The 72,089-nt window shown below is 43.2% G+C and overlaps 6 non-coding genes across 6 annotated transcripts; 2 read left to right on the top strand and 4 right to left on the bottom strand.

Annotated features, from left to right (window-relative positions):
- Positions 1-3,991: 3,991 nt before the first annotated feature.
- Positions 3,992-4,064, bottom strand: TRNAV-CAC (transfer RNA valine (anticodon CAC)). The gene has a single exon. It is a non-coding gene; the product is annotated as a tRNA-Val (tRNA).
- Positions 4,065-11,354: 7,290 nt separating this feature from the next.
- Positions 11,355-11,428, bottom strand: TRNAN-GUU (transfer RNA asparagine (anticodon GUU)). Its single transcript has one exon. It is a non-coding gene; the product is annotated as a tRNA-Asn (tRNA).
- Positions 11,429-30,363: 18,935 nt separating this feature from the next.
- Positions 30,364-30,435, top strand: TRNAQ-CUG (transfer RNA glutamine (anticodon CUG)). Its single transcript has one exon. It is a non-coding gene; the product is annotated as a tRNA-Gln (tRNA).
- A 5,095-nt stretch (positions 30,436-35,530) lies between these two features.
- LOC131405088 (U1 spliceosomal RNA) lies at positions 35,531-35,694 on the bottom strand. Its single transcript, XR_009219947.1, has one exon. It is a non-coding gene; the product is annotated as a U1 spliceosomal RNA (small nuclear RNA).
- Positions 35,695-43,543: 7,849 nt separating this feature from the next.
- On the top strand, positions 43,544-43,707 carry LOC131405077 (U1 spliceosomal RNA). The gene has a single exon (XR_009219936.1). It is a non-coding gene; the product is annotated as a U1 spliceosomal RNA (small nuclear RNA).
- A 5,096-nt stretch (positions 43,708-48,803) lies between these two features.
- TRNAQ-CUG (transfer RNA glutamine (anticodon CUG)) lies at positions 48,804-48,875 on the bottom strand. The gene has a single exon. It is a non-coding gene; the product is annotated as a tRNA-Gln (tRNA).
- Between the last annotated feature and the right edge of the window lie 23,214 nt (positions 48,876-72,089).

The following is a 72,089-nucleotide window of genomic DNA, read 5'->3' as shown; positions in this document are numbered from 1 at the left end:
CTTTCCTCTTCTCCTTTTCAGCTTTCCAGGACCTCACATCAGAATGCCTTCAATCATCAAGCATTTACTAGGTGTTTACTAGGTGCCAGGTCCTGCTCTGGGAGAGATGCTGCATCGTGAGCAAATCGAAGGTCCCTGCCCTGTGGTAACCACATCTAGAGGCATCAAAAAGGGGCAGAGCAGTGGGATCACAACTGGTTCGTGTCCTTCCTAGGGGCTTCCACCATCCCAGGCCTACAGGCACTAGCGGTGAACACCACCAGAGAAGCAGAACAAAGAATGGGAAAATGGATGCCTCTAGATCCAGAAGGCGTGACCAAGAACGAGGTTGTTTGTCTGTCTGTCTGTTTGTTTTTTTAACAAACAAACACCTCAGGAAAACAGCAGGCCTCCAGTGACAGCTCCTTACCTCCTGGAGCAGACATGGCTTGTGTTTACGCTTCTTAAAGTGACAATGATGGCAAGGCTCACCAACATCCCCTAAGGATACCCACACCTCCTCTTAGCCTGTTAACATGTGGTCACTCTATAATCTATAAAAATATGCGGTATCTTTATATTAATGTCAGTGAGCATAAGTGAGGCCATCTTGTTACGCTGAATGACCTTTTCCTAGTTAAAACCCTTCTAGCATGTAATCATTATAAATTGCTCCATGCTTTCATGATTTTCTGGCCCTGACCCTGTGCACATACCCCTGCTGAGGTACTCTGATAGCTTGGTTTTTAACAATCTTAAGAAATTTTCCCAAGGAACAAAAAGGCCGCCAGGAAGAAGGAACACCTGTAGGATATTCATCATCACTGACAGAAGAAAAGAACAGTGAGGCATGGAGTCCACCACGCCTGAATGCCGACATCTCTAAACCCCCTCCTTACTGCCCATTTTCCCTATATAACTGCCTCAAGATTCTGTAATTCTTTAAGATGGTTTTTTGGGACATTAGTCTGCCGTATTCCGATTGTGCTGGCTAATCGAAATAAAGGCTTCCTCTCTCGATCTCTAACTCGTTGTGATTCATTGGCTCAGATCACGGCGAGCAGAGTGAGCCCATTGCTTGGTAACATAAACACAGTGTTTTGTTATTTCTATCTTAATTAGAAAATCTCCAGACATTAATTAACTTAGTCTAATATCAGTCAGAGAACTTAAAGAGAATGGTAAATTCTCAAATTGAGCTGACACATAATAAAGAAATACATTTTGGAATCATATATTAGATGATATCTAAAAACGTTTACTCAAAAATTGCAGGTGGAATAATTGAGTCACTCTGATTTCCAGAATTATGAGACAATCTCCATTTAGAAGATACTATATGGCATATTTCACTTACTGTACATAGAATTTTAAATTTTATAAATTTAAATATTTGTTGGAATTAAAGTTTGCTTATTTGACCAGTAAAACTGGGATAGGAAATTTAGGCACTTCAGTGTCATTAGGATTTTGAAGAGAAAATAAGTCCAAGACTTGAATAAACTAGAATACTATGCTACCAATGTTTTCTACATTATTAGAAAATCTGGAAGACAACATAAAGTGCTTTTTAGACCAAAATTATTAAACCAGTCTGATGCATACGAGGAGTCATCTTTAGAAATGTGACACGACGTAAATATTTTCTATGCCATTATATGCCAATTAAAATTCTTTAAAGTGTTTAAAAGTATTTGAGATTCATCTGTATTATCAACTTGAATTTTTTTCTTGTACTCAGCACTGAGACCACTAATTTATCTACAGCTCAACCTTTTTTTTTCCCCCTGAGTTACAGGTTCAGCAAGAAAGGAAGTGCAAGGAAAAAAACCTCATCAATAGCATCTTTGGACTCCACTGGGATCCTGGATATAGAAGGTCAGTCACTACCCCACTTTGGGGAGAGGCACAGCTCAGTATGCAGCACAAATCAGGATGCCTCTGTCTGCTTGGACTCAGACTGAAGCCAGGACCAGGTCAAGGTCAGGTCAAGACAAGACTAAGCACCATTGTCACAGGGCAGCCACCTACCTGACAGCCCCAGATGCACAATTCTGGAAAGCTCTTGAGAACTCTCCCCTTCCCTCTGATGCATTTTCCACCTTCTCCCCTCATCCTCCCACCACAGGAAAGGACCCTTCACCTTTTTGTTGGGTCAGAACCCTTTCAGATCCCAGCAAGGCACAGAGAGCCTGGCAGGAGCCAAGGGGGCAGCTGCACTTCCCTGAAGGGTCTCCCTGAAGAGGTGGGTGGTTCCAGAGTTCAGACTGACCTAATACCCCGCTGCAGGCCAAAGCAACCAGGAGGAGTCCGGAGGACAGCCGGGGTGCTGGGGGCATGACAACCTAATCTCTTCCTACAAGCGCAGGGCGCAGGGCGGGCCTGGCCTGCACTATCGGGGAGAAGGGGAGAGCGGAATAAAACTCCGGCCTGAAGCTTCTCTACAGCCTGAAGGGAACGGATGTCAGGTTCCTGAAAGGGCAAGAGGGGTCTCTTCCAGAGAGAGGACAAAGCCCTCCCCTCTCCTTGGAGGAAAAGTCCTCCAGCTGGTTTTGAGGGACATCGCAAAGGAAAGGAGCAACAGTGGCCCAACTAATGATCTTGAGATGTCTGCAATTACTCTCAAAGGATGTGGCAAATCATGTTATGTGGAGAGACAGTGAGAAAGCAAAAGTGGGAAGTTGTTACCTGGTACGTTTGGGTGAATAAATACGATATTACTATTCTTGCAACGTTTTTTTGAATGTTTCCCTTTTCTTTTTTTAAAGGAGCGATTGAAACTTAGGTCCCAAGTTCGCTTTAGATGAAAACTCTGAAAGCGAGACATTAGATTTCTGAGATGAAGGGAGAAGGAGGGCAGGCTGCCCGTCACATCTCACCTCTCCCAGCCTGGGAGATGCCTTCGCCCCTGGGGCCTGGCCTCCGCGCAGAGGCTCTCCTCTGCCTCTGGACCTTACGGCCCACTACATCTCTGGGGACCCAGAGGAAGATTCCTGCCCGCGGAGACGTTGCCAAGAGACATCCCTGATCGAGAATCAATCCTCGAGCGGCAGTGAAAGCGCCGAATCCTAGCCCCAGACCACCAGGGAATCACAGAAGGACTCTAATTTGGCCTCTCCAAGTGAAAATTCTGAAAGTAAAGGTTAGATTTCTCCGACCCGGAGAGCCAGAAGTGGAGGCGATCCCCAGCGGCCCAGAGCTGAATGCAGCTGTGCAAGGCTCCTAGCCCTTACCCCGCAGCTCATCACCCCTCACCTCTCCCAGCCTGGGCGACGCTTTGGGCTCTGAGGCCTGACCACGAAGAAACTGGTCTGTGTTCCGTTCTAGTCCAGCTTCAGCACTGTGTGCGGCGGAGCCAAGGACATGCTCTCTTTCTGAACCTCGGTTTCCTTCTGAGTAAGGTGCGGACTTGGCTCTCAGGGGGTGAGGAGCAGAGTCCGCCTGCTCCCTGATCTCTGAACTGGCTCGAGGGGCTCTCCTGATAACGGCACGTGTACAGGCTCCTTTTCGTGCCCAGACCAGCTCAATCAGTGGGGCATGAGACTCCATCTACGTGTCTTTGGCTGGAGCCCCAAGTGCAGTCTTCTGTTCGTTTTCTTTTGCTCCGTCCGGCAAATCAACCTATTCCGCAAGTGTGCTGGGGTCGGGGAAAGCCAAGCGTGCTTCACAGGCAAGAAGTTCTTGGTTTTTAGAGACATGATGCCTGTCAGCCTGCAGAGAAGATTTAGGCGCTAGATGAGAAGGTTAGGGGATTTGTGGATCTAAAGGTAAGCTGAAGTAGGCCTAGTCCTGTGCCCTCCTTGGGCTAACTGACTGTGTCCTGGTCTCCAGCCTGACTCAGAGCAGACGAGCAAGGCCGGTTCCCTAAGGAGTGCTGAGTAGGCTTTCAGGTTGTAATTGAAGTTCTCCCAATGTTTCTTGTGACTCGAAAATGCAGCTGCGCCCGCACCTCCACTCCCCCTCGCCTCCTTTTTCTGTTTTTCAAACGTGAAGGTAGTCAGGAAAAGGAAGCTGTTCCCGCCCGGTTTCGAACCGGGGACCTTTCGCGTGTGAGGCGAACGTGATAACCACTACACTACGGAAACTTGCGGTAGCGAGGGGGTAACGCTATCTCCTTGAAGACCTTAGGTCCTGCCACAACCATTCTAGACACCCACTTTTTAGAGTGAGTAAGTCCCCGGGAAGCACCAGTGACCTCAGGCAAGGAGACTGCAGCTCCGGAGAGGCCCTGGCTCAGGGTTCCGCGCCTACCCCCGAAGGGAGGGCCCTGGGACCCCACAGTTTGACTTCGGGATCCCGGACGACACGCAGGGTTTCCACTTCCAGAACTGAGCGCCCTTGTGCAGGAGTCGCCCCCGCTGATCCCAGCTCCTGGAAGTTGCGGGAGCCGGCGAGTTGGGCGCTGAGCCCCAGACGCCCACCGCCGTCCAGGAGTCTGGACGTCGCCCCTCCGGGGCTGCGGGCCCGCGCCTCGGTGGCCCTTTTCGCAGCCGCAAAGAGCTATGCAATCTTTGTGTGGATTAGGCGATGTACGAGTAAGACGGTCATGCCAGCAATTGAGGGACAGTGGTAGAATTTTTGCCCCATCCCCAGGACACTGCGTTTGATTCTCAAGAACGGCGTTTTACTGAATTTTGAAAAGCTAATTTCTCTAATGTACAGACAAAGCTGCAGTATAAGAATGGAAGTCACAGAAACAATGGCCTTAGAGGACAAGAAAGGAAAGAGTTTTGAGGTAGGCCTTGAACGGTGATGGAGAGGTCCTGACCTTCAATGGGAGCCCAACGGCCGAGCCCAGGGAAGCTCTGGCACCTCAGGGGCTTCGATCTGGATGCCATTACCCTTCATTCCCAAGGCCCTCCTGCGAGCAAAAGAGCATCTTGGAGCAAAGCAAAAGCACAAGAGGTTTCCCAGATCCACCAGAAGCAGAGGGTGAGACACAAGGGCCAGAATGGAGAAGCAAAGCGGTTTAGACACTGGGAGAATTACAACGGGTTCGTTAACTCTACATCAACGGGGGAACTGGCTTTATTTAAAGACTAAGAAGGGCCTGTCTTCCAACGGTTCAGGGGCTAAATTTTCCGGGGAAGTGTGTCCGCCCGGAATATATTTCAAAGCCAGCTACGATGTGTGTACAGACGTTAATATGAAAATTATTTAACTACTATTTAAATAATAGTAAGGGACTTTGAATGAGTTATCTCACACCTTTACTCATGAAAATGGGAAACAGTTGTCAGAATCTTGTCATTAAACAAAGACAAAAACAGGGTTTACAAAAGAGAAAGAAAAAACCACAGACAGCTTAGGAATGGGAATTGTAATTTTCTTTTCCTCGGCAGAAGGATCAGCTGAAAGCCATCAAACAGCTAATCTGACAGTTTGTTCTGGTAAAGCTGTCTAACTCATCAGGTAAACAATTTTGGCTATGTATAAGTGCTTCAAAAATTCTTGAAGGTGTGGAATGAATGGGGCAACATTCTTTGTGTAATACCTGCCAGTGTCCTTCCTTTGGCATCTCTGAGTTGGTCACGCCTAATTGTACTATTTTCCTCACCAGGATTTCTCAATTTCATCTCTCCCGCTTTTGGGTCATAATTATTCTTAAAAGAGAAGATTTGACCATGAACACTTCAGTCACTCTTTGACACAGTATTAACAGTTGGATATCAGCTTAAGGTAATGGTTGTGAACAACATATAAGTTATCAGACACCAGATAGTGGAGGAAAGTCAAAAACCTGAGGACAGCAAAAATATCACAATAATATTTTCAGCTTACTTTGCATCCTAGCCTAGGCCAAACCAAAAGAATAAGTCTCAACATCTCTTTAGCAATAACCAAGTGGATTTCAACTTTTTTATTGAGGCATGATAAATATAAAGGACGAAAAGTATAGAATTCAAAAACCTTCACCAATGTGTAAACCCACCTGAATAAGTACTGAGGTAGCGCCCAGACTAAGGTGTAGAACATGTCCAGACCCCAGAAAGCTTCCTCATGGCTCTTCCTATGAAGAGCTCACAGAGTGATCTCCGACCCCGTCATCCGCTGACTTCTATCAATACAGGTTAGTTTTTCCTGCCCTTTACTTTCATATAAATGGAATCATAAAGTATGTGCTGGTTTTTTTGTGGGAGAGGGGCATGAGGTCCGACTTCTTTCATTCAACGTTATGTCTATGAAATTTATCCATGTGTTTTACGTAGTTCTTTTTTTCTGTGTGTCTTCCTTGTATGACTATATCTCAACATATTTATTTATTCTACTGTTGTTGGACACGTGAGTTGTTTCCAGTTTAGGATATTTTGAATTGGTATGAACATTCTTTTATATGTCTTTTGGTGGACATACTCACACATTTCTCTGGGGCAGCCCATTCCAATAGAAATATAATGCCAAGCACAGGAATTTTAAATTTTCTAGTAGATACGTTTTACAAAGTAAAATGAAAGAAGTGAAATCAATTTTAATAATATTTTATGAGACCTACTATACCAAAAATATTATCATCGCAACATGTGGCACTAGCAACATTTCGAGTGTTCAGTGGCTACATGTGGCTTGTAGCTACCATATTGGACAGCCCAGGTCTAAGGTAGAGAGCTAAAAGTAGAATTTCTGGGCCACAGCACACCACTGTGTATGTATGACGCTTAGCTGATACTTCAAAAAATTTTTCCAACATTGTCGAACATATTTATATTCTTACCAGAAAGGAATGAGAGTCTCCAGTCCTCCCCATCCTGTCAACATTTGGAATTGTCAGTCTTTTATTTTGGGTCAGGTTTCTTGAGGTGACAGTTACATACAGTACAATTCCCCAACATTAGTTATGCTACATATTTTTCAATGATATCATTTCTTTGCAGAGCTGGATTTTGGTGGTTGCTGTGATAAAAAGCAACACCATGCAAAAAATCTATGCGGAACAGGAAATGAGGTGGCAGTTTGAGAAGCTGTGCAGTGCACAACACCAAGGTACACGATTTTGAAATGTCAGAACACTGAAAACAACAAACCTCTCTATTGAACTTTTACAGAGAGTCAAGAGAACACATAAGAATATCCATGGCACCAGCCACATACCCACAAAATGTAGAAATCTACGTGAACTCAGCAAACAACAGCATTCCCCAAGTAAAGTTATATTCTTGCTGTCAGTCAGTGTATCAGGAAATTAGGCCAAACAAGGAAGAGAGAGAGAGAGAAAATTTTCAGGCAATCAAAGACTATTCATTAATTAAATCAATTTAATATTAACCAAAGGTTTAAAGTTAACTGTAGATCTTGGAATTGTGAATTAAGCTGACACATGTTGGAACGTGAGAATGTTGGAATCATATATTGGTATATATGGAGTGACCTAAAAATATTTACCAAAAATTGTAAATGGAATAATTGAGTCCTCTGGTTTCTGGAATTATAAGAATTTACCCCCTTTTAAAGATATTGTCTGGCATATTTAACTTACTTGAACACACAACATTAAAATTTTATCAATTGAAATACTTATTGGAAGTAATGTTCGCTTATTTGACCAGTACAACCAGTATAGGAAATTTAGGAAGTCCAACTTAATTAGGATTTTCAAACCAAAATAAACCCAAGACTTGTGTAGACTTGAATATTATGCTACCATTATTTTCTACAGTATGACAAAATCTGAAGGAAAGTGTACAATACTTTTTAGACCAAATTTATTAAACCATTCCAGCTTTTCTAAGGAGTCACCTTGATAAACAAAAAACCCAAAACGACATAAACTTTTGCAATGCCATTGTATATCAAATATTTAAATTATTTAAAAGTATTAAGAGTCCTCTCTGTTATCAACTTCACTTCTTTTCTTTTTTTGTATCAAGCAATCAAGACAATTGATTTAATCTACAGCTGAGTCTTTTATTTTTCCGTGTTGCAAATTCAGCAACAAAATTTTTCCTTGAGGAAATATCTCATTTAAAGCAGAAGTAGTAAAACATTTTTTCTAGAAATTATTACTTTTCTTATTTTAAGTTTATATGTAAATTTATATAAGTGATTATTACCATCCTTAAGCTAATCGGGGCAGTAATGCCTTTAAATTTTTAGAGACCTAGTTTGTCTATTCCCTCCAGAGGAAGAGAAAGTATGTTGATTTGTTTCTGAGAAAATATATTTATAAAAGGGAAAACTTCCATCAACCTACTGGGCATTCTAAAGGAACTAATTGTGGCAAGTAACATTATTTAAGGTGGAAACAGAGGCGATGATATCTATTAACAACGCTTACTGGTGAAAGAAACAAACGAAAATAATGTAGCAACACGAGGTCCCTGAAGGACTCTCACTGCTAAAAATTGGAGTAATTCCGTGGTACCCTTTTGAGTCACACAAGACATTGTCCTTTCCAGGGTATATATCTGTGCGTGAAATCATTGTTTTGCATCCATTTCATTAAGTGCTGACAGTTAATAAAACTTAACTGTTTTATTGCTTACAGTTCTGGAAAGTATTAAATCTTGATTTGTGTAGCTGTCAGAAGTGCTCATGTTGCTGATGTAGTTGCTTGTTCGTGATGATATAAATGTCTTTCCTCTCCTTTCTGTACTCTGATTTAAACAATCCTTAAAGAACATTAATAAAAAATTTTTTCAGCCATTTAGAATCTTGAGTGTGCGGATGAAAGAAAGTTGCCCTTTCCACGCTAGAAATTCAGTTTTCTTCCTGTACTAAGATCCCCTTTAAGTGTAGCAATTTATTAAAGCCAGGAGTTCCTGTGGGGGGACCGTTGTGTATTAAGATCATCCTTATTATAGATATTCCACTTTTGCAGAAATTGGTAACTACTGGGCTCATAAGGTTTTTACCAAATACTGGAAAGACAAGATGTGAACAACTTCTCATTGTTGCAGTCCCAAATACCAGGAAATACCAGAATCCTCAGGACAATAGGCACCAAAAAAGAATCACAGACTAGATTAGTTGTCATCCCTGTCAACCACGCCCCATCACAGATTATCCCCAGATATTCACTTCCTCAAATTAATATCAGAATAGGAGAAAATAACAATGCACAAATAAGGGAGAGAAAAAGACTTGTTCAGTAACCATACTTAGTATGTAAAAGCCAAAGAGCTCCATTTCTGCCCATGAGATTCAACAGAAAAACCAAGAGAACATGAGCCAATAGCTGTGAGGGTCCAGATCTCCATGAGGTGCCTGTTAGGGGCAGAATTCTATTGGCTCCAATGATGTGTTTCAGATGGGCTAATTTTTATGGACACAGCAATAAAACAAACAAACAAACACAAAGCTGTCAGGGAATAACATATAGAGTTATCTGCATCCTAATTCATCATTGTATCGGAGGGAGAACAGGCAAAGTTTGTTTTTACCAGATGAAAGCAAAACCAAGAATTATTTTTAAAAAGAGGGAAAGAAGCAAAGAGATCACTCTGACCAGTCTTTTCCAGACCCAGTTGACTAGATCACCACAGAAAATTACAGTCATTGGAGAACTTTGAATCCAATGACCATATCTTGGAAGTTTAGCTGTCCAACAGATGCAATAGAATATCTCTGTGTAATGTTTACAACGTCCTTCTGTTGTACCTCCCCCTTAGTTAAGTCAGGACAACACCACTGCCGTTATTAGAATATCATAGATAGATGCATAGAAAGATTGTTGTGTTGGTAAGTAAGTGAGGAAAGGTACATTGATAGAATTGGAAAATGAATTAGAATATAATTTGATACCACTTCTATGGAAGGCAAATTTGCAGGATTTACTAAAATTGGAAGCGTATAAACACTACAATACAGCAATTGCACTTCCATTTGTCTACACTATAGAAACACCTGCAGAAGTGGCCAAAGATACGCGAACAAGAATGATGGTTGCAGCATTGTTTGTAATCATAAAACCACAAAACCAACTTAATTTAAAAAGCAATATGAAAAAGGTTAAATAAATAATGCACAAACTATGAAAGAAATGTCTTTATCAAAAATAATGCAGAGGCTAATTATGATGATAATTCCGCTGATCACAACATTATTGATAGAGCAATTACCAAATTCAGGCATGTCCTGGGGATAGGACACTTTTGCTGGCCTCATATTACAGATGAAAAAATTGCGGCACATCAACACCAAATGGTGGCAAGGATGTGGAGCAACAGGAACTCTCATTCATTGCTGGTGGGAATGCAAAATGGTACAGCCACTTTGGAAGACAGTTTGGCAGTTTCTTACAAAACTAAAAATATTCTTAACATACGATCCAGAAATCACACTCCTTGCTATTTATCCAAAGGAGCTGAATAGTTATGCCCATGCAAAAACTTGCACACGGATGTTTATAGCACCTTTATTCATTATTGCCAAAACTTAAAAGCAATCAAGATGTTTTCCAACAGTTGCATGGATAAACAAACAGTGGTACACCCAGACAATGGGATATTATTCAGCACTAAAAAGAAATGAGCTATGAAACCATGAAAAGACATGGAGGAATCTTAAATGCATATTACTAAATGACAGAAGCCAATCTGAAAAGGCTACATAATGTATGCTTCCACCTCTATGTCATTCTGGAAAAGGCAAAACTATGGAGAGAGTAAAAAGATTGGTGGTTGCCAGAGGTTGGGGGAGTGGGATGAATAGATGGAGCAGGAAGGATTTTTAGGGCAGTGAAAATACTCTGTATGATACTATAGTGGCTGATGCATGGCATTACACATTTGTCCAAACCCATGGAATGTACAACACCAAGAGTGAACTGTAATGTAAACTATGGACTTTAGGAGATTATGAGGTGTCAATGTAGGTTCATCAGCTCTAACAAATGCACCTCTCTGATAGAGGATGTTGATAATGAAGGAGGCTATGCATATGGGGTGGGGGGCAGGGAGTATATGGAAAATCTGTGTACCTTCCCTCCAATTTTGCTGTGAACCTAAAACATTCTAAAAAAATAAAGTCTTAATTAAAAAAAAAAAAGTAAGCACACTTGAAAAGCTCAATCTTCCAAGAGTAAGCATTTTGAAAAATGAATGCAAGTATGTCTAGAAAACTAAACACACACACACACAAATATTGAAGGACCAAAAGTCTATCTTACACATCCAAGCCTCTAAAGGGCAGAATAAAGATTTTACCACACCAGAACCTGTGTTGTTAGGGTCTGTGTTTCAGGAATTCCTGTTATACAGGTATAAACCTGATATCCCAGCAGATACTCTGCGAGAGTCTGGTTCGGGAGGCGGGATGGCTCTTGACAGGTATTAGACGTGAGGTGGATAGGACCCGGAATACAGGAGGGTGAATTTTATAAGAGGAAATTTGCAGGTGATCGATAGCAAGAAACAAGTCAGTCAAAAATCCACACCCTACGTCCCTGGGTGGGATCGAACCACCAACCTTTCGGTTAACAGCCGAACGCGCTAACCGATTGCGCCACAGAGACACGGGAAGCCGGGGTTCCCGGCTTCCTTAGGAAACGAGCACCTGCTAACCCCCAGGATGGGTCGCCCGCCTTGAAGGACAACTGCAAGTCCAAAGTCTCAGAAAAATGGAGAGATTAGAGCGATGAATCGTGCTGTTTGTCGCCTTTGAAACTGGTGCATTGGATGATTCCGACACTAGAAGTGCAGCAGAATGGCCTCGCCCCGCCTTGCCCCTTCAGCCGCCTCAGATGCCAGCGCCTCCGGAGACGCCTGGTTGCGCGATCCCTCGGGCCTTAATCGAGTAGGGCCCAAGGGAAGCTGAACACGCGGTGGGCTCCCATGATGGGTCTTCCCATTTTCTTCATTTTCACCCAACGAATGAGCGTTTGCCCACCCTCTGAGAGGCCTTCGCAAATCGGGTGGTGCTTCGGCTTCCTGTGTCCAGCACCGGAGCTTCACGAGCGCAGTGGTTGCTCTTGTGTCCCCTCGTCGAGCACAGGGTTTGGCACTCACAAGGACTCTCTATTAGGACTTGTTGAATTACAACATTGTCGTCTGTAGCTTTTGTTCCATGAAGAACCCTGAGAATGGAAATAATGAAAGGTTTTTCACAGCGGAAAATTCTTTTTAAAAAGACTTCGTTCCGGTTAATTGATTTCGCAGCGTCGGGTGGGGCAGGCAACGGGAAGAAAGGCCTACAGTGCAAGGTCTGCGCAGTGAGCTCCCGGCGCTCAACTAGGTTGCTTGTTCTGCGGAGTAGTTCCCCAGGAGTGGGAAAGAGACGGGGCCAAAAGGGAAACGGCACGGAGAGAAAACCAGCGGGGGAGGTGGTGTTTGGACAGGAGCAGAGAGACCTCCCAGGCCGGATCCGCAGAGATGAGAATTGTTTAAGATATATAGCAGAATGGGGAAGGAGGGAGAGAGCTAAAACAGGAGAGAAAGCAGGAGGGAAGAAGAAAGACGGAGAGAGGGAGGAAGGGAGGAATGGCGGGGGGGGGGGGGGCGGGGGGGGGGGACGGGGACAAAATTTGTGCTTCCATCCCTCTCTCACTCCCTGACTTGCCCTCTCTGCTTCTCGCTCTTCTTCCCATCCCTACAGTTGAGAAATCCTGAAATACCCAAATCTGAGAAGAAAGACCCAATCTAATCTGTGCTCAAGAGCATAAACTCTGGGTTGTAAATCTAGTTCTGCCCTTGTGTGGCCTTGGACAAATAAAGTACACTTTATGTGCTTCACTTCTTTCTTCTGTAAAAGGGGACTAATAACGGTATTCTACTTCATTCTGTTACTGTCAGATATGCCTGGATTTAGTAACTACTGGATCAATAATGTTATAAGCAGTAGCATCATGAATATTATTGTTATTATCCCCTGAATCTTTTGACAACCACTATCCTTATTTATTTCACCTTAAATTAGTTTTGTTTCTTCTAGAAATTCCTGTAAATGGAATCAAAGAGTATATGTGCTTTTGTGTCTACTTGTTTCTCTCTGCATAATGTCTTTGAATTTTATGCATGTTATTGAGGATATCAGATTTTCACCTCTTTTTAATTGTTGAGTAGTATTTCATTGCATAGATATTTCACAGTTTCTTTACCATTCTCTTGGATATTTGGGTTGTTTCCAATTTTTGGCTGTTGTGAATAAAGCTTCTATGAATATTCTTATTACAATGTTTTTGTGGAAGCCTTTTTTTGTTTATTTCTCTTGGATAAATACCTGAGGGAGGATTTGGTGGAACCAAAGGGGAAGGTGTATGTTTAATTTGATAAGAAACTGCCAAAATATTTCCCAAAGTGGTTGTATCATTTCATAGTCACATCAACAATGAGAGTTCTGTTTGTTGAAAAAAATTCTCCTCTTCACAAACTCTAATCAGTTTCCTCTGACATCTCTTCTCAAGTAGGCCCTGATTTTCAGACTTCTGAGTTTGTCTTTGCATTGTCCAATTTTAGCAAGATTCCTGCTAAGTCATTTTAACCAGAATTCCCCCATCCGTGGTATCTGATTAGGTTGCTCATCCTCCACCATCCCCCAGGTGATGCCTGATCACATTGGCCTACCTTCAGCAAGAATCCATTAGGTTGATTTAGCCAGAATCTCCCCTTACCCCTGATGTTTCCTCTTAATTTTCTACTCACTAACCCTCACTCTGCTCCTTGGCTATAAATTTCCACTTTTCCTTGTATTCAGAGGTAAGTTTGATCTCTCTCTCCAGCTACAAAACCCCATTGTAGTAGTCTTCATGAATAAAGTCTGACTTACTGTTCTTTAAAAAATGTCGTGAATAATTTTTTTCTTTAACATTGTTTCACATCTTCAACAAAATTTGGTGTTTTCAGACTTTCTAATTTTATTTATTCTACTGAGTGTAATGATATCTCAATGTGGTTTTAATTTCCCTTTCCTGGACAACTGATGATATTGAGCACTCTTTGATGTGCTTATTGACTATTTGTATATCTTTCTTTCTGAAGTGTCTGTTCAAGCCTTTTGCCCATATTTTTAAATATGCATTGCTTGATTTTTAAAATCAAACTTTAGGAGCTCATAATGTATTCTGGACACAGGTACTTTGTCAGATATGTTTTTTGAATATTGAGTCTCAGTCTGTGGCTTGCCTTTTTACTTTTGTAATAGTATTTTTTGATGAGTTTTTTTTTAATTTTATTGAGGTCATAATAGTTTATAACATTGTGAAATTTCAGTTGTACATTATTTGTCAGTCACCATATATATTTTCCCCTTTATGCCTTATGCCCACCCTCCAACTCCTTTCCTCTCTGGTAACCACTAATCTTTTCTCTTTGTCCATGTGTTTGTTTATCTTCCACATACGGGTGAAATCATGTGGTGTTTGCCTTTTTCTTTCTGGCTCATTTCGCTTAACATAATACCCTCAAGGTCCATCCATGTTGTTGCAAATGGGACAGTTTAGCCTTTTTTATGGCTGAGTAGTATTCCATCGTGTATATATACCACATCTTCTTTATCCATTCATCAGTCAGTGGGTACTTGGGTTGCTTCCATGTCTTGGCTATTGTGAATAATTCTGCAGTGAACATAGGGGTGCATAAATCTCTTTGAATTATTGATTCTCTTAGATTTTACCCATTCTGATGGGCGTGTAATGATATATCATAGTATTTTAAATTTGTGTTTCCCTAAAGAGTTTAGATGCCCTCTCTTATGCCTTTTGGCCGTGATGAATCTTCATTAGTAAAGAGATCCTGTTCAAGAGTTTTGTCCACTTTTAATTGACTTGACTTTTTTTGTTTTACTTTTTATAGAAACTCTTTATAGTATTAGAATAGATTTAGATTTACAGAAAAGTTGAGAAGATCATACAGAGGATTTCCATACACCCCACATCCTGTTTCCCCTACTATTAACATGTTACATGAGAATGGTACATTTGTGATCATTAATGAATGAATACATTATTATTAACTGAAGTCCCTATTTTATTCAGATTTCTACCTAGTGTCCTTTTTCTGTTCCAGGATTCCATCCAGGATATCCCGTTACATTTAGTTATCATGTCTCCTGACGCTCATCTTGAGACTGTCACAGTTCCTCAGACTTTCCTTCTAATTGATGACCTTGAAAATTCTCAGTATTAATGGTCAAGTATTTTGTAGAATGTCCCTCAACTGGTATTTGCCTAATGTTTTTCTCATGATTAGACTGGAGTTTTTGGTTTGGGGGGACAACATGACATTCTCACCATTTTGTACCATGGGTATGTACTATCCACATGATTTACCAACGTTGATGTTAATGTTGATCATCTGGCTGAGGTAGTGTTTGTTAGGTTTTTCCACTGTAAATTTAATGTTTTCACCCCATTTCTATACTGTCTCTTGGGAAGGAAGTCACTCTGAGTATCCCACACTTAAGGAGGGTAGAGTATCTACATAAATTATTTGGGACACTTCTATGTGACGTTTGTTGATTTTCCTTATTTATTTACTTATATCAGTATGGACTTGTGGATATTTATTTTATACTTTGGGGTTATAATCCAATACTATTTTATTTGTTTTGTTGCCCAAATTGTTCCAGTTTTGGCCATTGTGAGCTCTTTCAGTTGATTTCTGTGTCTCTTTGACATACGCCCATCACTGTGGAATTTTTGTTTGGTTGATTGGTTTTGGTTTTTGTCTTTAGTACTTTCTTGCTTTCTGACACAGCAAGATGCTCCAGGCTGATCTTGTATATTTCCTGCCCCAATCTTAGAATTAGCCACGTTCCAAAAGCGCACTGATTCCTTTCATTGGTGGCTTGACTTTTTATTATCGGTGTCTAAAAGTTTTTCACGTTCAGAATTTGAGTCATTTGTAAGATAATTGTATTGCAAATAACTTCTCCCAGTCTGGCTTGCCTTTTCACATTCCTATCATGATTTTTTATGAACATATCCTTTTTTTTTATTTTCATGAAATCCAATTTATCTCTATTTTTTTTCTTTTATTGTTAAAGCCTTGTGTTCTATGAGAAATCTCTCCTACCGCAGGATCGTGAATATATTGTCCTGCATTTAATTCTAGGAGCTTTAGATATTTAGTTTCTACTTTTAAATCTATGGCTCATCTCAAATTCATCTCCTGAACACAGCAGGCTTGGGAATACTAAACAGTAGAGAATCATGGTGTACCCACGAACAATATGACCCTCCAGAAACGTGCTTTATATTTTTCATGTGTAAACATTCATGATATTTTCCTGCTCTGCTCTAGTGCTTTCTGCCCTTGTCCTTGTCTCCTCCTCCCAGCCCCAGGGCTGGAGAAATAGTGGAAGCATTCGTATATGGAATCCAGTGGCTTTCCTCCCTAACTGCCATCCAGGCATCAGGAAGCTTCAACTCAGCTTCTACCACTACTTCTCACACCCACTAAATGGGTGATTGGAAACTAGAACGTGACTGCCAACTAACAGTGTCTCTAAACGCTCATGGTTCCATAACCTTATTTGCCACCAGCAACAGCAGTGGGGAGGTGGCCTCTGCTCACTTCTGCCAGCTCTCGTGAGTACATCTCATTTCTATCCAGAACCCAACCTGCAAGGGAATCTGAGAAGTATAATTTTTAGTTTTCCAACCTCTTCAACTAAAAGGAGGATTGAATGGATTTTGAGTGATTCAACCCACACTTAGAGTTATTTTTAATCCCCCGACAAGAGCACTGTATATTTTTCAAAGACATCCCCTTTTTTAAATATGGGAAGAGAAGATGGAATAAAAGAACATGTACTAAACTCCGTAGAGTGTGCACTTCTGGAATTGGAGAAGGGAATGGGAGTGGGATAAACAGAAAATGAAAGACAGTAAGGGCCTGGCTCAGAGCAGCCACCATAGTATGTCCTGAAGTAAGGAGCATAATCATCTTCATCCTTTGGACCTGGGATCCAAGAAAATATATTAACTGATCAGCGAGATGGAATTCCAAAAACGCTATAGGAAAAGAGACAATTTACCCAAGCAGACCAGTCTAATTAACAAAGGCAGGAAGCAACTTTTTAAAAAAACCAAAAAGAAAGAAACCACCCAAGGAAGTGGTGGAGATGAGACTGTGTCAGGAATCCCCAACATACTAATATTTGCTAATTGTAATGGATCTGATGTTCTTAGATTGGTTATAAAGGTAAATTCTGTACTCAGCTATAAAATAAAAGAAAATTATCCCATTTGTGACATCATGCGTGGACTTTGAGGGTATTATGCTAAGAAAAATAAGTCAGACAGAGAAAGACAAACACCATATGATTTCGCTCATATGTGGAAGATACACTAACACACGGAAAGAGAGGACAGTTTGGTGGTTACCAGGGGGCAGGGGGTTGGAGGGCTGTCACAAGGGGTGAAGGGGCACATTTATACAGTGACTGACAAACAATAATATACAATTGAAATTTCACGATGTTATAAACTATTATGACATCAATAAAAAAACTAGACTATTGGTGAACACAATGCGGTCTACACAGAAGCTGAAATATAATAATGTACACCTGAAATTCACACAATGTTAATAAGCCAATACGACCTCAATAAAAGAATTAAATTATAAAAGAAATAAAAAGTAAATTCCAGATACAGCAGTTAGTAGAGAGAAAAGGGTTAAATATTAAGAGCAGTACAAATCTGTACCAGGCTAATTGCAAACAAAAGAATAAAAGAGTGAAAACATGACTATCAGACAAAGGTAAACAGCAAAAGAAAGCTGTCCTCCAAAGCAGAGGAGTAAAATCCTAGCATCTACCCGGAATCTAATCTAATTGTCTTTCCCTAAACCGGCCTCCCTGGGTGGCTGCAGAGGGTGTGGTGAGGGGAAGAAATCTTGGAATGAAATTTTCATTTATTCACTCCCGTACAGGTCTCTGAAAGGCCTAAGAACGTAAAAGTAAGATTTTCTATTTTTACAGTGGATTTTTTTAATTGATGTTTTAATAGTTTTTAACATTGTGAAATTTTGGGTTGTACATTTTTGTTTGTTTATTGTCATAAAATTAAGATTTGGTCCTTGGCCTTTTCCAGGAACTCAAAAGAGTCACAGCAGGAGAGCAATTCAATTATCACTCAGATATTCTGGAGTAACTCAGACACAACACCACTAGTCCAGCTTCCTGAATAGTCACTGCGTCTGGAATGCCTACTGGGGAAAAGAACTGGTGTTCCTGTCAAGGTTGAGAGGAACGGGTTTGGGAGGCACCAAGCACCGGGAGGGCAAGCAAGCACTTGTCAGCAAGTGAAGAAATGAACTTTCCATCAGTCCATGCCAGATATGGACCAGAGACAAGAAACTGGATGAATTTCTGCTTTTATGCAGAGATCCATTATCCACTTGTAAAGAGCCTACTTCAAAATTAGGCTTTATCAAATCCAGCATTTGCATTTGAATGCCAAACTTTACAGTGTTGCCTGAGTAAATCTCCTATGTGAGCCTTTGCTCTGGGTGTCTTTTTGGTTCGTTGACTACGTCTTCCAAAAAGAACGCTGTGAAAATCTATCTTGGAACCGCCTTTTCCAAGTCCTTCTAATGACTCTTTCTGATTTGAGCTAGTGTGCCAAGCTGTTGGGAAGCTTTGGTGTTTCGATGGTAGTATTCTTACCTCCCATGTAGGAGACCCAGATTCGATTCCCGGCACAATGCAGTGTGCACAATAATCTTACTTTGAACACTCTATTGCTCAGGCAAGTTAGGTGATTTCAGAGTTCTGACCTCCTGGAACAGCCCCGACATCAATGGGGGAAAATAGGGACTAAAACCCCTCAGGTTATCCCAAGTAGAAGACATCAGGGAATTTGTGAGAACAGGGACTTTGCAGAGACTATGTCTTTGAAGCACAAGTGTATCTGATGGGTCTCTGAGGGTTTTTTTCAGTGTTACTTCTGTCCTTTCTCCTGGCAGATCCCTGGAATCCAAAGAGTCATCTGGTCGCTAATTCGCACATGGGATCTTGGACAGACCACTGGGCCACGTCTCACTATGGAGTGGGGATGAAGAAATGAAATTGTTGAAAGGAGAGAAGCCACAAGGCCGGGCAGACACCCCTGTGGGGAGGGAGAGGTGAGGGGCCCAGGAAAGGGAGAGACTTGTGGGGAGAAATCCACAGGGAGATGAGGGGAACTGTGTAGACTGGTCTCAGGCTTGCTGTGGAGGTAGGCCTCAGACTTTTGCTTGTCTTGATAAAATCAAGGATGAATCCCAAGTGGAGAGCAGCACATACAAGAAAATCATTTTTGTCACCCCTGATCGTTTTACACTCCACCAGGCATATCTTCTGTTTAGGGGATCATTTTTACGCTTATGGTAAGCAGCACTTGGGAGAGGCCACGAAAATCATGACTTCTGAAGTTTTGGAGGAGGAGACTCAGGAAGATGACAGCCCAGGGATCATCTGGTTTGCCACACTGTTTTCATCAACTGTTTTCCTCAGCACAGATTATATGGGTCCCAGATATCAAATTGCAGCTGCCACGTTGGTGGACTGGGTAAGTGGCACTGGTAATTCTTTCTTCCTTTCTTCCTTTCTTCCTGCCTTCCTTTCTTCCTGCCTTCCTTTCTTCCTGCCTTCCTTCCTTCCTTTCTCTAACTCTCTTTCTTTCTCTCTCTTTCTTTTTCCTTCCTTCCTTCCTTTCTTTTTCTTCCTTCCTTCCTTCTTTCCTTCCTCCCTCCCTGGCTCCCGCCCTCCCTTTGTTCCTTTCTCTCTCTCTCTTTCTTTCTCTCCCTCTCTCTCTCCTTCCTTCCTTCCTTTCTTTTTATTTCTTTCTTCCTTCCTTCCTTCCTTCCTTTCTCTTTCTTTCTTTCTTCCTTCCTTCCTCCCTCTCTCCTTCCCTTCCTTTCTCTCTCTCTCTTTCTTTCTCTCTCCCTCTCTCTCTCCCTCTCTCTCTCCTTCCTTCCTTCCTCCCTTTCTCCTTCCTTCCTTCCTTCCTTCCTTCCTTCTTTCCTTCCTTCCTTCCTTCCTTCCTTTCTTCACCTCCTGGTATTCTCATTTTATGTATGTTACCACTTTTTGTAATTATACCATAGTTCTTGGATATTCTGTTCTAATTTTTCATTCATTTTTTCTTTTCATTTTGGGGAGTTTCTATCGATATATCGTCAAGCTCATCGATTCTTTCCTTGGCCATATCCACTCTACTGGTTAGCCCAGCAAAGGCGTTCTTCTTTTCTGTTTCTGATTTCTATCATTTCCTTTTGATTCTTTCTTAGAGTTTCCATCTCTCTGCTTATATTACCCATCTGTTCTCGTATGTTGTCCAGTTTTTCCATCAGAGCCCTTATCGTATTCATCATAGTTATTTTAAATTCCTGATCTGATAATTCCAAGTCTCTGTCATATCTGAGTCTGTTTCTGATGCTTGCCTTGCCTCTTCATACTGGTTTTCTTGCATTTTAGCATACCCCATATTTTTTTTGTTGAAAGCTGGACACGATGTATTGGGTAAAAGGAACTGGGGTATATAGGCCTTTAGTGTGAGGTATTATGTTTATCTAGCTAGGAGTTGGGCTGTGTACTGTTTGGTGTAGCTGTAGGTGTCAGCTAAAATTTCCTCTAATGTCCTTGTGTTTTGTCTTCCCTGTTGTCTTTGGGTTTCCTAGAGACTGCTTTAATAGAGTCTGAGCCTTGTCATTCTTTCCGTTGCAATCCCCTGTTATTATACAGGAGCCCTAATGATATGCGGGTAAGGTGTTGAGGAGGGGAAGTGTTCTGTAGTCCTGTTTGAGGTCTCCATCTTCTAGTGGGCCTGTGCCCCTGGACTGTGACCTTCACAAGTGCTTCTCAGGTTTTTGTCTCCCTTGGGTCAAACAGAATGGCTAGAGGGGGCTGGAATTGAGTATTTCCTTTCCGCCACATTGGTTTGGCTCTGGCAAACTACTTTTCCTTGAGGGAAGCCTTTTAAGAAGGACAGAGTGGGGCCGGCCCTGTGGCTTAGCGGTTAAGTGCGCATGCTCCGCTACTGGCGGCCCAGGTTGGGATCCCGGGCGTGCACCGATGCACCGCTTCTCCGGCCATGCTGAGGCCGCGTCCCACATACAGCAACTAGAAGGATGTGCAACTATGACATATAACTATCTACTGGGGCTTTGGGGAAAAAAAGGAGGAGGATTGGCAATAGATGTTAGCTCAGAGCTGGTCTTCCTCAGCAAAAAAAAAGGAGGGTTAGCATGGATGTTAGCTCAGGGCTAATCTTCCTCACAAAAAAAGAAAGAAGGAAAGAAGGAAAGAAGGAAGGAAGAAGAAGAAAGAAAGAAAGAAAGAAAGAAAGAAAGAAAGAAAGAAAGAAAGAAAGAAAGAAAGAAAGAAAGAAAGAAAGAAAGAAAGAAAGAAAGAAAGGGTAATAATGTGCATAAACATAAAAGGCATTTTTTTCTTAATTTTAATCTCTTTAAAAGTAATTGACTGGGTAAATCAAAAAATTTTTAAGTATAATGTGGGGCATATACTGCATTTAAAAATGAAATGTATGATGACAAGAACAGCAAAAGGGATGAGAGGGAGAAAATGGAAGCATTCTGTTGTAAAATTCTTACCCTGCACAGAGACAAAGAAGGACATTACTTCGTGATGACAGAGGGATCATTTTTCAAGAAGATATAACCATTTGAAGCAGGTATCTAACCCAATAACAGAGCTTCAGATTAGCTTATATACAGCAAAAAATTAGTAGAACAGAAAGGAGAAACAGGTAAGCCCAAAATTATGATTGGAGACATCAATGCTCCTCCTATCTCAGTAATGAATAGAACAAGTAATCCAAAAAGTCAGGAAGCACGTAGAAGACCTGAATAACGCTGTCAACCAGCTTGACTTATGGAATGTTCCATCAGCTACAACAGAATACATTTTGCACATGAACCATTTACCAAGATAGATCATACTCTGAACTGTCAAAAAAAATCTCAAAAATTTTAAAAGGATTGAAATTGTGCCAAGTATGTTCTCTGACAACAAGGAAATAACCAGAAACCAATGACAAAAAGGTTTTAGAAAATCTTCAGATATGTGTAAATTTAACAGCACATTCTTTAATAACTTTGGTCAAAGAAGAATTTCCCTTGTGGTGTACAAGGAAAATTTTACAATATTTTGAAGTGAATGGAAAAGAAAGCACAAACTAGCCCAATTTTTCTGATACATTCCCTAGCAGTCTTAGAGGAAAATTAAGGCACAAAGTGCTTCTACTGAGGGGAGAGAGGAGGAAGAAAGGTCTCCAATCAAAGATCTAGGTGTCGACTCTAGGAGACTGGAAAAAGAAGAGCAAATTAAATCTAAAGCAAGCAGAACAAAATAATAACATGAGAGCAGAAAAAAATTGAACTGGTACATAGAAAAACAATAGAGATAAAATTAAAAGCCTATTCTTTGAAGAGATCAATGACATTGATCAACATCTAGCTAGACTTATCAAGAAAAAAAGAGAAATGGTAAAAATAATCAACACCATGAGTGACAGAGGGTACATTAATAGAGACGCTACAGACCTGCATCGGCCAATACAGTAACCAGCAGCCTCATGTGAGTAATAAACACCTGAAATGTGGCTAATCTGAGTTGAAATGTGCTGCAAGTGTAAAATACACACCAAATTTTGAAGAGCTAACATGGAAAAAAAAAGTAAAATATCACATTGATCATTTTTATATTGATTACACGCTAGAAGGATAATATTTTAGATGTTTTGGGTTAAATAAAATATATCATTACTTAGTTTCTCCTGGGTTTTAAAAGGGTTTTAGTGTAGCTACGGGGAAAATTATGTGTGGCTCACATTATATTTGTATTGAACAGAGATGCTATAGACCTTAAGAGAGTATTACTGGAATATCATAAACAACTTTATGCCAATAAAATCAATAAAATGAAATAGACAAATCTGTTGAGGGACATAAACTACCAAACTCACTCAAGAAGAACTAGGAAACAAAAATAGTCCTATATTTATTAAAGAGATTAAATTTGCTGTTCAAAGCCTTCCCACTAAGAAAATTCCAGGCGCAGATTATTTCACTGGCGAAGTCTATCAAACACTCAAGGAATAAATAACAACAATTCTATGCAAACTCTTCCAAAACTAGAAGAGAGAGAAATACTTCCCAATTCGTTCTTTGAGGCCAGCATCCTGCTGATACCCCAAGCAGCCAAAGATATTACAAGAAAAGTAAACTACAGACCCATACCCCTGGTAAACATAGATGCAAAAATTCTAAACAAAATCTTAGCAAAATGAATCCAACAACATATAAAAAGGATAATGCCTCATGAGTAAGTGGGGTTTATCTCAAGAATGCGAGACTGTTTCAATATTTAAAAGTCAATCAATGAAATTGATCGACAAACTAAAAACATTACATATATGGCATATATATGAAATATATTAAGTATGTTTCATATATATGATATATATATCATATATATACTTAATATATTTCATACATATCTATCTATCTATCTATCTATCTATCTATCTATCTATCTATCTATAATCATCTGGACAAATACAGAAGAAGCAGTTGACAAATTACAACATCCATTCCTAATGAAAGCTTTCAGCAAACTAGGAAGAGAAGGGAAATTCCTCAACCTGATAAAGGACATCTATGAAAAACCTACAGTTAATACTTTACTTAATGGTAAAAGACTAAACACTTTCTGTCTAAGATTAGGAAGAACACAGGGATGTCTGCTCTCACTACTTTTAGTCAACATTTTACTGGAAGTTCTGGCCAGTGCAATCAGGCAGGAAAAAGAAACAAAAGGCATCTAAGTTGGAAAGGAAGAAGTAAAACTGTCTTTATTCACAGACAACCTGATCATCTATGCAGACCATGCAATGGAATGTGCAAAACAAAAATCTACTACCAGACTCCTGCACCAAAAACATGATCCACAAAAGAACAAATCAATAAATTGGATTTCGTCCAAACTAAAAACTTCTGTTCTTTAAGAGACATTGTTAACAGAATGAAAAGACAAGCCACAGACTGGGAGAAAAGATTTTCAAAGCGTATATCTCATAAAAGACTTGTATCCAAAATATATTTTTAGAAAACACGTAAAACTCTGTAATAAGAAAAAAAAACCCCACAGTGTTTAAAAATAGGCAAAAGATTTGAGCAAACACTTCACAAAGTAGATATACAGGTGTCACATATGCACGTGTAAAGACACCCAACATCATTAGTCATTAGGGACATGAGCATTAAAACCACAGTGAAATGCCGCTTCAAACCTACTAGAATGGCTGACATTTAAAAGATCGACCATAACGAGCGTTGACGACGCTGTCGCGGAACTAGAACCTCGAAACCCTGCTAACGGGAATGTAGAATGGCATAACCACCTTGGAACAGAGTTCGGCAGTTTCTTTAAAAGTTAATCATATTGAAACTCTCACTGTTTGCAGATGACATGATTTTATATCTAGAAAACCCTAAAGAATCCTTTGGAAAACTATTAGAAATAATCAACAACTACAGCAAAGTCGCAGGGTACAAAATCAATCTACAAAAATCAGTTGCATTTCTGTATGCTAATAACGAACTAACAGAAAGAGAGCTCAAAAAGATAATACCAGGGGCTGGCCCCGTGGCTTAGCGGTTAAGTGCGGGGGCTCCGCTGCTGGCGGCCTGGATTCCGATCCTGGGCACGCACAGACGTACCGCTTCTCCGGCCACGCTGAGGCCGCGTCCCACATACAGCAACTAGAAGGATGTGCAACTATGACATACAACTATCTACTGGGGCTTTGGGGGAAAAATAAATAAATAAATAAATAAAATTATTTAAAAAAAGGATAATACCATTTACAGTTGCATCAAAAAGAATAAAATATCTAGAAATAAATCTTACCAAGGAGGTGAAAGACCTATACAATGAAAACTACAAGACATTATTGAAAGAAATCGATGATGACATAAAGAAATGGAAAGATATCCCATGCACATGGATTGGAAGAATAAACATAGTTAAAATGTCTATATTACCTAAAGCAATCTACAGATTCAATGCAATCCCAATCAGAATCCCAACGACATTCTTCACGGAAATAGAAAAGAGAACACTAAAATTCATATGGGGCAACAAAAGACCCAGAATAGCTAAAGCACTCCTAAGAAAAAAGAACAAAGCTGGAGGCATCACAATCCCTGACTTCAAAACATACTACAAAGCGATGGTAATCAAAACAGCATGGTACTGGTACAAAAACAGACACACAGATCAATGGAACAGAATTGAAAGCCCAGAAATAAAACCACACATTATATGGACAGTTAATTTTCGACAAAGGAGCTAAGAACATACAATGGAGGAAGGAAAGTCTCTTCAATAAATGGTGTTGGGAAAACTGGACAGCCACATGCAAAAGAATGAAAGTGGACCATCTGCTATCGCCATTCACAAAAATTAACTCAAAATGGATCAAAGACCTGAAGGTGAGACCTGAAACTGTAAAACTCATAGAAGAAAATATAGGCAACACACTATTTGACATTGGTCATAAAGGAATCTTTTCGGATGACATGCCTACCCAGACTAGGGAAACTAAAGAAAAAATAAACAAGTGGGATTTGATCAGATTAAAGAGCTTCTACAAGACAAACGAAACCAGAATCAAGATGAACAGAAGACCCACCAGCTGGGAGAGAATATTTGCAAAACATATATCTGACAAGGGGTTGATCTCCATAATATATAAAGAACTCACACAACTCAACAACAAAAAGACAAACAACCCGATCAAAAAATGGGCAGAGGAAATGAACAGACACTTCTCCAAAGAAGATATACAGATGGCCAATAGGCACATGAAAAGATGTTCAACATCACTAACCATCAGGGAAATGCAAATCAAAACAACACTAAGATATCGCCTCACGCCCGTTAGAATGGCTATAATCACCAAGACAAAAAACAACAAATGTTGGAGAGGATGTGGAGAAACAGGAACCCTCATACACAGCTGGTGGGAATGCAAACTGGTGCAGCCCCTATGGAAAACAGTATGGAGATTCCTCAAAGAATTAAAAATAGAGATGCCCTATGATCCAGCCATCCCGCAACTGGGAATCTATCCAATGAACCTGAAATCAACAATCCAAAGAGGCTTATGCACCCCTATGTTCATTGCAGCATTATTCACTATAGCCAAGAAGTGGAAGCAACCTAAGTGTCCCTCAGCTGACAATTGGATCAAGAAGATGTGGTATATATATACAATGGAATACTACTCAGCCATTAAAAAAAGACAAAATCGTCCCATTTGCAACAACATGGATGGGCCTGGAGGGTATTATGTTAAGTGAAATAAGCCAGAAAGAGAAAGACAAACACTGTATGATCTCACTCATACGTGGACTATAAACCAACACATGGACAGAGAAAACTGTACTGTGGTTACCAGGGGCAATGGGGGTCGGGGGTGGGCACAAGGGGTGAAGGGAGACATATATATGGTGATGGACAAACAAAAATGTGCAACCCAAAATTTCACAATGTTATAAACTATTAAAACATCAATAAACAAAATATCAAAAAAGAAAAAGTTAATCATACACCTAACATAATGGCTGGACTCCAGCCATTCCACTCCTGGATGGAGAGAAGAAAGCGTATGTCCATACTAAGACTTGTACACAAATATTTACAGCAGCTTTATTTTTAACAGCCAAAATCCTGAAAACAACCCAAATGCCCATCCACAAGTGAAGGGATAAACAAACCGTGGTAGAGCCATCCATTGGAATTCTAGCAATTAAAGGGAATGAACTACTGACACATGCAACAAAATCAACGAGTTTCAGAATAATTATGCTGGGTGAAATAAACCAAATAAGGAAGTACATAATGTATTGTTCCCTTTATAAAACACCGTTAACGTTCTAACCTGATCTATAGTGACAGAAAGCAGATCAGTGGTCACCTGGGGAGAAGAGGAAGGGACTACAAAGGAACACAAGGTAGTTTCTAGGGGTGACGGATATGCTCACTGTCTTGGTGGTTTCACTGGTGGTGATGGTTTCACTGGTGCATACACGTGTCAAACCTATCAAATAATACATTTTTAATATGTGCAGTCCATAGTGCGCCTATTCTCAATCTCAATAAAGTATTTTTTTTTTTAAGGAATAGGAAACAGATCGGGGTGGGAGAATGCTTTCCCTGAAAAATGTCCTTTCCTTCCTGCTTCCTCCTACTTTCCTTCCGGCTACAGGATGTTTTTCTGTGTGCATGTTTGGTTGTCTTTGGACCAGACCTTGTCTGGCCTCCCCAGTACCTGCAGCTTCTGGGTCTGTGCGGACCCCTGTGCGCCATTCCCGAGGTGGCCACGAGGGGGCGACGTGGTCCCGCCCGAGAACGGTCGCCTTTTCCTTACTCGAGTTGGCAGAGGGGAAGGATGTCAGCCGAATTACATTTCCCCAAACTTTGCCGGTCAAATGGGAGTGGTGCTGGAACAGAGGTTCCTTAACATTTAGTCACTGCCGCCTCGGGGGGCGTCCTGGGTCATCCTAAGGCCCGCGCTGCCCAGACTCCAAGGAACCGGCTGTGGACGCTCAGCCGCCCCACTTTGGGGCCACCTCACTCAGTCTCTGTCTTGACGTGAGTACAGCCATGTTTGGCCGCTCCATTGACCTACAGCCACCAGCACAAAAAGAAATATAAAAGCTGCTTTCTGCATGGTGGGAACTGGCCCTTCTCCCATGGAGATGGTTGCAATGTGTAAAAATTTCAAGGCCCTTCGTGCGCCGCAGCCTGGGGCAGACTGGCCATCTGTGCCGGGCTGGGAGGATAAGCAGGGTAAACAATGCACGTACACAACTATTGGGCTGGGACGATAGCCAGGGGGTGGGGCTCAGTGCACCAACGCCACTGATAACCATTTGTGCGTGGGAACACTGAATGCTTGCTCTGTAAACTCTGTAACTGCTTATATAAACTGCTGGAGACTGAGACCTGGTGAGAGTTCCACCTGTGGAAGGGACGCCTTGCCCAGGACGTGTGATCCTTGCCCAACCCAGTCCATTGACAGGACTCTCCCGGCAGTGGGGCGTGGATGTTGTGAGTAATTGATTTATTGTGAAGTAATTGATCTGATGTGTTCTCTTTCCGGTCAACCTGGTGTTTCTCGTTGTGGTTGATTCGTGTCATTTCCCTTCAGTCGATCTGGTGTTTCCCTTTCCGATCCATCTGATGTTTTTCCCTCTCATTATATGACCTATTCGAATCTGCTGCTATCTCAGCCGATGTGGATGTTTTCCCTTTCCAGTCGAGCTGGTGATTTTTCCCTCTTATTATTTGACCTATTCCGATCGGTTTGCGGACTATCACCTTTACTATCCTCTATATAATAAAATACACCTTCAGTCCATTTGTTTGGAGTGGAAAGTTTCTTTTACGTCTCCGATCGAATCTCCGAACCCCAAAGATCCGCAAAGAGACCTGACCAGAGAGAAACGCATTCGTGCTTTTCGCGTGGAGGGAAAATAGTTTCGCATCTTCCTCTCAGACCGCGGAACCCCATCGCGATGTTCGGGTGGCATTTATTCCGTGCAAAGGAAGGAGGAGCGCGGAGGGGCGATCGCGAAGGAAGAAGGAGATGCGGGAGGACGGGAAGGCTGGGGGAAGGGGACCAGGAGAAAGAGAGCGGGGAAGGTGGAGAGGAGACGAGAGAGGGGTGTGCAGTGGAATGGGAGGAGGGCTAGAGCGGGCGAAGGAGGGAGCGGGAAGAGGAGGAGGAGGAGGAGCGGGAAGAGGAGGAGGAGTTGTTACATTCCCGGGGTAGTTCTGTTCACTGGCCCCCCTCACTCCAGCTCCCACCACCCCCACCGCATCCCCACCTCTCCCCTTGGGCTCTCAGGCTCAAGGCGCTTTCGCCCCTCAAGGACAGTGTCTCCACCCATCCTAGTTCTGACCTCAGTCGATTCTCTCCCTGCCCCTTGTCACAGCCCGGTTCTCCGGGTTTCCTGGCCTGTTCCTCCTGTGTTCTCACAACATCCTTTCACACAGATTCCTTTTCTTCTTAATTCGGCCAGAGTCCATTTCTGTTCCTTGCAGTCATGAACCTCGACTGAGCTTCAAGGTCTCCCCGAGGAGTGCTTTGTGTTGTTTGTTACCGCTCAACTTCTTGGTTTCCCAGGAGGAACTTTCACCATCTCCTCAAACTTTGAGGAGAACGACTTCCTTTCCATAACACGGGTAGCCCCTCTGCCTCCTTCCTCCTTGATTCAACCCTCATCCAGTCTCTTGGGACAAAAGACCTCTTCCAGCAACACTGAGTGTCTTTCTGACTCTGTTTTTTAGCCAGCAGCGTTTTTTCCTTTGTTTTTTTGTTTTTTTCCTGTCAATGCTAATTTTTCTGTCCTGTGTATTACATAAGGGAAGAGGTAGCTTTGGGATAGAATGAAGAAGTAAAGGGGAAATGAAATACACAGATTACGATTTTGAGATATAATATGAATTTATATCTATTATATAGTTACATGTTCACATATTTAGTGTGGCGGTATTTTGTGTACATAAATACTGTATATACTGTTAAGACAACTTGGGTACACACCCCCTCTGACCCAGCAATGAGTGCTCTTGGGTACCCTGATGTGTGTACATTTTTTTAAATCCGTGCAATTTCGAGGTCATAATATATTGAGAGGTTGGAATCGAATTGACTTGGCCAAGCTCTCAGAAAACAGTCTGTGACTTCGTGGTTGTCAGAGCCCTGCCTTGTGGCCTCCAAGGTATGTGGTCGATTTTGAGCCGCCGCAGGTGAGTATGGTCTGGTTTGTCTGGGTGTTTGATATAAACGTTAAACATGGTTGATTACTTTGTATTGTAAATCTACCAAATATATGTTTGTTGTAAGAAAAAATTACAACAAAAACCCCCAGAGGTGTATGAAGAAGAAAAGTTAAGTTCTCCTGCCTCCCAATCCCACTCCACAGCTGACACACCAGTATACATATACAATGTGTAGGAGGCGGTGGTGGCCTTGGGATGTGATGGGTGGGTGCTATGTGGCCAAGGGACCCAGGAAGTCCCAAGTCCTGCCCTGAGGACTTCTCTGCCCTCTCTGGGCAATGGGAAAAGTGTGAAGGCAACGAAAAGGAAAGTAAGGCTATTATTTGCAGAAATTTCACCTCAGGACAGGAGATTCTGGTAAACTGGGGCAGAATATGTGGTTTACGAGGGAGGCTTCAACGGCTCTTCCCTGGCCCTAAGCGCAAGAGTGGATTTGACCTCATTTTCTGAGCTGGAAGTGAAGTGACAAGAAGTCAATCCAAGGAGAGGGGCCGAGAGGAAGCAAGACGGTCGACCACCCACGCAGGTCAACCGTACTCGTCTCGTCGGATGAGTGGAAGAAATGCCTTGGGGTTGTCGGCAGGAACTAGGGACGCTGAATGAGCGCTGATCCACCCACTGTGGGGAGCCGCAAGGGGCGGCTCCCGCGCGGGTTCCGTGGTGTAATGGTGAGCACTCTGGACTCTGAATCCAGCGATCCGAGTTCAAATCTCGGTGGGACCTTGGCCTTCCCTTTAGGATGACGGCTGTTTTTTATTCCTCAAACGAGCAGTGGCGCCCCCCCTCGCGTCCTGCTGTCGGGAGAGGAAGGGTCTGGTCCCGGGACGGCAGCCCCGCGGGCTCCGCGCTGCTCCGGTCGCGCCGCCCTCCTGCTCCCGCCGCCGGCCGCGCCTCGCCTCCGTGTTCCCCGCGCTCTCCCGTCTCCTCCTCGGGAGTCGGGGACCTGGACACCGGGTTCTGCGAGGGGCCGGGTCCACAGGGACAGGGCAGGCGTAACGGGTGACCGAGGCTGCGGTGCCCCCGCTGGCCCCGTGCAGCTCTGCACGGCGCTGGGCCTCGGGGGCCCCGGCCCCGCCGCCAAGGGGCCCGGCGACCGAGCCAGTGCCACCCCCTCCTGGGGGTCACCCTCGGGCCTCGGGGAGGGCGGGCAAAAGGCAGAGGCGGCGTCCACTCCGTCCCACACCACGAGGGGTCTTCGCACGGCCCGTCTCGTCGCCGGACCCGTCGTCTCCGGGAGAGGAAGAGTCCGCGGGAGGCGCTGTGAGGCGGCGGCGGGCGCGGCCATTGGCGATGGTGACTGAGTCCTGGGGTCGGCGGTTCGAGACCTGAGTTGGAAGCTCTGTAATTTATTTCAACGGCCTATTTCAGTCAGAATTTTCATTTATTCTATCCTAACTGACTGAGATTTCGGTCAGAATTTCTAGCTCCTAAGTCTCCATCGGACGCTCAAGGCCGCCGTCACACTCGACTTCGGAACCTGACTCCAGGGACTCTCCTCCTTCCGTCCCCGGCTCCGCGGGAACCAGGACTCCGCGCCCGGGATCCCCGCGCCCGTGGAGACCAGGGCTCCCTGGCCCGCGGCCGAAGGTCAGCCGAGCCGGAGCAGCTCCGAGCCCCGGGCCCGCGGGCTCCCCTCCGTCCCGCCGCGCCTCGGCTCCGCGGGGAAGACGCCCGAGCCCTCCCGCTCCGTGGGGACGCGCGGGGCAGGGCGACGACGGGCCTGCTCGGCGAGCCACGGCGCTCTCCTCCGGGCGCTGCGGGGCGTCTCCGCGTTTCTGTTCTGGAACTTTCGGCGGTGACAAGGGACGGGAAACCGTGGCCGTCTGTTGGAGGCTCCACTTCGGAGGACGTGAAAAGAAAGAGGCGTGGGGCCGCACACGAGAGCCGAGGAAGGGCGAGAGGCAGGGCGGGGCGGAGAATGGCCCAGAAGAAGGGAGAAAGCAGGGCATGGGCGGGAGAGGAGCCGGGCGACCCCAGCAGCGGCATCGGTCGCTGGGTTTGGGCGACGGCCGCCCCGTCCCGATCCGCCCGCGACGCCGGCTCCGCCGGAAATCGCCAAGCTGCTGGCTGGCCTGTGTGCTCGCCAAGTTTCCTTGCCCGGTGGGGTCCGGAGGGGTGAGCAGGGCCAGGTCGGTTTGCACGTGGGCGGAAGCCGAGTCAGGGGCCTCGCCGGCTCCCGCGGAGATGAGCGGCGGGTAGGGAAAGGCGCCAGCTCCTTTTCCCTTTGCGGGCCGGTCTGCAGGGCCTGGGGTGGAAGACTTGAAAACCCGGCGGCGACAGGATTGATTTAGAGACAGGGAGATAAACAGCCAAATAGTTGGTTACGGGAGTTGGAAGTGGTTATCCCTGGAGAGAGGAAATGTGAGAGGGGATGGGGGGGGCTACTGTTTTGCATAACAAGCTTTTGGACATATGGGACTTTGATAAAAATTTATACTAAATAAAAAAACAATTTCTTTCTACCTATGATCTTTTTAAGGTGCGTCGTTGATATTTTGAATTTAAATCTTTATGTAGTCGTCACTAAAGATTCTGGGTTGTGTGTCATGTGTAGAAATGTCCTCCACCGTAAAACTGTAAATTTTTTATTGGGGGCAGTGTTGAAGTAAGGAGTTGGATCATTATTCCCCTTTTAATGAGCTGAAGAGATGAGCTAATCAACTCCCAGATCCTCCCCGCCCAGGAGATTCCGGCTGGTCAGAGAGGATTACTTCACTCTCCCTAGGAGGGTCCACAGCCACCGAAAAGTATCATTGATGTAACTTAAATAAAATCGGTTTCATCACACCCAGTCTTGATGCAGTGTCGCTCCCAAAATACAAGAGCTAACGCTCAATGATTACATTTTTGCAAAGTGCCGTGTGCCAGGCATCGTCTACAAGTGGTACATGTGGTTTCCTCATTTAATCCTTACAACAGGCCTATATCCTATCATCGTCCTCATTTTACGTATGAGAAAACTGAGACACGGAAAGGTTAAATAACCTGTCCAGTCGCTCAGCCCACTGAGTGGTGTTTGAAAGCAGGAATCTGAGCCGAAGGCAGCCTGGCTCCAGAAGATATGCTCAGAACCACTGTGTTTATACTGCTCCTAATAAAAGAGAAACACGAATGGTAAAAATGCTTGACAAGAAATTTAAGTCTGTGTATTTCTTTTGGGAAAACAAAACACTGAGGAGGAATCACGTAACAGGCATACAACTGTCCTAAAGATCCTCATGACCCATCTGCCTCCCAAACATCCTCCATATCCCAACAGCTGCTCCCCCCAAATCTTCAACTTAAACACAATTCCTGCCAGAACTGGGTTTTTCCTCCCCTTTACGTTTTCCTCTCACCTACCCCATGCCTCTTCCATATCTATTCTGTTCTTTTCCTTCTGGGTCATTCATTTTTTTGAATTTAAAAATATGGAAAATATATAAAGAAGATAAGCGGTCACCTGGAATTAACTGCTGTTAACATCTTTACAGGTTTTTCTTCAAATCTATTTTTTAAGTTACTCCTCTTTTTTTTTTTTTTTTTTTTTTTTTTTTTTGTGAGGAGACCAGCCCTGTGCTAACATCTGCCAATCCTCCTCTTTTTCTGCTGAGGAAGACTGGCCCTGGGCTAACATCCGTGCCCATCCTCCTCCACTTTACATGGGACGCCGCCACAGCATGGCTTGCCAAGCAGTGCGTCCGTGCGCGCCCGGCATCCCAACCGGCGAACCCCGGGCCGCCACAGCAGAGCGCGCGCACCCAACCGCTTGCGCCACCCGGCAGGCCCCAAGTTATTCCACGTTTTTTTGCAAAAATTATTCCTGCTTATTATACAAAATTCAAATGATACAGAAAATACAAAATGTGTAAAATTTTGAAACATCTTACATTCAAAAATAACTTTTAACATTAGGTAAATATTGATGAAGTCGTTTTTGGTATATCTACAGAGAGAAGACTATATATAGACATGCTTTTATAAAATTGAGCCTTATGAGGTTCTATTTTTGTTTAAAAGTATTCGATCAACTGGTGCAGGAATTTAACTGAAGAAAAAGACACAAAAACAAAAACGAAGGAATAACTTCCAATCACATTGTTCACAAGAGAGATACTTTTCTAAAAGAACCCTGTAAGGCCAATAATAATGATTATTATTATTAAATTGGAGTAAGACATTAAAATTTGGAATGATTTTTCTTATTACTTTTTACAACCATATTTCTTAAGGTGTAATTTGTAAATAATACAACGCATCCATTTCAAGTTCAATGACTTTTGACAAATGGGTGCACCCACGTAACCACTACCCTGTTCAAGAAGAAGGAACATTTCCATTACTCCAGAGTGTCCTCTTGTCCCGCTTTGCAGTCAATCCCCCCACCACTCCCTGTCCCAGGCAGTCAATGATCTAGTGCCACAATCATATTCATGCACCTCTTGGTGGACCTTTGAATTGTTTCCAGTTTGGGGACTATTATAAACAAAGCTGCTACGAACAAGTGCCTTTTGTGGGCATATGTTTCATAAATTCCATTTAAAATTTTTTATTCTTTAATACCAACTTATTTTGTGAATGGATGCTACATTCACAAACACAAAATTTATTCAAATGTTAACAAAGGCCCGAAGCAGAAGTCCACACACTTTTCTTGATATTTCACAATTAAGGGGAAAGAAAACTTATCTTAGAAAGTTTCCTATCAGGACACACTTGATACGAGCCACACATACACTATGCTAGGTGTACCACTAGATTATCTCATTTAATCTATTTTGAAACCGAAGGAGCTGGCTCAAGGTCAAACAGAAGGCAAGTGGTGGCGCCAGGACTGGAAGGGAGGCCTCCCAGAGGTCGCGCCCCTAAGCACAGCCTGAACTTAATGCTAATGTCTTTGTAACAACCGCAGTGTGTCTGATAGGCCTGGAAACCAATCTCCAAGGCTGAGAGCTCGCTCCTGTTGTCTGCCTGTGGAGGTAAATAAGAGAGGGCCTGAGAGAAGAGGTGGGAGGAAGGGGAAGCTGGTGGCAGAAATATGAACAGGCTGCTTTGGGGTGGGAAGGATGGGTGGGGTGGTGTCTAGGCAATTGGCTAGCAATGGCCATAAGATGTGGAAGCAAGACATTAAGCAAGGCAGCTGACACTCAAGAAAGGAAGTCTGAGGAGAGTTTCAGTACTTAAAGGGGAGGAAAGGGGAGGAGATGGGTGGGAAGGCTGCCTGGTTGCAGCCTCTCACAAGATGGGGGCAGATCAGAAACTGTTCGCGGCTCCTGCCGAGACTTCCTACGGTATGGTCCTGGGAGAACTAGAGGCATCGTGGCAAGACTCAAGTCCGACTGTGGTTCTGACCTGCGTGGCTTATACGTGGCAAGATGTCCCGGGCACCAGGCCGGAGCCATTTTACCTATACGAGACAAGCAAGTTACATCTTCTGCGGAACGCAGATAACACTCGAATGGTTGTAGGCAGTTTCTATCTCGCAGAACTCGAAACGAGAGCGTGCGCAAACCTCGCCCCCCAAACACAACTCTGCATACCGTTCTGGTGAGGTCTGTGATGCCTTGGAGCCGCGCACGCGTATGGATAGAGATACGTTCAGTAAACCTCGGGAGATCAGGATTGCGCCAGCATAAAGCCCAGTAGGAAATACGAGAAATCCCGCGTGGGAGTCCCTAAGGGACCACCGGAACGCTCCTTTCCGGGTCTACCCGTACCCGCTTATTACTCTCCTTTGGGCTTCTTCTGCTCACGGAGCCGGTTAGAAAAACAACACCACCAAGCAAACGAAAACAACGAGAACACAGAGTCAAAGCTATTTTTAACGAACCGGAATAATCAGGGGAAAGCGCGAACGCAGTCCCCCACTACCACAAATTATGCAGTCGAGTTTCCCACATTTGGGGAAATCGCAGGGGTCAGCACATCCGGAGTGCAATGGATAAGCCTCGCCCTGGGAAAACCACCTTCGTGATCATGGTATCTCCCCTGCCAGGTAAGTATGAGAAAACTTTTTGCCGCCCCGCTGCAGCCTCAGACGCCTTACACAGTACACACACGGTCGCTCTGCTCCCCGAACCCCCGAGCCTCCCTAGCCCTTCCACACAGCTAGCACACGCAATTTCAAGCAACAGCCCTGGACTCGCTCCCACAGCACGGGAGATCATATCGTGTTTAAGCAGCAGATGCCGAACCAGCAGCCCCTGCGCTGCCATATCTACATAGGCTACACCGCCCCCAGTGACGTCACGGGACTAGCCCTTCCCTCCAGCCCACGCCCCGCCCCCGTCCGCTCCTCCCTCCTCCCGCGACCTCCAGCCGGTCAACTGGCGAGCCCGCGGCCGGCGGGGGCAGTGACGTCGGCCTCACCCTCCTTCCCTCCCACCCCCACCCGTTGCTGCGGCGCGCGCGGCTTCTTAACGCTTGTCCTGCCTTAGCGCGTGTCTGGCGGTCTGCTGAAGCCTGTGCATTTCTTGAGATCATGGCTTTCTGTTACAGGGGAAACCGGTTCCTTTCAAATCCACTTATCTTTGTGATGTAGCGCCGTGTGTGTGTGTGTGTGTGTGTGTGTGTGTGTGTGTGTGTGTGTCTGTGTGTGTCTGTGTGTCTGTGTCTATTAAAACGCATTAAGCGTTACGACTGGCGGCGAAACCTATTCTGTTCTTGAAAGTTCAAGTTCATTCATCGAAAATTTCATTCATTTTACTTTCTTTTTTTTTTTTCCCCCCGTTCATTTTGCTTTCAATCTTTAGGTGGGGAAAAGTGTTTTGAAAAAAAAAATTTTTTTCCCCCTATCGCCTTTCTGAAACGCGTGTTATTCACGTTTGGACCTCCTGAGCTCATCCACTTTCCTAGTCCACTTTCCTGAACTGAATGCCTGTTTTCACTTCTCTTTCACTTGCTCTTACTTCCGTTTCTGGGAAATGTTCTTGACATTATCCTCCAACTAATTTTTTTTTCTTGTTTCTAATATTATGGCTTTACTATCCAAGTATTATGTTTTTCTCTAAGTGTTCCTTTCTTTCTTGCAACCGGTTCTTGTTTCGTATTTTCATTATCTCTGAGACTATTAACTATAGGGTGTTTTGTTGTTGCTGTTTTTAAGTTTTCTCCTGTAGAAAAAAAATCCGGGGTTTCCAGGGAGAACTATGCATCTTCTACCGCACACCCTTCCAGGTTATCCGATTCTAGCCCTGTTCATTGACTTTGAGCTTTTTAGTAAGTAATTCTTTGGAAATTGTAGATTACTGATGGATATGTAAATTTGTCCTTCCTGGTAGTTATCATAATTTACTTCCTCCCTCCAGAGAAGGAAAGAGTTTTGTTACCGAACCCAAACACAGGTTCGTTTAACCGCAGCATAGCAGGGCCAATAAAGAAAAAAACCGAAACACCAGGCTTGTGGCAAGGAAAGAGGTTTACTATTATCGAAAGGCAGCCACACGAGGAGATGGGAGTTAGAACTCAGATCCACCTCCTCGAAGGGAAAAAGGTAGGGGTTTGTAATCTGAGTTTTAGGTAGGGGAGGGAGAGCGTGTGCTGGGGTTTTAGGGAGGGGAGGGGGACCATGTGGCAGTGCTGGTTGGCACCTTCCTGCCGGCCTATGTTTGGCCTGGAAGACTGAATTTCTTTTCCGTTGACTGTCTGGACTTTTCTGGTTAGTTTTCATCTTCAGCCTGCGTTTGGCCTTGTGAGGCTGAATCTTGATGTCTGAACCTTGACTTTCTGGGAAAGACAGCTCACTCATATACTAAGGAGGGACAGAAAGACCTGGTTAGTTTTAAACAACAGTTGATTATGCTGAATATGCACAGCTGCAGTTAGCAAAGCTTGTCTCAAAGATTTTATTCTCTTCTTCTAGACCAGGGAATATTTTTTTAACCTCTTCATCCTCGGTTTCAGTTTGAGTCTCCATTTGCAATTCATCTCCATAGCCCTTTACTCTCAAGTTCTTTACTTTGTGTTGTTTTGACTGTCCCTTTAAACAGATTTTAATGTCTATCTGCTACCCTCTATCTTACGAGTAAAGTACATCCTTTAACACATCTTCATTGTCATAACTATGCAAGTCATGATTTTACCTTTTTCTGGAAATTATTTTTTAACACTTCTCCTTGCATATGTTCTGCACATTACCAGTTGCTCATTTTAGAAAGTTCTCTCTTCCACATCACATTTGTGCTGGATATTCTCTGCCCTTCCAGATTCCCTTGTTTCCTTTCTCCCCTGATCTGTGTGCCTGAGGCTGACCCCCTCAGCCAGCATTTCCGGGTCATCCTTGCCCTCTGGATCCAGGTGGGTGCAGCCAATGCAAGGAGATCAGAGAGGAGGGGAGAGAGGTCAGGGTGTTTTTAAAGCCCCCAGCAACCTTCCCACCAGGCCTCCGTTTGGCGTCACTCATTTATTCCTCCTCCAAAGACTATGGTCCTGTCTAGAGATCCTCCCCTAGATTACAAGGTCTCCTTGGGCCTGGTAACTACTCTCTTCTCTTCCTCTTGCTGTGGACTGCATTGTATCCCCCTAAAATTCATATATTGAGGCCCTAACCCCCAATGTAATGGTGTTTGGAGATAAGACCTTTGGGAGGTGACTAGAGTTAGATGAGGTCATGAGGGTGGGGCCCTCATGATGGGATTTGTGCCCTTATAAGAGACACCAGAGAACTCCTCCTGCCCCTGCCCCTGCCCCTGCCCCTGCCCCTGCCCCTTGAAAGGGAGCAGAGTGTGCCACGCCAAAATATGCCACTTTGGCATGTGAATTGTTTTGAACCGAGGGCAGTCGGGACCCAGCGGACTCAGGAACATCTCACCTCTCCCTTAACTGTCTAAAAAAATTTGGATGGGGGCGGCCAGCCCAGTGGTGTAGCAGTTGAGTTCCAGTGTTCTACTTCGGCAGCCCAGGGCTCGCCAGTTCGGAACCTGGGTGCGGACCTACTCACTGTTCATCAAGCCATGCTGAGGTGGCGTCCCACATAGAAGAGCTACAACTCTACAACTATGTACTGGGGCTCTTGGGAGGGAAAAATAAAAAAAAAAGAGGAAGATTGGCAACAGATGGTAGTGCAAGGCTGGTCTTCCTCAGCAAAAAGAGGAGGATTGGCATGAATGTTAGCTCAGGGCAGATCTTCCTCACAAAAGCAAACAAGCAAACAAACAAACAAAAAATTACTGCCATGAGTCAGGTACAGTAATACAAAGCTCACTCATGATGAAAGAATAGTTGGATCCAAATTATGTTTCTGGCAGATAGAATAAATTAAGGTTACCTGCTTAGATGACTAAAGGTTTTTTCTACTAATATTTGTGGAGAAGACACTTAAGATGCTCGATTTTGGACAAAGGTGCTTCTGTAGCCTTTTGCCTCTCTTTTCCTTCGGGTTTAGGAAGTGGTGATGGTCTAGATAACAGTTCCAGGAGAGGTTACAAGCCTTTTGAGATAAACAGGAGAGGTTTTGGGGATTGGTGAAAGGGAATGAGTGGAATCTGAACTGCCTCTAGAGGTGCATTTCCAGTTTCACAAAGATTTGTGAGATAAGGACAGTTGCTCTCAGTTCCTCGGAAATTGGGTGGTAACTTAAATGACATCATAGGTTGATCTACCTGTCCAACTACGTCATTCCTAATTTGCTTCTTTCCCTCTGGGTACATAGTTTTATTTTAAATTAGGGAAGAATTCCTATAAAATAATTTTCCTATCAGGCTCCGAATATCAACTTCCAATTTGGCCAAATGTCTGATCATAACTTAACTAAATCCTCTCAAATATCTTGTCAGTTTTCAGCCGGGACAAAGAGTAAATATTTCTGGCAGTATTAAACAACTTCATTAATTTTTAATTTTAGTTTCTCCTTGGCTGTTTAAGGGAATAACATAGCAGTTTACCAGAAAATCTCTCAGAGTCTCGTTATTCTGGAAGGGGCCCATATGGGGCCCTCCTTTTAGGTAGATATAAGGGTGTCTCTAAAGGCATTAACTTAACGGGATTTTGTACAGTCTTTTCTTTTAGGTACCTCCTATATCTTAATTTTTCATTAGCTTTTTGCAATGAAACTTTCGATAAGGCTATTTTGGAATTTTGAAGCCTGTGCTTTTAAGTGCACTTCTTAGATGATCTTATCTAATTGGAACGTTCCTTCTGATGGCCAATGTAATTCCCCTGGGGGCTGGCAGAAGTCTGGCAGGACCCTAGCTGCAAATGGGGTACAACCCTACAATTCTGTCTGACTGTGTCTTGGGGCCCCCAACCCGACGGTTACCAAGCCAAGCTCTCAGGACACAGAAACATTCTTAGTAAGATTTTGCTGTTTTTTGTAAATATTTACAGCTTCTGGGACCATAGTTTTTAAGCAGGTGTGCCAGAAGGTGGCATGCTTGCCTCTTTAGAAATCAAAGATCTTATTTCTCATCCTAAATCTGTGGTTCTCAAGTCTAGTTTGCATAAACACAAGTTTTGGAAGCTCAAAAGAGCCCCCAAAGTGGCCACTGCACTTCATTGATTAGTTAGTGCTTCAGTCATCAGCAAAGTCCAATTTCATCGGTCTTACAAATAGGATATTGTTGTCCTTACCAATTTCTTGAAATGGTGGCAGTTTGGTCCAGTTTGGAAGACAAAGAACACAAGACGTGCAAAGCAATTCCTCTGAAATGGCTCCACTCATGTCATCTTTCACAAGATAAAAAAGTTATCTCCAGTAATAGCTCTTGTTCTGGTACAGGCCCCTTATCTAAATTTTTTGTTGTTGTTGTTACCGAAGATTGGCCCTGCACTACCATCTGTTGCCAATCTTCCTCTTTTTTTTTTATTTTTCCCTCCCAAGAGCCCCAGTACATAGTTGTAGAGTTGTAGCTCTTCTATGTGGGACGCCACCTCAGCATGGCTTGATGAACAGTGAGTAGGTCCGCACCCAGGTTCCGAACTGGCGAGCCCTGGGCTGCCGAAGTAGAACACTGGAACTCAACTGCTACACCACTGGGCTGGCCGCCCCCATCCAAATTTTTTTAGACAGTTAAGGGAGAGGTGAGATGTTCCTGAGTCCGCTGGGTCCCGACTGCCCTCGGTTCAAAACAATTCACATGCCAAAGTGGCATATTTTGGCGTGGCACACTCTGCTCCCTTTCAAGGGGCAGGGGCAGGGGCAGGGGCAGGGGCAGGGGCAGGGGCAGGGGCAGGGGCAGGGGCAGGGGCAGGAGGAGTTCTCTGGTGTCTCTTATAAGGGCACAAATCCCATCATGAGGGCCCCACCCTCATGACCTCATCTAACTCTAGTCACCTCCCAAAGGTCTTATCTCCAAACACCATTACATTGGGGGTTAGGGCCTCAATATATGAATTTTAGGGGGATACAATGCAGTCCACAGCAAGAGGAAGAGAAGAGAGTAGTTACCAGGCCCAAGGAGACCTTGTAATCTAGGGGAGGATCTCTAGACAGGACCATAGTCTTTGGAGGAGGAATAAATGAGTGACGCCAAACGGAGGCCTGGTGGGAAGGTTGCTGGGGGCTTTAAAAACACCCTGACCTCTCTCCCCTCCTCTCTGATCTCCTTGCATTGGCTGCACCCACCTGGATCCAGAGGGCAAGGATGACCCGGAAATGCTGGCTGAGGGGGTCAGCCTCAGGCACACAGATCAGGGGAGAAAGGAAACAAGGGAATCTGGAAGGGCAGAGAATATCCAGCACAAATGTGATGTGGAAGAGAGAACTTTCTAAAATGAGCAACTGGTAATGTGCAGAACATATGCAAGGAGAAGTGTTAAAAAATAATTTCCAGAAAAAGGTAAAATCATGACTTGCATAGTTATGACAATGAAGATGTGTTAAAGGATGTACTTTACTCGTAAGATAGAGGGTAGCAGATAGACATTAAAATCTGTTTAAAGGGACAGTCAAAACAACACAAAGTAAAGAACTTGAGAGTAAAGGGCTATGGAGATGAATTGCAAATGGAGACTCAAACTGAAACCGAGGATGAAGAGGTTAAAAAAATATTCCCTGGTCTAGAAGAAGAGAATAAAATCTTTGAGACAAGCTTTGCTAACTGCAGCTGTGCATATTCAGCATAATCAACTGTTGTTTAAAACTAACCAGGTCTTTCTGTCCCTCCTTAGTATATGAGTGAGCTGTCTTTCCCAGAAAGTCAAGGTTCAGACATCAAGATTCAGCCTCACAAGGCCAAACGCAGGCTGAAGATGAAAACTAACCAGAAAAGTCCAGACAGTCAACGGAAAAGAAATTCAGTCTTCCAGGCCAAACATAGGCCGGCAGGAAGGTGCCAACCAGCACTGCCACATGGTCCCCCTCCCCTCCCTAAAACCCCAGCACACGCTCTCCCTCCCCTACCTAAAACTCAGATTACAAACCCCTACCTTTTTCCCTTCGAGGAGGTGGATCTGAGTTCTAACTCCCATCTCCTCGTGTGGCTGCCTTTCGATAATAGTAAACCTCTTTCCTTGCCACAAGCCTGGTGTTTCGGTTTTTTTCTTTATTGGCCCTGCTATGCTGCGGTTAAACGAACCTGTGTTTGGGTTCGGTAACAAAACTCTTTCCTTCTCTGGAGGGAGGAAGTAAATTATGATAACTACCAGGAAGGACAAATTTACATATCCATCAGTAATCTACAATTTCCAAAGAATTACTTACTAAAAAGCTCAAAGTCAATGAACAGGGCTAGAATCGGATAACCTGGAAGGGTGTGCGGTAGAAGATGCATAGTTCTCCCTGGAAACCCCGGATTTTTTTTCTACAGGAGAAAACTTAAAAACAGCAACAACAAAACACCCTATAGTTAATAGTCTCAGAGATAATGAAAATACGAAACAAGAACCGGTTGCAAGAAAGAAAGGAACACTTAGAGAAAAACATAATACTTGGATAGTAAAGCCATAATATTAGAAACAAGAAAAAAAAATTAGTTGGAGGATAATGTCAAGAACATTTCCCAGAAACGGAAGTAAGAGCAAGTGAAAGAGAAGTGAAAACAGGCATTCAGTTCAGGAAAGTGGACTAGGAAAGTGGATGAGCTCAGGAGGTCCAAACGTGAATAACACGCGTTTCAGAAAGGCGATAGGGGGAAAAAAATTTTTTTTTTCAAAACACTTTTCCCCACCTAAAGATTGAAAGCAAAATGAACGGGGGGAAAAAAAAAAAAGAAAGTAAAATGAATGAAATTTTCGATGAATGAACTTGAACTTTCAAGAACAGAATAGGTTTCGCCGCCAGTCGTAACGCTTAATGCGTTTTAATAGACACAGACACACAGACACACACAGACACACACACACACACACACACACACACACACACACACACACACGGCGCTACATCACAAAGATAAGTGGATTTGAAAGGAACCGGTTTCCCCTGTAACAGAAAGCCATGATCTCAAGAAATGCACAGGCTTCAGCAGACCGCCAGACACGCGCTAAGGCAGGACAAGCGTTAAGAAGCCGCGCGCGCCGCAGCAACGGGTGGGGGTGGGAGGGAAGGAGGGTGAGGCCGACGTCACTGCCCCCGCCGGCCGCGGGCTCGCCAGTTGACCGGCTGGAGGTCGCGGGAGGAGGGAGGAGCGGACGGGGGCGGGGCGTGGGCTGGAGGGAAGGGCTAGTCCCGTGACGTCACTGGGGGCGGTGTAGCCTATGTAGATATGGCAGCGCAGGGGCTGCTGGTTCGGCATCTGCTGCTTAAACACGATATGATCTCCCGTGCTGTGGGAGCGAGTCCAGGGCTGTTGCTTGAAATTGCGTGTGCTAGCTGTGTGGAAGGGCTAGGGAGGCTCGGGGGTTCGGGGAGCAGAGCGACCGTGTGTGTACTGTGTAAGGCGTCTGAGGCTGCAGCGGGGCGGCAAAAAGTTTTCTCATACTTACCTGGCAGGGGAGATACCATGATCACGAAGGTGGTTTTCCCAGGGCGAGGCTTATCCATTGCACTCCGGATGTGCTGACCCCTGCGATTTCCCCAAATGTGGGAAACTCGACTGCATAATTTGTGGTAGTGGGGGACTGCGTTCGCGCTTTCCCCTGATTATTCCGGTTCGTTAAAAATAGCTTTGACTCTGTGTTCTCGTTGTTTTCGTTTGCTTGGTGGTGTTGTTTTTCTAACCGGCTCCGTGAGCAGAAGAAGCCCAAAGGAGGGTAATAAGCGGGTACGGGTAGACCCGGAAAGGAGCGTTCCGGTGGTCCCTTAGGGACTCCCACGCGGGATTTCTCGTATTTCCTACTGGGCTTTATGCTGGCGCAATCCTGATCTCCCGAGGTTTACTGAACGTATCTCTATCCATACGCGTGCGCGGCTCCAAGGCATCACAGACCTCACCAGAACGGTATGCAGAGTTGTGTTTGGGGGGCGAGGTTTGCGCACGCTCTCGTTTCGAGTTCTGCGAGATAGAAACTGCCTACAACCATTCGAGTGTTATCTGCGTTCCGCAGAAGATGTAACTTGCTTGTCTCGTATAGGTAAAATGGCTCCGGCCTGGTGCCCGGGACATCTTGCCACGTATAAGCCACGCAGGTCAGAACCACAGTCGGACTTGAGTCTTGCCACGATGCCTCTAGTTCTCCCAGGACCATACCGTAGGAAGTCTCGGCAGGAGCCGCGAACAGTTTCTGATCTGCCCCCATCTTGTGAGAGGCTGCAACCAGGCAGCCTTCCCACCCATCTCCTCCCCTTTCCTCCCCTTTAAGTACTGAAACTCTCCTCAGACTTCCTTTCTTGAGTGTCAGCTGCCTTGCTTAATGTCTTGCTTCCACATCTTATGGCCATTGCTAGCCAATTGCCTAGACACCACCCCACCCATCCTTCCCACCCCAAAGCAGCCTGTTCATATTTCTGCCACCAGCTTCCCCTTCCTCCCACCTCTTCTCTCAGGCCCTCTCTTATTTACCTCCACAGGCAGACAACAGGAGCGAGCTCTCAGCCTTGGAGATTGGTTTCCAGGCCTATCAGACACACTGCGGTTGTTACAAAGACATTAGCATTAAGTTCAGGCTGTGCTTAGGGGCGCGACCTCTGGGAGGCCTCCCTTCCAGTCCTGGCGCCACCACTTGCCTTCTGTTTGACCTTGAGCCAGCTCCTTCGGTTTCAAAATAGATTAAATGAGATAATCTAGTGGTACACCTAGCATAGTGTATGTGTGGCTCGTATCAAGTGTGTCCTGATAGGAAACTTTCTAAGATAAGTTTTCTTTCCCCTTAATTGTGAAATATCAAGAAAAGTGTGTGGACTTCTGCTTCGGGCCTTTGTTAACATTTGAATAAATTTTGTGTTTGTGAATGTAGCATCCATTCACAAAATAAGTTGGTATTAAAGAATAAAAAATTTTAAATGGAATTTATGAAACATATGCCCACAAAAGGCACTTGTTCGTAGCAGCTTTGTTTATAATAGTCCCCAAACTGGAAACAATTCAAAGGTCCACCAAGAGGTGCATGAATATGATTGTGGCACTAGATCATTGACTGCCTGGGACAGGGAGTGGTGGGGGGATTGACTGCAAAGCGGGACAAGAGGACACTCTGGAGTAATGGAAATGTTCCTTCTTCTTGAACAGGGTAGTGGTTACGTGGGTGCACCCATTTGTCAAAAGTCATTGAACTTGAAATGGATGCGTTGTATTATTTACAAATTACACCTTAAGAAATATGGTTGTAAAAAGTAATAAGAAAAATCATTCCAAATTTTAATGTCTTACTCCAATTTAATAATAATAATCATTATTATTGGCCTTACAGGGTTCTTTTAGAAAAGTATCTCTCTTGTGAACAATGTGATTGGAAGTTATTCCTTCGTTTTTGTTTTTGTGTCTTTTTCTTCAGTTAAATTCCTGCACCAGTTGATCGAATACTTTTAAACAAAAATAGAACCTCATAAGGCTCAATTTTATAAAAGCATGTCTATATATAGTCTTCTCTCTGTAGATATACCAAAAACGACTTCATCAATATTTACCTAATGTTAAAAGTTATTTTTGAATGTAAGATGTTTCAAAATTTTACACATTTTGTATTTTCTGTATCATTTGAATTTTGTATAATAAGCAGGAATAATTTTTGCAAAAAAACGTGGAATAACTTGGGGCCTGCCGGGTGGCGCAAGCGGTTGGGTGCGCGCGCTCTGCTGTGGCGGCCCGGGGTTCGCCGGTTGGGATGCCGGGCGCGCACGGACGCACTGCTTGGCAAGCCATGCTGTGGCGGCGTCCCATGTAAAGTGGAGGAGGATGGGCACGGATGTTAGCCCAGGGCCAGTCTTCCTCAGCAGAAAAAGAGGAGGATTGGCAGATGTTAGCACAGGGCTGGTCTCCTCACAAAAAAAAAAAAAAAAAAAAAAAAAAAAAAAGAGGAGTAACTTAAAAAATAGATTTGAAGAAAAACCTGTAAAGATGTTAACAGCAGTTAATTCCAGGTGACCGCTTATCTTCTTTATATATTTTCCATATTTTTAAATTCAAAAAAATGAATGACCCAGAAGGAAAAGAACAGAATAGATATGGAAGAGGCATGGGGTAGGTGAGAGGAAAACGTAAAGGGGAGGAAAAACCCAGTTCTGGCAGGAATTGTGTTTAAGTTGAAGATTTGGGGGGAGCAGCTGTTGGGATATGGAGGATGTTTGGGAGGCAGATGGGTCATGAGGATCTTTAGGACAGTTGTATGCCTGTTACGTGATTCCTCCTCAGTGTTTTGTTTTCCCAAAAGAAATACACAGACTTAAATTTCTTGTCAAGCATTTTTACCATTCGTGTTTCTCTTTTATTAGGAGCAGTATAAACACAGTGGTTCTGAGCATATCTTCTGGAGCCAGGCTGCCTTCGGCTCAGATTCCTGCTTTCAAACACCACTCAGTGGGCTGAGCGACTGGACAGGTTATTTAACCTTTCCGTGTCTCAGTTTTCTCATACGTAAAATGAGGACGATGATAGGATATAGGCCTGTTGTAAGGATTAAATGAGGAAACCACATGTACCACTTGTAGACGATGCCTGGCACACGGCACTTTGCAAAAATGTAATCATTGAGCGTTAGCTCTTGTATTTTGGGAGCGACACTGCATCAAGACTGGGTGTGATGAAACCGATTTTATTTAAGTTACATCAATGATACTTTTCGGTGGCTGTGGACCCTCCTAGGGAGAGTGAAGTAATCCTCTCTGACCAGCCGGAATCTCCTGGGCGGGGAGGATCTGGGAGTTGATTAGCTCATCTCTTCAGCTCATTAAAAGGGGAATAATGATCCAACTCCTTACTTCAACACTGCCCCCAATAAAAAATTTACAGTTTTACGGTGGAGGACATTTCTACACATGACACACAACCCAGAATCTTTAGTGACGACTACATAAAGATTTAAATTCAAAATATCAACGACGCACCTTAAAAAGATCATAGGTAGAAAGAAATTGTTTTTTTATTTAGTATAAATTTTTATCAAAGTCCCATATGTCCAAAAGCTTGTTATGCAAAACAGTAGCCCCCCCCATCCCCTCTCACATTTCCTCTCTCCAGGGATAACCACTTCCAACTCCCGTAACCAACTATTTGGCTGTTTATCTCCCTGTCTCTAAATCAATCCTGTCGCCGCCGGGTTTTCAAGTCTTCCACCCCAGGCCCTGCAGACCGGCCCGCAAAGGGAAAAGGAGCTGGCGCCTTTCCCTACCCGCCGCTCATCTCCGCGGGAGCCGGCGAGGCCCCTGACTCGGCTTCCGCCCACGTGCAAACCGACCTGGCCCTGCTCACCCCTCCGGACCCCACCGGGCAAGGAAACTTGGCGAGCACACAGGCCAGCCAGCAGCTTGGCGATTTCCGGCGGAGCCGGCGTCGCGGGCGGATCGGGACGGGGCGGCCGTCGCCCAAACCCAGCGACCGATGCCGCTGCTGGGGTCGCCCGGCTCCTCTCCCGCCCATGCCCTGCTTTCTCCCTTCTTCTGGGCCATTCTCCGCCCCGCCCTGCCTCTCGCCCTTCCTCGGCTCTCGTGTGCGGCCCCACGCCTCTTTCTTTTCACGTCCTCCGAAGTGGAGCCTCCAACAGACGGCCACGGTTTCCCGTCCCTTGTCACCGCCGAAAGTTCCAGAACAGAAACGCGGAGACGCCCCGCAGCGCCCGGAGGAGAGCGCCGTGGCTCGCCGAGCAGGCCCGTCGTCGCCCTGCCCCGCGCGTCCCCACGGAGCGGGAGGGCTCGGGCGTCTTCCCCGCGGAGCCGAGGCGCGGCGGGACGGAGGGGAGCCCGCGGGCCCGGGGCTCGGAGCTGCTCCGGCTCGGCTGACCTTCGGCCGCGGGCCAGGGAGCCCTGGTCTCCACGGGCGCGGGGATCCCGGGCGCGGAGTCCTGGTTCCCGCGGAGCCGGGGACGGAAGGAGGAGAGTCCCTGGAGTCAGGTTCCGAAGTCGAGTGTGACGGCGGCCTTGAGCGTCCGATGGAGACTTAGGAGCTAGAAATTCTGACCGAAATCTCAGTCAGTTAGGATAGAATAAATGAAAATTCTGACTGAAATAGGCCGTTGAAATAAATTACAGAGCTTCCAACTCAGGTCTCGAACCGCCGACCCCAGGACTCAGTCACCATCGCCAATGGCCGCGCCCGCCGCCGCCTCACAGCGCCTCCCGCGGACTCTTCCTCTCCCGGAGACGACGGGTCCGGCGACGAGACGGGCCTTGCGAAGACCCCTCGTGGTGTGGGACGGAGTGGACGCCGCCTCTGCCTTTTGCCCGCCCTCCCCGAGGCCCGAGGGTGACCCCCAGGAGGGGGTGGCACTGGCTCGGTCGCCGGGCCCCTTGGCGGCGGGGCCGGGGCCCCCGAGGCCCAGCGCCGTGCAGAGCTGCACGGGGCCAGCGGGGGCACCGCAGCCTCGGTCACCCGTTACGCCTGCCCTGTCCCTGTGGACCCGGCCCCTCGCAGAACCCGGTGTCCAGGTCCCCGACTCCCGAGGAGGAGACGGGAGAGCGCGGGGAACACGGAGGCGAGGCGCGGCCGGCGGCGGGAGCAGGAGGGCGGCGCGACCGGAGCAGCGCGGAGCCCGCGGGGCTGCCGTCCCGGGACCAGACCCTTCCTCTCCCGACAGCAGGACGCGAGGGGGGGCGCCACTGCTCGTTTGAGGAATAAAAAACAGCCGTCATCCTAAAGGGAAGGCCAAGGTCCCACCGAGATTTGAACTCGGATCGCTGGATTCAGAGTCCAGAGTGCTCACCATTACACCACGGAACCCGCGCGGGAGCCGCCCCTTGCGGCTCCCCACAGTGGGTGGATCAGCGCTCATTCAGCGTCCCTAGTTCCTGCCGACAACCCCAAGGCATTTCTTCCACTCATCCGACGAGACGAGTACGGTTGACCTGCGTGGGTGGTCGACCGTCTTGCTTCCTCTCGGCCCCTCTCCTTGGATTGACTTCTTGTCACTTCACTTCCAGCTCAGAAAATGAGGTCAAATCCACTCTTGCGCTTAGGGCCAGGGAAGAGCCGTTGAAGCCTCCCTCGTAAACCACATATTCTGCCCCAGTTTACCAGAATCTCCTGTCCTGAGGTGAAATTTCTGCAAATAATAGCCTTACTTTCCTTTTCGTTGCCTTCACACTTTTCCCATTGCCCAGAGAGGGCAGAGAAGTCCTCAGGGCAGGACTTGGGACTTCCTGGGTCCCTTGGCCACATAGCACCCACCCATCACATCCCAAGGCCACCACCGCCTCCTACACATTGTATATGTATACTGGTGTGTCAGCTGTGGAGTGGGATTGGGAGGCAGGAGAACTTAACTTTTCTTCTTCATACACCTCTGGGGGTTTTTGTTGTAATTTTTTCTTACAACAAACATATATTTGGTAGATTTACAATACAAAGTAATCAACCATGTTTAACGTTTATATCAAACACCCAGACAAACCAGACCATACTCACCTGCGGCGGCTCAAAATCGACCACATACCTTGGAGGCCACAAGGCAGGGCTCTGACAACCACGAAGTCACAGACTGTTTTCTGAGAGCTTGGCCAAGTCAATTCGATTCCAACCTCTCAATATATTATGACCTCGAAATTGCACGGATTTAAAAAAATGTACACACATCAGGGTACCCAAGAGCACTCATTGCTGGGTCAGAGGGGGTGTGTACCCAAGTTGTCTTAACAGTATATACAGTATTTATGTACACAAAATACCGCCACACTAAATATGTGAACATGTAACTATATAATAGATATAAATTCATATTATATCTCAAAATCGTAATCTGTGTATTTCATTTCCCCTTTACTTCTTCATTCTATCCCAAAGCTACCTCTTCCCTTATGTAATACACAGGACAGAAAAATTAGCATTGACAGGAAAAAAACAAAAAAACAAAGGAAAAAACGCTGCTGGCTAAAAAACAGAGTCAGAAAGACACCCAGTGTTGCTGGAAGAGGTCTTTTGTCCCAAGAGACTGGATGAGGGTTGAATCAAGGAGGAAGGAGGCAGAGGGGCTACCCGTGTTATGGAAAGGAAGTCGTTCTCCTCAAAGTTTGAGGAGATGGTGAAAGTTCCTCCTGGGAAACCAAGAAGTTGAGCGGTAACAAACAACACAAAGCACTCCTCGGGGAGACCTTGAAGCTCAGTCGAGGTTCATGACTGCAAGGAACAGAAATGGACTCTGGCCGAATTAAGAAGAAAAGGAATCTGTGTGAAAGGATGTTGTGAGAACACAGGAGGAACAGGCCAGGAAACCCGGAGAACCGGGCTGTGACAAGGGGCAGGGAGAGAATCGACTGAGGTCAGAACTAGGATGGGTGGAGACACTGTCCTTGAGGGGCGAAAGCGCCTTGAGCCTGAGAGCCCAAGGGGAGAGGTGGGGATGCGGTGGGGGTGGTGGGAGCTGGAGTGAGGGGGGCCAGTGAACAGAACTACCCCGGGAATGTAACAACTCCTCCTCCTCTTCCCGCTCCTCCTCCTCCTCCTCTTCCCGCTCCCTCCTTCGCCCGCTCTAGCCCTCCTCCCATTCCACTGCACACCCCTCTCTCGTCTCCTCTCCACCTTCCCCGCTCTCTTTCTCCTGGTCCCCTTCCCCCAGCCTTCCCGTCCTCCCGCATCTCCTTCTTCCTTCGCGATCGCCCCTCCGCGCTCCTCCTTCCTTTGCACGGAATAAATGCCACCCGAACATCGCGATGGGGTTCCGCGGTCTGAGAGGAAGATGCGAAACTATTTTCCCTCCACGCGAAAAGCACGAATGCGTTTCTCTCTGGTCAGGTCTCTTTGCGGATCTTTGGGGTTCGGAGATTCGATCGGAGACGTAAAAGAAACTTTCCACTCCAAACAAATGGACTGAAGGTGTATTTTATTATATAGAGGATAGTAAAGGTGATAGTCCGCAAACCGATCGGAATAGGTCAAATAATAAGAGGGAAAAATCACCAGCTCGACTGGAAAGGGAAAACATCCACATCGGCTGAGATAGCAGCAGATTCGAATAGGTCATATAATGAGAGGGAAAAACATCAGATGGATCGGAAAGGGAAACACCAGATCGACTGAAGGGAAATGACACGAATCAACCACAACGAGAAACACCAGGTTGACCGGAAAGAGAACACATCAGATCAATTACTTCACAATAAATCAATTACTCACAACATCCACGCCCCACTGCCGGGAGAGTCCTGTCAATGGACTGGGTTGGGCAAGGATCACACGTCCTGGGCAAGGCGTCCCTTCCACAGGTGGAACTCTCACCAGGTCTCAGTCTCCAGCAGTTTATATAAGCAGTTACAGAGTTTACAGAGCAAGCATTCAGTGTTCCCACGCACAAATGGTTATCAGTGGCGTTGGTGCACTGAGCCCCACCCCCTGGCTATCGTCCCAGCCCAATAGTTGTGTACGTGCATTGTTTACCCTGCTTATCCTCCCAGCCCGGCACAGATGGCCAGTCTGCCCCAGGCTGCGGCGCACGAAGGGCCTTGAAATTTTTACACATTGCAACCATCTCCATGGGAGAAGGGCCAGTTCCCACCATGCAGAAAGCAGCTTTTATATTTCTTTTTGTGCTGGTGGCTGTAGGTCAATGGAGCGGCCAAACATGGCTGTACTCACGTCAAGACAGAGACTGAGTGAGGTGGCCCCAAAGTGGGGCGGCTGAGCGTCCACAGCCGGTTCCTTGGAGTCTGGGCAGCGCGGGCCTTAGGATGACCCAGGACGCCCCCCGAGGCGGCAGTGACTAAATGTTAAGGAACCTCTGTTCCAGCACCACTCCCATTTGACCGGCAAAGTTTGGGGAAATGTAATTCGGCTGACATCCTTCCCCTCTGCCAACTCGAGTAAGGAAAAGGCGACCGTTCTCGGGCGGGACCACGTCGCCCCCTCGTGGCCACCTCGGGAATGGCGCACAGGGGTCCGCACAGACCCAGAAGCTGCAGGTACTGGGGAGGCCAGACAAGGTCTGGTCCAAAGACAACCAAACATGCACACAGAAAAACATCCTGTAGCCGGAAGGAAAGTAGGAGGAAGCAGGAAGGAAAGGACATTTTTCAGGGAAAGCATTCTCCCACCCCGATCTGTTTCCTATTCCTTAAAAAAAAAAATACTTTATTGAGATTGAGAATAGGCGCACTATGGACTGCACATATTAAAAATGTATTATTTGATAGGTTTGACACGTGTATGCACCAGTGAAACCATCACCACCAGTGAAACCACCAAGACAGTGAGCATATCCGTCACCCCTAGAAACTACCTTGTGTTCCTTTGTAGTCCCTTCCTCTTCTCCCCAGGTGACCACTGATCTGCTTTCTGTCACTATAGATCAGGTTAGAACGTTAACGGTGTTTTATAAAGGGAACAATACATTATGTACTTCCTTATTTGGTTTATTTCACCCAGCATAATTATTCTGAAACTCGTTGATTTTGTTGCATGTGTCAGTAGTTCATTCCCTTTAATTGCTAGAATTCCAATGGATGGCTCTACCACGGTTTGTTTATCCCTTCACTTGTGGATGGGCATTTGGGTTGTTTTCAGGATTTTGGCTGTTAAAAATAAAGCTGCTGTAAATATTTGTGTACAAGTCTTAGTATGGACATACGCTTTCTTCTCTCCATCCAGGAGTGGAATGGCTGGAGTCCAGCCATTATGTTAGGTGTATGATTAACTTTTTCTTTTTTGATATTTTGTTTATTGATGTTTTAATAGTTTATAACATTGTGAAATTTTGGGTTGCACATTTTTGTTTGTCCATCACCATATATATGTCTCCCTTCACCCCTTGTGCCCACCCCCGACCCCCATTGCCCCTGGTAACCACAGTACAGTTTTCTCTGTCCATGTGTTGGTTTATAGTCCACGTATGAGTGAGATCATACAGTGTTTGTCTTTCTCTTTCTGGCTTATTTCACTTAACATAATACCCTCCAGGCCCATCCATGTTGTTGCAAATGGGACGATTTTGTCTTTTTTTAATGGCTGAGTAGTATTCCATTGTATATATATACCACATCTTCTTGATCCAATTGTCAGCTGAGGGACACTTAGGTTGCTTCCACTTCTTGGCTATAGTGAATAATGCTGCAATGAACATAGGGGTGCATAAGCCTCTTTGGATTGTTGATTTCAGGTTCATTGGATAGATTCCCAGTTGCGGGATGGCTGGATCATAGGGCATCTCTATTTTTAATTCTTTGAGGAATCTCCATACTGTTTTCCATAGGGGCTGCACCAGTTTGCATTCCCACCAGCTGTGTATGAGGGTTCCTGTTTCTCCACATCCTCTCCAACATTTGTTGTTTTTTGTCTTGGTGATTATAGCCATTCTAACGGGCGTGAGGCGATATCTTAGTGTTGTTTTGATTTGCATTTCCCTGATGGTTAGTGATGTTGAACATCTTTTCATGTGCCTATTGGCCATCTGTATATCTTCTTTGGAGAAGTGTCTGTTCATTTCCTCTGCCCATTTTTTGATCGGGTTGTTTGTCTTTTTGTTGTTGAGTTGTGTGAGTTCTTTATATATTATGGAGATCAACCCCTTGTCAGATATATGTTTTGCAAATATTCTCTCCCAGCTGGTGGGTCTTCTGTTCATCTTGATTCTGGTTTCGTTTGTCTTGTAGAAGCTCTTTAATCTGATCAAATCCCACTTGTTTATTTTTTCTTTAGTTTCCCTAGTCTGGGTAGGCATGTCATCCGAAAAGATTCCTTTATGACCAATGTCAAATAGTGTGTTGCCTATATTTTCTTCTATGAGTTTTACAGTTTCAGGTCTCACCTTCAGGTCTTTGATCCATTTTGAGTTAATTTTTGTGAATGGCGATAGCAGATGGTCCACTTTCATTCTTTTGCATGTGGCTGTCCAGTTTTCCCAACACCATTTATTGAAGAGACTTTCCTTCCTCCATTGTATGTTCTTAGCTCCTTTGTCGAAAATTAACTGTCCATATAATGTGTGGTTTTATTTCTGGGCTTTCAATTCTGTTCCATTGATCTGTGTGTCTGTTTTTGTACCAGTACCATGCTGTTTTGATTACCATCGCTTTGTAGTATGTTTTGAAGTCAGGGATTGTGATGCCTCCAGCTTTGTTCTTTTTTCTTAGGAGTGCTTTAGCTATTCTGGGTCTTTTGTTGCCCCATATGAATTTTAGTGTTCTCTTTTCTATTTCCGTGAAGAATGTCGTTGGGATTCTGATTGGGATTGCATTGAATCTGTAGATTGCTTTAGGTAATATAGACATTTTAACTATGTTTATTCTTCCAATCCATGTGCATGGGATATCTTTCCATTTCTTTATGTCATCATCGATTTCTTTCAATAATGTCTTGTAGTTTTCATTGTATAGGTCTTTCACCTCCTTGGTAAGATTTATTTCTAGATATTTTATTCTTTTTGATGCAACTGTAAATGGTATTATCCTTTTTTTAAATAATTTTATTTATTTATTTATTTATTTTTCCCCCAAAGCCCCAGTAGATAGTTGTATGTCATAGTTGCACATCCTTCTAGTTGCTGTATGTGGGACGCGGCCTCAGCGTGGCCGGAGAAGCGGTACGTCTGTGCGTGCCCAGGATCGGAATCCAGGCCGCCAGCAGCGGAGCCCCCGCACTTAACCGCTAAGCCACGGGGCCAGCCCCTGGTATTATCTTTTTGAGCTCTCTTTCTGTTAGTTCGTTATTAGCATACAGAAATGCAACTGATTTTTGTAGATTGATTTTGTACCCTGCGACTTTGCTGTAGTTGTTGATTATTTCTAATAGTTTTCCAAAGGATTCTTTAGGGTTTTCTAGATATAAAATCATGTCATCTGCAAACAGTGAGAGTTTCAATATGATTAACTTTTAAAGAAACTGCCGAACTCTGTTCCAAGGTGGTTATGCCATTCTACATTCCCGTTAGCAGGGTTTCGAGGTTCTAGTTCCGCGACAGCGTCGTCAACGCTCGTTATGGTCGATCTTTTAAATGTCAGCCATTCTAGTAGGTTTGAAGCGGCATTTCACTGTGGTTTTAATGCTCATGTCCCTAATGACTAATGATGTTGGGTGTCTTTACACGTGCATATGTGACACCTGTATATCTACTTTGTGAAGTGTTTGCTCAAATCTTTTGCCTATTTTTAAACACTGTGGGGTTTTTTTTTCTTATTACAGAGTTTTACGTGTTTTCTAAAAATATATTTTGGATACAAGTCTTTTATGAGATATACGCTTTGAAAATCTTTTCTCCCAGTCTGTGGCTTGTCTTTTCATTCTGTTAACAATGTCTCTTAAAGAACAGAAGTTTTTAGTTTGGACGAAATCCAATTTATTGATTTGTTCTTTTGTGGATCATGTTTTTGGTGCAGGAGTCTGGTAGTAGATTTTTGTTTTGCACATTCCATTGCATGGTCTGCATAGATGATCAGGTTGTCTGTGAATAAAGACAGTTTTACTTCTTCCTTTCCAACTTAGATGCCTTTTGTTTCTTTTTCCTGCCTGATTGCACTGGCCAGAACTTCCAGTAAAATGTTGACTAAAAGTAGTGAGAGCAGACATCCCTGTGTTCTTCCTAATCTTAGACAGAAAGTGTTTAGTCTTTTACCATTAAGTAAAGTATTAACTGTAGGTTTTTCATAGATGTCCTTTATCAGGTTGAGGAATTTCCCTTCTCTTCCTAGTTTGCTGAAAGCTTTCATTAGGAATGGATGTTGTAATTTGTCAACTGCTTCTTCTGTATTTGTCCAGATGATTATAGATAGATAGATAGATAGATAGATAGATAGATAGATAGATAGATATGTATGAAATATATTAAGTATATATATGATATATATATCATATATATGAAACATACTTAATATATTTCATATATATGCCATATATGTAATGTTTTTAGTTTGTCGATCAATTTCATTGATTGACTTTTAAATATTGAAACAGTCTCGCATTCTTGAGATAAACCCCACTTACTCATGAGGCATTATCCTTTTTATATGTTGTTGGATTCATTTTGCTAAGATTTTGTTTAGAATTTTTGCATCTATGTTTACCAGGGGTATGGGTCTGTAGTTTACTTTTCTTGTAATATCTTTGGCTGCTTGGGGTATCAGCAGGATGCTGGCCTCAAAGAACGAATTGGGAAGTATTTCTCTCTCTTCTAGTTTTGGAAGAGTTTGCATAGAATTGTTGTTATTTATTCCTTGAGTGTTTGATAGACTTCGCCAGTGAAATAATCTGCGCCTGGAATTTTCTTAGTGGGAAGGCTTTGAACAGCAAATTTAATCTCTTTAATAAATATAGGACTATTTTTGTTTCCTAGTTCTTCTTGAGTGAGTTTGGTAGTTTATGTCCCTCAACAGATTTGTCTATTTCATTTTATTGATTTTATTGGCATAAAGTTGTTTATGATATTCCAGTAATACTCTCTTAAGGTCTATAGCATCTCTGTTCAATACAAATATAATGTGAGCCACACATAATTTTCCCCGTAGCTACACTAAAACCCTTTTAAAACCCAGGAGAAACTAAGTAATGATATATTTTATTTAACCCAAAACATCTAAAATATTATCCTTCTAGCGTGTAATCAATATAAAAATGATCAATGTGATATTTTACTTTTTTTTTCCATGTTAGCTCTTCAAAATTTGGTGTGTATTTTACACTTGCAGCACATTTCAACTCAGATTAGCCACATTTCAGGTGTTTATTACTCACATGAGGCTGCTGGTTACTGTATTGGCCGATGCAGGTCTGTAGCGTCTCTATTAATGTACCCTCTGTCACTCATGGTGTTGATTATTTTTACCATTTCTCTTTTTTTCTTGATAAGTCTAGCTAGATGTTGATCAATGTCATTGATCTCTTCAAAGAATAGGCTTTTAATTTTATCTCTATTGTTTTTCTATGTACCAGTTCAATTTTTTTCTGCTCTCATGTTATTATTTTGTTCTGCTTGCTTTAGATTTAATTTGCTCTTCTTTTTCCAGTCTCCTAGAGTCGACACCTAGATCTTTGATTGGAGACCTTTCTTCCTCCTCTCTCCCCTCAGTAGAAGCACTTTGTGCCTTAATTTTCCTCTAAGACTGCTAGGGAATGTATCAGAAAAATTGGGCTAGTTTGTGCTTTCTTTTCCATTCACTTCAAAATATTGTAAAATTTTCCTTGTACACCACAAGGGAAATTCTTCTTTGACCAAAGTTATTAAAGAATGTGCTGTTAAATTTACACATATCTGAAGATTTTCTAAAACCTTTTTGTCATTGGTTTCTGGTTATTTCCTTGTTGTCAGAGAACATACTTGGCACAATTTCAATCCTTTTAAAATTTTTGAGATTTTTTTTGACAGTTCAGAGTATGATCTATCTTGGTAAATGGTTCATGTGCAAAATGTATTCTGTTGTAGCTGATGGAACATTCCATAAGTCAAGCTGGTTGACAGCGTTATTCAGGTCTTCTACGTGCTTCCTGACTTTTTGGATTACTTGTTCTATTCATTACTGAGATAGGAGGAGCATTGATGTCTCCAATCATAATTTTGGGCTTACCTGTTTCTCCTTTCTGTTCTACTAATTTTTTGCTGTATATAAGCTAATCTGAAGCTCTGTTATTGGGTTAGATACCTGCTTCAAATGGTTATATCTTCTTGAAAAATGATCCCTCTGTCATCACGAAGTAATGTCCTTCTTTGTCTCTGTGCAGGGTAAGAATTTTACAACAGAATGCTTCCATTTTCTCCCTCTCATCCCTTTTGCTGTTCTTGTCATCATACATTTCATTTTTAAATGCAGTATATGCCCCACATTATACTTAAAAATTTTTTGATTTACCCAGTCAATTACTTTTAAAGAGATTAAAATTAAGAAAAAAATGCCTTTTATGTTTATGCACATTATTACCCTTTCTTTCTTTCTTTCTTTCTTTCTTTCTTTCTTTCTTTCTTTCTTTCTTTCTTTCTTTCTTTCTTTCTTTCTTTCTTTCTTTCTTTCCTTCCTTCCTTCTTTCCTTCTTTCCTTCTTTCTTTTTTTGTGAGGAAGATTAGCCCTGAGCTAACATCCATGCTAACCCTCCTTTTTTTTTGCTGAGGAAGACCAGCTCTGAGCTAACATCTATTGCCAATCCTCCTCCTTTTTTTCCCCAAAGCCCCAGTAGATAGTTATATGTCATAGTTGCACATCCTTCTAGTTGCTGTATGTGGGACGCGGCCTCAGCATGGCCGGAGAAGCGGTGCATCGGTGCACGCCCGGGATCCCAACCTGGGCCGCCAGTAGCGGAGCATGCGCACTTAACCGCTAAGCCACAGGGCCGGCCCCACTCTGTCCTTCTTAAAAGGCTTCCCTCAAGGAAAAGTAGTTTGCCAGAGCCAAACCAATGTGGCGGAAAGGAAATACTCAATTCCAGCCCCCTCTAGCCATTCTGTTTGACCCAAGGGAGACAAAAACCTGAGAAGCACTTGTGAAGGTCACAGTCCAGGGGCACAGGCCCACTAGAAGATGGAGACCTCAAACAGGACTACAGAACACTTCCCCTCCTCAACACCTTACCCGCATATCATTAGGGCTCCTGTATAATAACAGGGGATTGCAACGGAAAGAATGACAAGGCTCAGACTCTATTAAAGCAGTCTCTAGGAAACCCAAAGACAACAGGGAAGACAAAACACAAGGACATTAGAGGAAATTTTAGCTGACACCTACAGCTACACCAAACAGTACACAGCCCAACTCCTAGCTAGATAAACATAATACCTCACACTAAAGGCCTATATACCCCAGTTCCTTTTACCCAATACATCGTGTCCAGCTTTCAACAAAAAAAATATGGGGTATGCTAAAATGCAAGAAAACCAGTATGAAGAGGCAAGGCAAGCATCAGAAACAGACTCAGATATGACAGAGACTTGGAATTATCAGATCAGGAATTTAAAATAACTATGATGAATACGATAAGGGCTCTGATGGAAAAACTGGACAACATACGAGAACAGATGGGTAATATAAGCAGAGAGATGGAAACTCTAAGAAAGAATCAAAAGGAAATGATAGAAATCAGAAACAGAAAAGAAGAACGCCTTTGCTGGGCTAACCAGTAGAGTGGATATGGCCAAGGAAAGAATCGATGAGCTTGACGATATATCGATAGAAACTCCCCAAAATGAAAAGAAAAAATGAATGAAAAATTAGAACAGAATATCCAAGAACTATGGTATAATTACAAAAAGTGGTAACATACATAAAATGAGAATACCAGGAGGTGAAGAAAGGAAGGAAGGAAGGAAGGAAGGAAAGAAGGAAGGAAGGAAGGAAGGAAGGAAGGAGAAAGGGAGGAAGGAAGGAAGGAGAGAGAGAGGGAGAGAGAGAGGGAGAGAGAAAGAAAGAGAGAGAGAGAAAGGAAGGGAAGGAGAGAGGGAGGAAGGAAGGAAGAAAGAAAGAAAGAGAAAGGAAGGAAGGAAGGAAGGAAGAAAGAAATAAAAAGAAAGGAAGGAAGGAAGGAGAGAGAGAGGGAGAGAAAGAAAGAGAGAGAGAGAAAGGAACAAAGGGAGGGCGGGAGCCAGGGAGGGAGGAAGGAAAGAAGGAAGGAAGGAAGAAAAAGAAAGGAAGGAAGGAAGGAAAAAGAAAGAGAGAGAAAGAAAGAGAGTTAGAGAAAGGAAGGAAGGAAGGCAGGAAGAAAGGAAGGCAGGAAGAAAGGAAGGCAGGAAGAAAGGAAGAAAGGAAGAAAGAATTACCAGTGCCACTTACCCAGTCCACCAACGTGGCAGCTGCAATTTGATATCTGGGACCCATATAATCTGTGCTGAGGAAAACAGTTGATGAAAACAGTGTGGCAAACCAGATGATCCCTGGGCTGTCATCTTCCTGAGTCTCCTCCTCCAAAACTTCAGAAGTCATGATTTTCGTGGCCTCTCCCAAGTGCTGCTTACCATAAGCGTAAAAATGATCCCCTAAACAGAAGATATGCCTGGTGGAGTGTAAAACGATCAGGGGTGACAAAAATGATTTTCTTGTATGTGCTGCTCTCCACTTGGGATTCATCCTTGATTTTATCAAGACAAGCAAAAGTCTGAGGCCTACCTCCACAGCAAGCCTGAGACCAGTCTACACAGTTCCCCTCATCTCCCTGTGGATTTCTCCCCACAAGTCTCTCCCTTTCCTGGGCCCCTCACCTCTCCCTCCCCACAGGGGTGTCTGCCCGGCCTTGTGGCTTCTCTCCTTTCAACAATTTCATTTCTTCATCCCCACTCCATAGTGAGACGTGGCCCAGTGGTCTGTCCAAGATCCCATGTGCGAATTAGCGACCAGATGACTCTTTGGATTCCAGGGATCTGCCAGGAGAAAGGACAGAAGTAACACTGAAAAAAACCCTCAGAGACCCATCAGATACACTTGTGCTTCAAAGACATAGTCTCTGCAAAGTCCCTGTTCTCACAAATTCCCTGATGTCTTCTACTTGGGATAACCTGAGGGGTTTTAGTCCCTATTTTCCCCCATTGATGTCGGGGCTGTTCCAGGAGGTCAGAACTCTGAAATCACCTAACTTGCCTGAGCAATAGAGTGTTCAAAGTAAGATTATTGTGCACACTGCATTGTGCCGGGAATCGAATCTGGGTCTCCTACATGGGAGGTAAGAATACTACCATCGAAACACCAAAGCTTCCCAACAGCTTGGCACACTAGCTCAAATCAGAAAGAGTCATTAGAAGGACTTGGAAAAGGCGGTTCCAAGATAGATTTTCACAGCGTTCTTTTTGGAAGACGTAGTCAACGAACCAAAAAGACACCCAGAGCAAAGGCTCACATAGGAGATTTACTCAGGCAACACTGTAAAGTTTGGCATTCAAATGCAAATGCTGGATTTGATAAAGCCTAATTTTGAAGTAGGCTCTTTACAAGTGGATAATGGATCTCTGCATAAAAGCAGAAATTCATCCAGTTTCTTGTCTCTGGTCCATATCTGGCATGGACTGATGGAAAGTTCATTTCTTCACTTGCTGACAAGTGCTTGCTTGCCCTCCCGGTGCTTGGTGCCTCCCAAACCCGTTCCTCTCAACCTTGACAGGAACACCAGTTCTTTTCCCCAGTAGGCATTCCAGACGCAGTGACTATTCAGGAAGCTGGACTAGTGGTGTTGTGTCTGAGTTACTCCAGAATATCTGAGTGATAATTGAATTGCTCTCCTGCTGTGACTCTTTTGAGTTCCTGGAAAAGGCCAAGGACCAAATCTTAATTTTATGACAATAAACAAACAAAAATGTACAACCCAAAATTTCACAATGTTAAAAACTATTAAAACATCAATTAAAAAAATCCACTGTAAAAATAGAAAATCTTACTTTTACGTTCTTAGGCCTTTCAGAGACCTGTACGGGAGTGAATAAATGAAAATTTCATTCCAAGATTTCTTCCCCTCACCACACCCTCTGCAGCCACCCAGGGAGGCCGGTTTAGGGAAAGACAATTAGATTAGATTCCGGGTAGATGCTAGGATTTTACTCCTCTGCTTTGGAGGACAGCTTTCTTTTGCTGTTTACCTTTGTCTGATAGTCATGTTTTCACTCTTTTATTCTTTTGTTTGCAATTAGCCTGGTACAGATTTGTACTGCTCTTAATATTTAACCCTTTTCTCTCTACTAACTGCTGTATCTGGAATTTACTTTTTATTTCTTTTATAATTTAATTCTTTTATTGAGGTCGTATTGGCTTATTAACATTGTGTGAATTTCAGGTGTACATTATTATATTTCAGCTTCTGTGTAGACCGCATTGTGTTCACCAATAGTCTAGTTTTTTTATTGATGTCATAATAGTTTATAACATCGTGAAATTTCAATTGTATATTATTGTTTGTCAGTCACTGTATAAATGTGCCCCTTCACCCCTTGTGACAGCCCTCCAACCCCCTGCCCCCTGGTAACCACCAAACTGTCCTCTCTTTCCGTGTGTTAGTGTATCTTCCACATATGAGCGAAATCATATGGTGTTTGTCTTTCTCTGTCTGACTTATTTTTCTTAGCATAATACCCTCAAAGTCCACGCATGATGTCACAAATGGGATAATTTTCTTTTATTTTATAGCTGAGTACAGAATTTACCTTTATAACCAATCTAAGAACATCAGATCCATTACAATTAGCAAATATTAGTATGTTGGGGATTCCTGACACAGTCTCATCTCCACCACTTCCTTGGGTGGTTTCTTTCTTTTTGGTTTTTTTAAAAAGTTGCTTCCTGCCTTTGTTAATTAGACTGGTCTGCTTGGGTAAATTGTCTCTTTTCCTATAGCGTTTTTGGAATTCCATCTCGCTGATCAGTTAATATATTTTCTTGGATCCCAGGTCCAAAGGATGAAGATGATTATGCTCCTTACTTCAGGACATACTATGGTGGCTGCTCTGAGCCAGGCCCTTACTGTCTTTCATTTTCTGTTTATCCCACTCCCATTCCCTTCTCCAATTCCAGAAGTGCACACTCTACGGAGTTTAGTACATGTTCTTTTATTCCATCTTCTCTTCCCATATTTAAAAAAGGGGATGTCTTTGAAAAATATACAGTGCTCTTGTCGGGGGATTAAAAATAACTCTAAGTGTGGGTTGAATCACTCAAAATCCATTCAATCCTCCTTTTAGTTGAAGAGGTTGGAAAACTAAAAATTATACTTCTCAGATTCCCTTGCAGGTTGGGTTCTGGATAGAAATGAGATGTACTCACGAGAGCTGGCAGAAGTGAGCAGAGGCCACCTCCCCACTGCTGTTGCTGGTGGCAAATAAGGTTATGGAACCATGAGCGTTTAGAGACACTGTTAGTTGGCAGTCACGTTCTAGTTTCCAATCACCCATTTAGTGGGTGTGAGAAGTAGTGGTAGAAGCTGAGTTGAAGCTTCCTGATGCCTGGATGGCAGTTAGGGAGGAAAGCCACTGGATTCCATATACGAATGCTTCCACTATTTCTCCAGCCCTGGGGCTGGGAGGAGGAGACAAGGACAAGGGCAGAAAGCACTAGAGCAGAGCAGGAAAATATCATGAATGTTTACACATGAAAAATATAAAGCACGTTTCTGGAGGGTCATATTGTTCGTGGGTACACCATGATTCTCTACTGTTTAGTATTCCCAAGCCTGCTGTGTTCAGGAGATGAATTTGAGATGAGCCATAGATTTAAAAGTAGAAACTAAATATCTAAAGCTCCTAGAATTAAATGCAGGACAATATATTCACGATCCTGCGGTAGGAGAGATTTCTCATAGAACACAAGGCTTTAACAATAAAAGAAAAAAAATAGAGATAAATTGGATTTCATGAAAATAAAAAAAAAGGATATGTTCATAAAAAATCATGATAGGAATGTGAAAAGGCAAGCCAGACTGGGAGAAGTTATTTGCAATACAATTATCTTACAAATGACTCAAATTCTGAACGTGAAAAACTTTTAGACACCGATAATAAAAAGTCAAGCCACCAATGAAAGGAATCAGTGCGCTTTTGGAACGTGGCTAATTCTAAGATTGGGGCAGGAAATATACAAGATCAGCCTGGAGCATCTTGCTGTGTCAGAAAGCAAGAAAGTACTAAAGACAAAAACCAAAACCAATCAACCAAACAAAAATTCCACAGTGATGGGCGTATGTCAAAGAGACACAGAAATCAACTGAAAGAGCTCACAATGGCCAAAACTGGAACAATTTGGGCAACAAAACAAATAAAATAGTATTGGATTATAACCCCAAAGTATAAAATAAATATCCACAAGTCCATACTGATATAAGTAAATAAATAAAGAAAATCAACAAACGTCACATAGAAGTGTCCCAAATAATTTATGTAGATACTCTACCCTCCTTAAGTGTGGGATACTCAGAGTGACTTCCTTCCCAAGAGACAGTATAGAAATGGGGTGAAAACATTAAATTTACAGTGGAAAAACCTAACAAACACTACCTCAGCCAGATGATCAACATTAACATCAACGTTGGTAAATCATGTGGATAGTACATACCCATGGTACAAAATGGTGAGAATGTCATGTTGTCCCCCCAAACCAAAAACTCCAGTCTAATCATGAGAAAAACATTAGGCAAATACCAGTTGAGGGACATTCTACAAAATACTTGACCATTAATACTGAGAATTTTCAAGGTCATCAATTAGAAGGAAAGTCTGAGGAACTGTGACAGTCTCAAGATGAGCGTCAGGAGACATGATAACTAAATGTAACGGGATATCCTGGATGGAATCCTGGAACAGAAAAAGGACACTAGGTAGAAATCTGAATAAAATAGGGACTTCAGTTAATAATAATGTATTCATTCATTAATGATCACAAATGTACCATTCTCATGTAACATGTTAATAGTAGGGGAAACAGGATGTGGGGTGTATGGAAATCCTCTGTATGATCTTCTCAACTTTTCTGTAAATCTAAATCTATTCTAATACTATAAAGAGTTTCTATAAAAAGTAAAACAAAAAAAGTCAAGTCAATTAAAAGTGGACAAAACTCTTGAACAGGATCTCTTTACTAATGAAGATTCATCACGGCCAAAAGGCATAAGAGAGGGCATCTAAACTCTTTAGGGAAACACAAATTTAAAATACTATGATATATCATTACACGCCCATCAGAATGGGTAAAATCTAAGAGACAAGAGACAGCACGTGCTGACAAGAATGTGTAGCAACTGTATCTCCTGTTGCTGGTGAGAGAGCAAAATAGTGCACCATCCTGGAAAACTGGTAGTTACTAACAAGGTTAAACATATAAATACCCCATGACCCGGCAATTCCACTACTAGGTTTATGCTCAAAAGAGATGAATGCCCTAGTCCAGAAAAGACTCATACAAAAATATCTATGGCAGCCTTGTTCACAACAGCCCCAACTGGAAATATCCCAATTGTCCATTGACTGTAGTGTATTCACACATTGAAATAACACTTATCAGTAATACCAAAATGATTTACTGACACACAACCAAATGGATGCATCTCAAAAGCATTATGTTGCATGAAAAGAAAAAAGGAAGCCAGGCACAGAAAGCATATTCATTTATGGGAAGTTCGAGAACAGTCAAAACTAATCTGTGGAGACAGAAATCAGAATACTGATTGCCTAAATAGGGGTGGTGTGAAGATTGACTGGAAAGGAGGTCTAAATTTTTGGACTGATGCAAATTTCCATAACTTGACCTAGGTAGTGGTTACTTTTATGAAAATTCACCAGGCTGTGTGCTCAAGATTTGTGGACGTTATGTGAAGTATACTTTCATCATTTACTGTTAGCCAAAAAATTGCGGGAGGGGGATGTTATCAAGTTTCGATTTTATTATACTTACTATATTTTATTTAAAAGATCCAGTTGGAGTGCGAACTGTCATCTCATTTGGTCTCAAAAGGCCTCACTGATGTTTGAAATATGTAAACCAGAAAAATGGGTGCAGAAGTGGAAAGGTGCCAGTACAAGGCGGTACGTTCTCGGATAGGTCCCGTGCATGTTCAGACTTGGAGCAAGTTCAGCGTTTCTCTAGAACGCTCACGGTGTGCGCGCAGTGGGGTTTCCTTTCCTTTCTTCCCAGCGCGGAGAGCTCCGGAGCCACAGGTAACTGCTCTCTCGCCGCAGGTAAACAGCGAGGCTGATGCAGAGATTTTTAACTCTCGCCATAAAGTGACCGGATACCCCCGTCACTCAGATAGGAACCAAAGGTGCTGCAGGCACAACGCAGGGTACTAAAGACTACGGGGTCGCCCAGAGCCAGCGGCCTGCTGGCAGCTGCTGTGCTTTCTTGAGGTCGTTTTAACATAAAAGCATTTGTAATATTTTGCTGCTTTATTTTATTTTTATTTTTCCACTTATTTTTTTATTTTTTAATTTTTTGTTTATTGCAGTAACATTGGTTTATAACATTGTGTAAATTTAAGGTGTACATCATTATACTTCTATTTCTGCATAGATTACATCATGTTCACCACCCAAATACTAATTACAACCCATCACCACACACATGTGCCAAATTATCCCTTTCCCCCTCCTCCCTCCCCCCTTCCCCTCTGGTAACCACCAATCCAATCTCTGTCTCTATGTGTTTGTTTATTGTTGTTATTATCTACTACTTAATGTAGGAAATCATACGGTAATTTGACCTTCTCCTTCTGACTTATTTCACTTTGCATAATATCCTCAATGTCCATCCATGTTGTCACAAATGGCTAGATTTCATCGTTTCTTATGGCTGAGTAGTATTCCATTGTGTATATATATCACATCTTCTTTATCCATTCGTCCCTTGATGGGCACTTAGGTTGCTTCCAAGTCTTGGCTATTGTGAATAACGCTGCAATGAACACAGGGGTGCATGTATCTTTATGCAATGGTGTTTTCAAGTTCTTTGGATAAATACCCAGCAGTGGAATAGCTGGATCATATGGTAGTTCTATCCTTGATTTTTTGAGGAATCTCCATACTGTTTTCCGTAGTGGCTGCACCAGTTTGCACTCCCACCAGCAGTTTATGAGAGTTCTCTTCTCTCCAAATCCTCTCCAACACTTGTTGTTTCCTGTCTTGTTAATTATAGCCATTCTGATGGGCGTGAGGTGATATCTCATTGTAGTTTTGATTTGCATTTCCCTGATAGTTAATGATTTTGAACATCTTTGCATGTGTCTGTTGGCCATCTGTATATCTTCTTTGGAGAAATGTCTGTTCAGGTCTTTTGCCCATTTTTTAATTGGGTTATTAGTTTTTTTGTTGTTGAGATGCATGTGTTCTCTATATATTTTGGAGATTAAGCCCTTATCAGATGTATGGTTTGCAAATATCTTCTCCCAATTGTTAGGTTGTCTGTTCGTTTTGTTGATGGTTTCCTTTGCTGTGCAGAAGCTTTTTAGTTTGATGTAGTCCCATTTGTTTATTTTTTCTATTGTTTCTTTTGCCTGGTCAGACATGGTGCTTGAAAATATTTTGCTAAGACCGATGTCGAAGAGCGTACTGCCTATGTTTTCTCCTAGAAGTTTCATAGTTTCATGTCTTACATTCAAGTCTTTAATCCATTTAGAGTTAATTTTTGTGTATGGTGTAAGGTAAGGGTCTACTTTCATTTTTTTGCATGTGGCTGTCCAGTTTTCCCAACACCGTTTGTTGAAGAGACTTTCTTTTCTCCATTGTATGTTCTTGGCTCCTTTGTCAAAGATTAGCTGTCCATAGATGTGTGGGTTTATTTCTGGGCTTTCTATTCTATCCCGTTGATGTGTGTGTTTGTTTTTGTGCCAGTACCATGCTGTTTTGGTTACTATAGCTTTGTAGTATATTTTGAAATCAGGGAGTGTGATACCTCCAGCTTTATTGTTTTTTCTCAGGATTCCCTTTGCTATTCGGGGTCTTTTGTTATTCCATATAAATTTTAGGATTCTTTGTTCTATTTCTGTGAAAAATGTTGTTGGAACTTTGATAGGGATTGCATTGAATCTATAGATTGGTTTAGGAAATATGGACATCTTAACTATGTTAATTCTTCCAATCCAAGAGCACGGAATATCTTTCCACTTCTTTGTGTCTTCTTCAATTTCTTTCAGCAATGTTTTATAGTTTCCCGTGTACAGCTCTTTCACCTCTTTGGTTAAGTTTATTCCTAGGTATTTTATTCTTTTTGTTGCAATTGTAAATGGGATGGTATTCTTAATTTCTCTTTCTGCTACTTCGTTGTTAGTGTATAGAAATGCAACTGATTTTTGTATGTTGATTTTGTATCCTGCAACTTTACCATATTCGTTTATTACTTCTAAAAGTTTTTTGGTGGATTCTCTAGGGTTTTCTATATATAAAATCATGTCATCTGCAAAAAGTGACAGTTTCACTTCTTCCTTTCCAAATTGGATCCCTTTTATTTCTTTCTCTTGCCTGATTGCTCTGGCTAGGACTTCCAGTACTATGTTAAATAGGAGTGGTGAGAGTGGGCATCCTTGTCTGGTTCCTGTTCTTAGAGGGATAGCTTTCAGTTTTTCACCATTGAGGATGATATTAGCTGTGGGTTTCTCATATATGGCCTTTATTATGTTGAGGTACTTTCCTTCTATACCCATTTTATTCAGAGTTTTTTTTTTTATCATAAATGGTTGCTGTATCTTGTCAAATGCTTTCTCTGCATCTATTGAGATGATCATGTGATTTTTATTCTTCATTTTATTAATGTGGTGTATTACGTTGATTGATTTGCGAATGTTAAACCATCCCTGCATACCTGGAATAAATCCCACTTGATAATGGTGTATAATCTTTTTAACGTATTGTTGTATGCGATTTGCTAGTATTTTGTTGAGGATTTTTGCATCGATGTTCATCAGTGATATTGACCTGTAATTTTCATTTTTTGTGTTGTCCTTGTCTGGTTTTGGTATCAGGTTAATGTTGGCTTCGTAGAATGAGTTAGGGAGCTTCCCTCACTCCTCAGTTTTTTTGGAAGAGTTTGAGAAGGATAGGTATTAAGTCTTCTTTGAATGTTTGGTAGAATTCACCAGGGAAGACGTCTGGTCCTGGACTTTTATTTTGGGGGAGGTTTTTGATGACTGTTTCGATCTCCTTACTGGTGATTGGTCTATTCAAATTCTCTACTTCTTCTTGATCCAGTTTTGGAAGGTTGTATGATTCTAAGAATTTATCCATTTCTTCCAGATTGTCGAATTGGTTGGCACATAGCTTTTCATAGTATTCTCTTATAATCTTTTGTATTTCTGAGGTGTCTGTTGTAATTTCTCCTCTTTCATTTCTGATTTTACTTATTTGTGCCTTCTCTCTTTTTTTCTTGGTGAGTCTAGCTAAAGGTTTGTCAATTTTGTTTATCTTTTCAAAGAACCAGCTCTTGGTTTTATTAATTTTTTCTATTGTTTTTTTGGTCTCTATTTCATTTATTTCTGCTCTGATTTTTATGATTTCCCTTCTTCTACTGATTTTGGGCTTGGTTTATTCTTCTTTTTCCAGTTCCTTTAGGTGCATTGTTAGATTGTTTATTTGAGATTTTTCTTGTTTGTTGAGATAGGGCTGTATTGCTATAAACTTCCCTCTTAGAACTGCTTTTGCTGTATCCCATAAATTCTGGCATGTCGTATTTTCATTTTCATTTGTCTCCAGGTATTTTTTGATTTCTTCTTTGATTTCTTCATTGACCCAGTCGTTGTTCAGTAGCATTTTGTTTAATCTCCACATATTTGTGGCTTTTCCGATTTTCTTCCTATAGTTGCTTTCTAGTTTCATACCGTTGTGGTCAGAAAAGATGCTTGGTATTATTTCAATCTTCTTAAATTTATGGAGACTTGTTTTGTGGCCTAATATGTGATCAATCCTGGAGAATGTTCCATGTGCATTTGAAAAGAACGTGTATTCTTCGGTTTTTGGATGGAATGCTCTGTATATATCTACTAGGTCCATATGTTCTAGTGTGTCATTTAAGGCCAATGTTTCCTTATTGATCTTCTGTTTGGATGCTCTATCCCTTGGTGTAAGTGGAGTGTTAAAGTCCCCTACTATTATTATGTTACTGTCTTTTTCTGTTTTTATGTCTGTTAATAATTGCTTTATATATTTAGGTGCACCTACATTGGGTGCATAGATATTTACAAGTGTTATATCCTCTTGTTGGATTGTTCCCTTGATCATTATGTAATGCCCTTCTTTGTCTCTTTTTACAGTTTTTGTTTTAAAGTCTATTTTGTCTGATATGAGTACTGCTACCCCAGCTTTCTTTTCATTGCCATTTGCGTGGAGTATCTTTTTCCATCCTTTCACTTTCAGTTTGTGAGTGTCTTTAGGTCTGAAGTGTGTCTCTTGTATGCAGCATATATATGGGTCTTGTTTTTTTATCCAATCAACTACCCTGTGCCTTTTAATTGGAGCATTTAGTCCATTGACGTTTAAAGTAGCTATTGATAAGTATGTACTTACTGCCATTTTTTAACTTTTTTTTTTTCTCAGTGTTTTAGTAGTCCTTCTCTGTTCCTTTCTTCTTCTATACAGAATTGATGGTCTCTTTAGTTTGACCTCTGTCTGAAAGCTCTACTCTTTAACTCCCGTCCTCCCTCCTTTTATGTTTTTGATATCATATCTAACCTCTTTTTTGTGCATTTGTATCCATTACCCTCTTATCATGGAAATAGATAATTTTTCCTATTTGTGGTCTTCTCTTTTTCCCTTAAATCAGTCCCTTTAACATTTCTTGTAGCACCGGTTTCTTGTTGATGGTCTCCTTTAATTTTTGTCTGGGAAATTTTTGATCTCTCCTTCCATTTTGAATGATAACCTTGCTGGGTAGAGTATTCTTGGCTGTAAGTTTTTTCCTTTTAGCACTTTAAATATATCGTGCCACTCTCTTCTAGCCTGTAAGGTTTCTGCTGAGAAGTCAGCTGATAGCCTTATGGGGTTTCTTTTGTATGCAACTTGACTTTCTCTTGCGGCTTTTAGGATTCTCTCTTTATCTTTAATTCCGGACATTTTGATTATGATGTGTCTTGGTGTGGGCCTCTTTGGGTTTATCTTGTTTGGGGCTCTCTGTGATTCTTGTACCTGGATGTCTGTTTCCTTCCTTAGGTTAGGGAAGTTTTCATCTATTATTTCTTGAAATAGATTCTCTGCCCCTTTGTCTCACTCTTCTCCTTCCGGGACACCCATAACACGGATGTTAGTGTGCTTGATGTTGTCCCAGAGGTCCCTTAGACTGTCCTCACTCTTTTTAATTATTTTCTCTTCTACCTGTTCAGCTTGGGTAATTTCTTCTAGTCTTTCGTCCAGCTCACAGATCCGTTCTTCTGTATCCTCTACTCTGCTTTTGAGTCCCTCTAATTAATTTTTCATTTCCAGTATTGTATTCTTCATTTCTGATTGGTTCTTTTTTATATCTTCCATTTCTTTGTTGACATTCTCACTGAGTTCATCTATTCTTCTCCCCACATCAGTGAGCATCCTTAACACTCTTTGTTTGAACGCTCTGTTGGGTAGGTTGCTCATTACTGTTTCACTTAGATCCTTTTCTGGGGTTTTGTCCTGTTTCCTTACTTGGAATGTATTCCTTTGCCTCCTCATTTTGCCTCTTTCCCTGTGCTTGTGTCTACGTATTAGGTAGGTCAGCCACGTCTCCTGCTCTTGGATAGGTGACCTTATGTAAGTGATGCCTTAGGAGACCTGCAGTGTGCTTCCCTCAGTTCTCAACATTCCAGGGGTGACCCCTATGTGGACTACGTGTGTCCTTCTGTTGTGGCCTGTTTGCTCTCCCTGTAGGCACCCAGGGAGGCCGAGTTATGCTCCTGGCCAGCTGTTGTAATGCTCAGCTGCTTGTAGTTGTTGTGGGACCTTCAGTCACTTTATCAGGTGTGGGGAGCCCCAGCACAGTTGGCTGCAAGTTCTAATACCACATTTGTGTTGCAGTATTACTTTTAAGTGAGTAGGCCCCCAGCGTGGCAGGTTGTTAGGCTCAGGGCCTTACAATTGCTATAAGCCTCCAGCCTTTAGGTCTCTTGTCAGCTCTTTATAGGCTTGGAGGAGTAAGTTGAACTTTGGCTGCTTTAATATTTCTCTCTCGGGGTGTGTGTGTGTGTGTGTGTGTGTGTGTGCATGTGTGTTTAATTTTCTAGGCATGTGTGCATTCATTTTTCAAAATTCTTACTTTGGGAAGATTGAGCTTCTCAAGTGAACTTACCTTTTTTTTTTTTTTTTAATTAAGACTACTTTTTAGAGTGTTTCAGGTTCAGGGCAAAATTGGAGGGGAAGGTACAGAGATTTCTCATATGCTCCCTGTCCCCCCTCCCATATGCATAACCTCCCTCTTTATTAACATCCCCTGCCAGAGTGGTACATTTATTACAGTTGGTGAATCTGCATTGACACATCATAATCTCCCAAAGTCCATAGTTTGCATTACAGTTCACTCTTGGTGTTGTACATTCTATGGGTTTGGACAAATGTACGATGGCATGTATCTGCCATCATAGTATCATCCAGAGTATTTTCACTACCCTAAAAATCCTTCCTGCTCT

This window comes from Diceros bicornis, chromosome 4 (genome assembly GCF_020826845.1).
Source record: "Diceros bicornis minor isolate mBicDic1 chromosome 4, mDicBic1.mat.cur, whole genome shotgun sequence".
In the NCBI taxonomy this organism is placed as follows: domain Eukaryota; kingdom Metazoa; phylum Chordata; class Mammalia; order Perissodactyla; family Rhinocerotidae; genus Diceros; species Diceros bicornis.
The sequence above is the reverse complement of the archived record's forward strand: the minus strand, read 5'-3'. Positions and strand labels throughout refer to the sequence as shown.